This window comes from Prunus avium, chromosome 3, assembly GCF_965620075.1.
Source record: "Prunus avium chromosome 3, drPruAviu1.hap1.1, whole genome shotgun sequence".
Taxonomy (NCBI): domain Eukaryota; kingdom Viridiplantae; phylum Streptophyta; class Magnoliopsida; order Rosales; family Rosaceae; genus Prunus; species Prunus avium.
The window spans coordinates 24,678,047-24,750,135 of record NC_142286.1 but is presented as its reverse complement, the minus strand read 5'-3'; the positions used below and the strand labels follow the sequence as shown (position 1 = coordinate 24,750,135).

The window sequence follows — 72,089 nt, the reverse complement described above, 5'->3', positions numbered from 1 at the left end:
GCAAAACAAAAGGAAAACAAAGATAAAAACAAAACAAGAAGTTAAGTAAACCACTTCCGCAGGTAACTCGATTGCATTGAGCATATGCAACAAGCCTTTAAACCTCTAGGCGTCCCTAGTAGGAGGAGTTGTGTCTCCTGAGGGTTTAACAGAAACGATACCCACAAACGTTTTACTAACTCTACAAAACAAGGTGGTTAGAAAACTTATTAGATTTGTTAGTCCTTAAGCAAAATAAAATAAACACAAAAACCAAAATAAAAATAATTACAAAACCAAAATAAATAAATAAATAAATTAAAAAAAATGTAAAAAGTAAACTCAAAACAATCTTTCCGAACATTTTCTGAAGAGAGATGACTCATGCACATAACTCAAAAGTTTTAACAATAAAAGCTCAATTTTAGATATTATTTACAAGGTGGCAAAGTTCAAAACACAACATGCTCAAAGTGTAGTAGTGTGATAGCCAAATGCAACAAATTCCCCAATCTTAGTTTTTACACAATTTTAAAAATCATACAAAGCACAAGTTCAACTTCAAATCTCACCAAAGTTGTCCTCTCACAAATGAATCACTCAGAAGAGGGCTACAATGCAACACTCAGTTATAAACATGATATTAGAGTTAAATCATAAAGGACTTAACTCAAAATAGGAAGATGAAGAACTTGCATTAATATGATCTCAAGAAGGATGCCAAACACTTAAAAGTAAGAAAATGCATGCAATTCAACCATATGACATTTAAGATCAATTTAGGTCTTTATTATAGGTTGTAATGGGGTTAAGGGTGTAAGGTGAGTGAGAAATGAAAGGTATGGATAATACATAGTCCAAGGAACTCACAATGTAAGAGCATAAAAAAAAAATTTACAAGACTTCGAATCATCACGATTAGATTTTTTTCTTTTACATGATCAAAACTCCTTATACCTTCATTTACAATGGTTTACACTCCTTTCCAAACACCAATTTATTTTTGAAGGCCCAAAAATGAATTTTCAATCAACCACCACTTAATCACAACTTTTTTTTTTTTTTTTTTTCCCCAATTGAGTGAAATTTTTTTTTTTCCTTTATGTAATATCCCTTCCCAAACTTAGCATGAAAAACACATCCGAATTAGAGCTCAAGAGTTCCTTAGAAAGGTAAATATTTGTTTTTCGTGCTAAGGCGAGGAAATATAATTGGTAATATGAAAGAAAAGGTTTACATGTAGGCTCAAAATGGTTAACAATGGAAAATCATGCTTAAGCATGCATAAGGTTAGCTTGAAAGGCACAAACGATCCAAAGAGGGCCTTAATATCACTTCTTAAATGTTATGAAATCAAATTGCATAAGAATGAATGACTTTTAAGTGTTCAACCAAATCAATGAATAATGAGATCAAACAACAACTTTGATGACAAGAAAATAAGAGTATGTGTATAACACTCATGAAATGAAGCACAAGGCTCAAAAGCTCACATTATAAGTCTAATTTATGCTTGATACAATTCTTTAGGTCATGCAAATCCTTTAATTGGAGAATTATGAAACAAATGGCAAGTGCAAAGAAGGTTTCGAACATATCATGCTAGAACGATGCCAAATTAATTTTTTTTTTTTATTTTTTTTTTTTACAAAAATTTACAAGGAAAATAAATAAATAAAATTCAATTTTCATTTAAGTCATGCAAACATTTATCACAATCTCATCAAATGTGTTCGGAAAGTGAATAAAATAAAAATAAAAGCAAGACTTAAACAAAATAAAATAAAAATAAAAACAAGCAACCATTTAGGCTTGCATATTAACTTATAAGCATAATGAATAAGAACAAAAACCATAATTGAAACTTGGAAACTAATTAAACTTGAAACTTAAGAAAGAATGTACATTACAATGAAATCGGAAAGTGAATAAAATAAAAATAAAATAAAAATAAAAGCAAGACTTAAACAAAATAAAATAAAAATAAAAACAAGCAACCATTTAGGCTTGCATGTTAGCTATCTTGGCATAATGTATAAGAACAAAAACCATAATTGAAACTTGGAAACTAATTAAACTTGAAACTTAAGAAAGAATGTACATTACAATGAAAAGTAAAGTGAAACTAAGAAAAGACTTAAACAGAATTTCAGAATTTCATTACAACAACTGAAAACTTAGAAAGAGAAACTAAGAGAATTTGAGGGAGAGAAGGGAAGGGAGCTCTAGAGAAGTGTTTGAGAGCTCCCCCCTTGGGGTGTGTTTTGAAGCTTGAAGGCTTCTCTATTTATAGGGCTAAGAGGGAGGAACATCATGATGAACTCCCACACCATCCTTCATCATTTGCTGCACCTCAAGCTTTCATCACATGGGTTCAAAGGTGGTCAGATGTGGCTGCCCTTTGCTGCCAACCCATGTGATTGCCTTTTGCTGCCAACCCATGTGGTTGCCTTTTGGTTGCTGAAAAACGAGTTTTCTGAACCAGACTTGGTGTAGGAAGGCCACAGGTTTCAAAACGTATCCAATGGGGTTGAAATTTGGATATGTTATACTAGACACCCATTGGAACAACTTCTATGAAGAAAGTATTCCCATCGGAGCAGTAGAAGTATGCGTTTTGGGCCTTGCAATTTGGCTGCCGAACAGAGACTGGAATTGACTTCATTTCATTTATGCTTTACATGCATGCACATGCTTTCTCTATAATAACTCCAGCATGTACCAACTTTATCCTTTAGACTTTCATAGCTGGAATGCCTCCCCACTTCACTCATTATGTTGGATCCAAAGTCAGTTGCAGCATGGGTGAGGCACATGGCTTAAAGGAGGAGACAAGGCTCAAAGCTGGCAGCTGCAAATCCTGCTGAGCAAGGTTGAGTGTTGGGCGGGCTGAGCACTCCACAAATGTCCAATTGGGCTGAAATTTGGATATGTTGTACTAGACACCCATTGGAACAAGTTTCATGAAGATCTTCACCTCATCCAAGCCCCATAGCATGCTGATCCAAGGCCAAGAAGCTGACCTACGAAATTGGGCTGGAAAGGAGTTGTAGCCAAAATGTGTTTGTCTTTAAGCCCTTCTTCCATTCACCCAAATCAAGCCTTAACATGCATGGATTGCATCATTTCCTATCCAAAGTCATCATTGTTACCTAAATGTCAATTAACTGAAAGATAAACACAAAAAGGATTAAAAGCACAAGTTTAACTCAAAACCATAACCAAATCATAAGCTAGAAGGGTACAAAATGATATACAATTATGAACCGATCAAATACCCCCAAACCTAGATTTTGCTAGTCCTCGAGCAAAACAACACAAAACAAAGTTAAAAACAAAACAAGAAGTTAACTAAACCACTTTCGTAGGTAACTCGATTGCATTGAGCGTATGCAACAAGCCTTTAAACCTCTAGGCATCCCTAGTAGGAGGAGTTGTGTCTCCTGAGGGTTTAACAGATACGATACCCACAAACGTTTTACTAACTCTACAAAACAAAGTAGTTAGAAAACTTAATAGATTTGTTAGTCCTTAAGCAAAAACAAAAACAAATACCAAAACAAAAATAATTACAAAAACAAAAACAAAAATAAAAGAAATAAAAATAAAACTCAAAACAATCTTTCCGAACATTTTCTGAAGAGAAATGACTCATGCACATGACTCAAAAGTTAAAACTCAATTTTAGACATTATTTACAAGGCGGCAAAGTTCAAAGCACAACATGCTCAAAGTGTATAGTGTGATAGCCAAATGCAACAAATTCTCCAATCTTAGTTTCCACACAATTTCAAAAATCATACCAAACACAAATGCAACTTCAAATCTCACCAAAGTTGTCCTCTCACAAATGAATCACTCAGAAGAGGGCTACAATGCAACACTCAGTTATAAACATGAGATTAGAGTTAAACCATAAGAGACTTAACTCAAAATAGGAAGATGAAGAACTTGCATTAATATGATCTCAAGAAGGATGCCAAACACTTAAAAGTAAGAAAATGCATGCAATTCAACCATATGACATTTAAGATCAATTTAGGTCTTTATTATAGGTTGTAATGGGGCCAAGGGTGTAAGGTGAGTGAGAAATGAAAGGTATGGATAAAACAAAGTCCAAGGAACTCAAAATGTAAGAGCATAAAATAATAGTTTACAAGACTTCGAATCATCACGATTAGATTTTTTTTTTCTTTTACATGATCAAAACTCCTTATACCTTCATTTACATTGATTCATACTCCTTTCCTTTCCAAACACCAATGAAACCCAAAAATGAAATTTCAATCAACCACCACTTAATCACAACATTTTTTTTTTCTTTTTCTTTCTCCAATTGAGTGAAGTTTCTTTTTTTTTTTTTTTTAATTTTTTTTTTTAATTTTTTTTTTTCTTTATGTAATATCCCTTCCCAAACTTAGCATGAAAACACATCCGAATTAGAGCTCATGAGTTCCTTAGAAAGGTAAATATTTGTTTTTCGGGCTAAGGTGAGGAAATATAATTGGTAAAATGAAAGAAAAGGTTTACATGTAGGCTCAAAATGGTTAACAATGGAAAATCATGCTTAAGCATGCATAAGGTTAGCTTGAAAGGCACAAACGATCCAAAGAGGGCCTTAATATCATTTCTTAAATGTCATGAAATCAAATTGCAAAAGAATGAATGACTTTTAAGTGTTCAACCAAATCAATGAATAATGAGATCAAACAACAACTTTGATGACAAGAAAATAAGAGTATGTGTATAACACTCATGAAATGAAGCACACGGCTCAAAAGCTCACATTATATGGTTATATAAGTCTAATTTATGCTTGATACAATTCTTTGGGTCATGCAAATCCTTTAATTGGAAAATTATGAAACAAATGGCAAGTGCAAAGAAGGTTTCGAACATATCATGCTAGAACGATGCCAAATTAATTAATTTAATTTTTTTTTGAAATAAAAATTTACAAGGAAAAAAAAAAATTCAATTTTCATTTAAGTCATGCAAACATTTATCACAATCTCATCAAATGTGTTCGGAAAGTGAAATAAAATCAAAATAAAACAAGACTCAAAATAAAAAATAAAATAAAAGCAAGACTTAAACAAAATAAAATAAAAATAAAAACAAGCAAATAAAAAAAAAATAAATTAAGGAAAAACCAAATTTACATGTTAAACTCCAATACCCCCAAACCTAGAAATGAACATTGTCCTCAATGTTTAAAATTTAGGCACAAGCAATGTCAAAAATAACAAATGAAGGTATTAAAGCAATAAAAAATCACAAAACAAACAAGAGTTAAAATACAAAAACAAAATAATTACAAAATAAAAATTACAAAACAAACAAACAAAAGAAACGAAACAGTAAAACACTCGAAACAGAAAGCCCTAAACAAACAGTTTTACGCAAACCAAAACCCAAACGATTGAAAGCCCAACCCAAAAGAAAATTAACTCACTTTGAAACCTAAACAACGGTGAAAACCCGACCCACAATGAAATCCGAAGCCCACATGTTATTTATTTTTTTGTTGTAAATTTTATTTTATTTTTAAAAGAACATGGGTCATGATGTCTCGGTTCAGTGTAAGGGACCAACTGACAGGGCGCGACACGTGTTGACGTGTAGAGGCGCCGCAGACTCCACAAGCAAAAATTACGGGCTCATGGAAAGGCGCGAAGACTTTACTGAACGCGTTCGTTCAGAAAAGACATGTCGTGATAAATGAGTTGGGTATGGTTGGAAGGCGAGAAGGTTGTGGGACTCAAGGAATGCTGGAGATTCAGAAAATGCTCAGATGCTGCAATGGCTAGGGTTTGTCAAAGACTAAGTCTATAAGAGGTAAAAAGAAAGGGTAAAAAAAACACAAACTCAGAAACACACAAAAGAGAAAAGAAAGAAAGAAGAAAAGAGAGTGAGAAATCAAATGGCCTCTAACTACCCATTTTCGTTGGATCTCAACCTAGCTCCACCGACTCAGACACGAGGCCAAGCAGCGGCACCAGTATGGATGCCCTACTTTGCTTCCGCACGGGGGCCTGTGACAGTAACTGACTCAATACTCCTGGACAACGATGTTGCCATTGGAGTGGCTAGAAATTTAGTGACTCCTAAAGATATACGTGTTCTGGGGACAAGGGATGACAACCGGGTCGTGAGCGATGCCCTGGCACTGAGCGTGCAGAGTACGGCAACAGTCGCAAGTTTGGGTCATCGCCTACTTGCGAAGTCCCATGAGGTAGAGGTGCTAAAGGGTCGGTTGGCGGCGGAGCGAAGTATGGTTGAAGAGTGTCAGACTGCTATAAAAAACTTGAAAAGGGAGAGGTCAAGAATAGTGGAGGTGAATCGACACCAGCTAGAAGTATTGCGGGACGAGAATAAAAACCTATCAAAAATGGTAGAGTTGTACTCTCGCGACATGCGAAAACAGCTGGAGGACCTAGACCGACCGGGTAAACGCAAACAAGCAGATCGCGAGAGTAGTTACGCTCAAGCTAAGATTGCGATCTTTGGGAGCTCAAGTGATGAGCCCCAAGAAGCTGTGCGTGAAGCCCCAGAAGAGGACAGCCAGAGGGCCAAACTCAAAGCTCCAATGGTCGAGACACCAAGCACCGAGAAGAAATGATTTCCTACTGCATTATTGTTGTTTTTATTTTATTTTGTTGTTTTTGTATTTTCGTTATTTTGTTTTGGAAATAAAAGAGTAAGGTTGCAGAAAGAAAAAGAAAAAGAAAAAGAAAACACACTTCCCAACTAAAATAAAACAAAGACGACAAACGGAAAAGAAAACACATTTCCCTAACTAAAATAAGACAAAGATGATAGCCGAAAGGGAAAGGCAAAAACGCAGAGCACTAGAAAATTAAAGTAACGGGCAAAAACATAAAACAACAGAAAACACGGAAAAAAGAAAAGTAAAGTGAAAGTTAATGTGCTCCCCCTTGAAGCGATTAGGTCGAGCATGCCCGGGAAATCCGAAATGGTGTTGGCTCTCTCTCATCAGCATATGTCTATTTAAACCACACCTCTGCAAGTGGATGATACCCAGCATTTCTTCCTGCAAACTCAAGGAAAAACATCAAAAAATTCAGAAGCAAAACAAATGGCATCCTCATGCACTCACCTTGATGATCTCAACCTTGAGCTCTCACTTGCACCACCGAATGCCCAGCCAAGGGCTCCTCCAACTCCTGTCTTCCCAAACTCCACATATCATCACGGCACGGCCTCAAACTTTGCTGAGGCAATACCGAACTTTGCTGAGGCAATGCCGAACAGAGCAGTGCTGTTGGGTGGCATGATTGGCAGTATACTCACACCGGCAGATCATCTGCATGTGGCACGTAGGTCTGACAAGATGGCAGTGGATGAGTCCCACTCTTTATCTGTGCTCCATGCGGTCTCGGCTACCAATTTGGGCATGCGATTACTGGCGAGGATGCGGGAGTGCACAGCGCTGAACGAGGAAGTGGCTTCCTTGAAGGCTATGGTGGCAGATTTGCAGAAGCGGCTTTACTGTGCCAATCAGCATGTGGAAGCACTGCAGAGAAAGAATGAGGACCATGTAGAGCTGCTGCAGATTCTACAAGTGCGAGACAATAGAGGCAAGCCATGATGATGATGAAAATGAAGATAAAGAAGATGAAGAAGAAGAAGAAGTTTTTTTTTTTGTTTTTTTTTGTTTTTTTTTTTTGTTTTTTTTTTTTTTCTTTTTGTTTGTTTTTAATGCAGAGTTTGAAATAAAATAAAAATGTGTTTTAACACTCAGAAATAAACTAACTAACCATACCACGTAAATAAAATACATAAACTAACTTAACAAAACAAAAACAAAAACAAATACTCAACAGAAAAGAAAACAAAGAAAACACAAAAATAAAAAAAAAACTTAATTTAAAAACACACGAATATACAAGCAACTCACGGATGACCAGTTAAGGGCCTCAGAAAACACAGCCAGGGGATCCGGGAAGGTTGGAGGGGTCACAATGGTCCCGCTTAAAACCCAAACTTCTTAGACACCGAAGGTGTCGCCTATAGAACTCCTAGACACTGTATTGACGGAAGTGCTCACTGGGGTTACCAAAAGTTAGCTTATATGAAAAATCTTTTCTTGTTTAAATTTTTAAGATAAAAAACAAAAACAAATTAAGATAAAATGAAACAACAAACCATAAATGAAAATGAACTAAGTACTCTAAACAAACTCAAACAAACGAAATAAATTGTTGTACTAAAAGAAACAAACCAAGAAACCAAAGAAAAACACAAACAGCACTTTCTATCACCTATTTATCACCATTACGGAAATAAACAGAAATCAAAGAAGAGAAAGGATTGAAATGCTTCCCCTTGAAGCGATTAGGTCGAGCATGGATGCACTTGGAGGGCGCGACTTCTCCCATTGCTCCACACTTCCCATTTTTATGATTGAAGTTGCCATCTCTCTCCATTTTTATTAAGCTATCATAAATTGCTAAAACAAACACACAAACTTGAAATGGAATTAAAAGGATTAGGAATGAACAATAGAGAACTAAGTAGACTTTAAACATTATAAATAAAAAAATAGGAAAACCAAATAGAATCAAGCAATGTTACCGATCCCCGGCAACGGCGCCAAAAACTTGTTGCTTCGGATTCAGCTGCACCAAAATAGATTCAGCTGCATCCTCAACTTGTGATACTCACAAGTGCACGAGCCGTTTGGTAGTATAGCATATGTAAGTGCGAGGTCGATCCCACGAGGATTGGTGATTGAATGATCCAATTCATTTTCCCTACACAAAACAGAAATGAAAAAGAAAATAAATAAAACAAGAAAAAAGAAAATAACTCAAGTAGATAAGTTCCCAAGTTCAATTAGATTAACGGATTGATTCTAGCTAAAGTATGATTAAGCCATGGTGTTTGGTCAAAACCTTGTGTTCCTAATTCCCTAATTTGATCATTTGTTGTCTAACCTAAAATTAAGCATTAGGAACCCATTAAGCATAGAAGAACATTTTAAACAACCACGTATGTATCTAATCCCTGTTGTCGAATGTCCATACATACTCTTCCTATCCATAGTTCAATTCGAATTAAAGCATGGTGTCTACTCTTAATTCAAACCAAGATAGCTAACATGCAAGCCTAAATGGTGATCAATCATTCAAACTAGCATATTAACTTATAAGCATAATGAATAAGAACAAAAACCATAATTGAAACTTGGAAACTAATTAAACTTGAAACTTAAGAAAGAATGTACATTACAATGAAAAGTAAAGTGAAACTAAGAAAAGACTTAAACAGAATTTCAGAATTTTATTACAACAACTGAAAACTTAGAAAGAGAAACTAAGAGAATTTGAGGGAGAGAAGGGAAGGGAGCTCTAGAGAAGTGTTTGAGAGCTCCCCCCTTGGGGTGTGTTTTGAAGCTTGAAGGCTTCTCTATTTATAGGGCTAAGAGGGAGGAACATCATGATGAACTCCCACACCATCCTTCATCATTTGCTGCACCTCAAGCTTTCATCACATGGGTTCAAAGGTGGTCAGATGTGGCTGCCCTTTGCTGCCAACCCATGTGATTGCCTTTTGCTGCCAACCCATGTGGTTGCCTTTTGGTTGCTGAAAAACGAGTTTTCTGAACCAGACTTGGTGTAGGAAGGCCACAGGTTTCAAAACGTATCCAATGGGGTTGAAATTTGGATATGTTATACTAGACACCCATTGGAACAACTTCTATGAAGAAAGTATTCCCATCGGAGCAGTAGAAGTATGCGTTTTGGGCCTTGCAATTTGGCTGCCGAACAGAGACTGGAATTGACTTCATTTCATTTATGCTTTACATGCATGCACATGCTTTCTCTATAATAACTCCAGCATGTACCAACTTTATCCTTTAGACTTTCATAGCTGGAATGCCTCCCCACTTCACTCATTATGTTGGATCCAAAGTCAGTTGCAGCATGGGTGAGGCACATGGCTTAAAGGAGGAGACAAGGCTCAAAGCTGGCAGCTGCAAATCCTGCTGAGCAAGGTTGAGTGTTGGGCGGGCTGAGCACTCCACAAATGTCCAATTGGGCTGAAATTTGGATATGTTGTACTAGACACCCATTGGAACAAGTTTCATGAAGATCTTCACCTCATCCAAGCCCCATAGCATGCTGATCCAAGGCCAAGAAGCGGACCTACGAAATTGGGCTGGAAAGGAGTTGTAGCCAAAATGTGTTTGTCTTTAAGCCCTTCTTCCATTCACCCAAATCAAGCCTTAACATGCATGGATTGCATCATTTCCTATCCAAAGTCATCATTGTTACCTAAATGTCAATTAACTGAAAGATAAACACAAAAAGGATTAAAAGCACAAGTTTAACTCAAAACCATAACCAAATCATAAGCTAGAAGGGTACAAAATGATATACAATTATGAACCGATCAGAAGATTGATTCCATCCCTATATTACTTGAGCGCTTAATTGAAACAAAATTAAAAATCAATTTAGGTTATGAGTTTCTTTTTGATTGTATGTTACTTCACATTGAAAGAGAATTTGTTGATAATATAGATAATGAATCAATAATTAGTGATTTTAATGCTATGAAGACTCGAATGTTGCAACTTATATTAGTGTTATTTTAGGGGTAAGGCTTAGGGGTGGCAATTTCAGGTACAACCCGTTACACGACTCGAAACCCGCTACAATACCTATGTAATCTAGAAACCCGCTAAAATACCTATGTAATCTACAAACCCACTAAAATACCTTTGTAACCCGCAAACCCACTAACTCGTTTATTTGTTTATTCTTCATTTTTCTAATTTTTTAATGTCTTTTAGTTGTTACCATTTAGCGGGTCAACCCGACACAACCTGAAACTCGCACGAGAAATTAACGAGCTAACTAGTGCACGACACTTTTATTAAACAAGTTGGGTTTAGGTTGAGCATTCATGACATGTACATAATCCTGACACGACACAAACCCGACACGACACGACCCATTGCCAGCTCTAGTAAGGCTCATTATGTCCTTTCCCAGGGTGTATTTTTTCTTATCAATGAAATTTACTCGTACCATCAAGTTTTCAATAGGTTTGTAAATAAGGTAAATTTAGCCCATGCTATTTTGAAATCATGGGTTTGTCCCTGGTTGCGCTTGAGGTGAATCACCAACGCGCACTCTGATGTGCGCCTACGCACGCCTTTGAAAACACTGGTTGAAGCACATCCTCCACCATGGACTCTACCGAAAATGACAATGTCCCTCATGCCGCCATTGTTTCTTGCTTCCCTACCACCAGAACACTCAGTGGTGGACCCATGAAATTTTTAGAGAATGGGCAATATTTAAAAGGCTAAAAGCTCAATAAATAAAATATACAAAAAAGCTACCAACTAATACCATCCATATTTCGTAGCTACATGTGCATGGCCTTCGTTTTTTCCCTCTCACTTTTTCATATACAAAGCCCCAGACCCCCTAGTTAAGTTTTGAAAGGCGAGACACTTTTGGTCACTTAAGACAATGTAAGCCTTGAAGTATTGAGGTGTAAGCCTTTCATGACATGAATTTTTTTATTCTAAGAAAGACATTTAAGTTTGCATATTATGCTAGGCTGATGTAATATCAAATAATTAAGATGTTCCAAAAAAATAATAATAATTAAGGTTATACTACAGACAAAACGCAACACACATCTTCTTCCTAGCGCATTTTCTTCCTCTCGTGTCTTCTTCCTCATGTAGCGTCTCCGTGCCAGAAAAAGAAGTATGCAATTCTAACTAGACACACCATTTTTTTTTTTTTCCCCATATGAAGGAACAATCTTGTCGTAGAAGATACGATTTTAGCTACAAAAATAGGAAAGCCTCTTTAAGACATTTAATTGAACAAATGGTGAGCATCATAGGGGCAAATTCTGGCCTCTCCAGGTGACTTTCTGGCGAGGGGAGGTGCAGCTGTACCTCCTTGTGCCTTAATAGGTTCGCCAATGAGCACACTAACGATTTCTCACTCTAAGCCAAAACTTAAGACCATACTTCACAATCCCACCATCAAATCCGCAACTTCTCAAAAAGATTTATACCAAATCAATGCAATTTAAACTCTTAAATACGTGTAATTAGAACAAATAGATTATGTCTCTATATTGCGAGAAAAACTTCCCTGGCAGGTCAGCACTCCACACAAGTGTCCCCATCCAATAAGCAACTGACAGCTGGCAACCTATTTTACCTCAATTTAAAATATTAAACATATTTTCAGTCCCAAAAAATCCTGCTCCTCCTTTTGTATCTCCGGCATCCCTATTGCTCTCTCATTCCTCTTTCTCTCCAGTACTTCTCCTCCATCACCCATATATATGTATTGATTTCTCTAATCTTTTTATTATTTTATATTTTTTATTGAGTAATTCATTGGTGAATTTTGGAAAATTTGGAAGAGAGAGATTGGGTTGGCTTCGGTTTCATCAAGGAACAGTGAATTGAAAAATTATTTTAACAGTTTAAAGTGCAATTTTGCTCTTTCAACAAAATTGAAAAATTTAAAAACTTTAAACTTTAAAAAAAGAAAAACCAAACCCATCACAAAAGTTCCCCCATTAATGACCCACCAGCCCCATCCTCCTCCCACCACCGACATTGGTCACTAGTGGTTTAAACAAAGAATTAATGAAATACTTTAAGATTTTCAAGAGAGAGACCAAAACACTGCAAAAATCAAGCGATCAAATCAGATTATTAACCCATAACCCATTTTGGAATGTTTATTCGATCATGGGATGAGATGAGATGCAATTAAAACAATTTTATGTGTGACCCACGAGACATCCATAGCAAATATGGTCTAAATTTTCCCTTCAAAGGCCAAAGATTGAGAGGAAGCACATCAAAGTTTTTAGGTCAGTTAACCACCACGCTGGGGGTGGCGGGTTGTAAATGGGGGAAGTTTGTGTTGGGTTGGGGTTTTAAATATATATATTTTTTAAAAGTTTCAAGTTTTAAATCTTTCGTTTTAAATTTTTCGTCCAAAAAAAATTAGTTCTAAAATTTTAATTTTTTCTTGAAAGGGCAAAATTGCACTTTAGACTGTTAAAATAATATGACGGGTCTCATAAAATTAAAATCAACTTATGGTAATTGAGGTGTCATGTTATAAGTCACTAGATTATTACAATGACTAAGATGAATTGAAATGCGAAAAAATGCGTATATTATAAATGCAAAGGCTCGAGATTCTAATCATGTTGGCTCAAATCTTAATTATATATTAATTCGATTTCAACCCCAAAATATCTCGATATTATTGTGATGAGAGATCAAACTTATTATCTAAAGTCTACCATTGGTTTTACTAGAATGCATTATGTACATGCTGTTATATATCTTATGTACTATATTACTTCAGAGAAAGTTTGTTAACTATATTTTTGCAAAGTTTCAATCATGTTCGAATTTCCCTTGGCCTTGATGTACAATTGTTGGCTTATTTCCATATTTTTGCAAAAATATGAGGGGTTATTTGAGGGACACCCTTGTAGTGCTCATTGTGTATTATATTTCACTAATCTAAACCATATATTTTGTAGATACTCATTCAAAGATCATCATTACAAAAAATCGCTTGAATCCGATATCATTTGACCACTCAATTGAATAATTGAAATTTTAGTACTTTCTTGAAGCACCGTGTTCATTGATTTTGTAGGACACAATTGAATGTTGAAACGGTTTCCGATTTGTCTAATTTTTTGTAAGGATGACTTAAAAAATAGATGGTTTGGATCGTTGAAAAAATATTCTTAGGGGACCCTAAGGCCCCGTTTGGTTCACGGAACGGATTTGAGGGGAAATCACTTCCCATGTCATTTCCCAAGGGATGGGAAATGGAAGATTCCTTTCCCACGTTTGGTAATGCCGGGAAAGTAATCGGGAGATTTCACTTTGTTTCATTTCCCATGTTTGTTTTGAGTAAAAATAGAAAACAAAGTTTGTATAATTTTCCAATTATACCCATATTAAATCAAATAAAAAAAGAATGCATTTAATGATACATTGTAATTCTAAATTGTTAATGGGGACAAAATGGTCATGAAAAATGTGCATTGAATGTTGGCTCATTTTCGCAAACTTTCCCATGAGGAGGGAAAACAAAACCCAAGTTGAGAAGATGGCTTCACTTTCTCCCTTACTTTCCCGTGTGCCAGGCAACCATTTCCCATGCCTGGACTTACCAAACATGGGAAAAGAATTGATTTTCCATCCCCAAGCCTCCTTTCCCATGAACCAAATGGGGCATAAAGGGTGTCCCTCAAATAAAATTATTTAAGGGATCCCTCAAATAGATCATCCTTGCAAAAAAATTAGACAATCGGAAACCGTTTCGACATCTAATTGTGTTCTACAAAATCAATGAACATGGTGCTTTAAAAAAGTACTTAAATTTCAATAATTCAATTGAGTGGTCAAATGATATTGAATCCAAGTGATTTTTTGTAGAGATGATCTTTGAATGAATATCTACAAAATAGATGGTTTGGATTAGTGAAATACAATACAAAGTGGGCCTTACAAGGGTGTCCCTTATTTGAGGGAGCTTCAGTCTTTCAACCGAAGCTCCCAGTATATATATATATGTATAGGAATTCTCCTATGCGGACATCTGGACGTTATTATTGTGTGAACGCTATATATTTTCTACTATCCCTCCCTACTTTCCTCTTTGTTTACAATGACATCCTTACGATATATTTGTAATGCCCTTAATTACCATTACAAACATGGAACCCTCTCGTTTCTTTGGGCAAGTAATGCAAGGGATTTCGTTGAGTTATTTATTTTATGAATAAGTGATTTTTTTTATTTATTCAATAAGTTATGTATTTTATTAGTTCAATGTATTGAATAAATAAAAAAAACCACTTATTCATAAAATAAATAACTCAATGAAATCCTTTGCATTACTTGCTCAATGTATTGAAAGAACCGTGCACTACTACAAAAAGAGAAAAAGACGACCAGAAAAACACGACGGCAGAACATAAAACCGTCGTTGTATTTAAACCGACGACGGTATAAAAAAAAACCGTCGTGAATAAGTGCCTTACTGTTGAATATTTTTAAAAGACGACGCATACAAATAAAAAAGCGTCGTTTTAAAAAAAAGATTTCTTCAGAGTTAAAATCTGACCAAAAAACAACGGCAGCAGGTATGAATCCACCGACGTAGAACATAAAGACGACAGTTCACCAAAAAACCTGCCGTGTTAACTCCTAACTAAACACGACCAACTGTTCTTAATCCGCGTCGTATAATATAATGGAATCCACGTCTGTATACTACGACGGTGCCTTCTCTGTAAACCGCCGTCTTAATTTTTCTTTTTAAGATTTAATTATTTTTTAATTTTGGTAGCCTACGAAAATTAAAATGAGATCCCAAGAGGTATGATAACTTACCTTTGAGATCTTTGGATCCTGATTATAATCGAACCACCAAAGTGAGAAAGACAATATTTTAAATACACAAAATCCAAAAAGAAACCAGAACTGAACTGACTACTGCAAACTTTGAGAAAGATAATGTTTTGAAAGTTAATGATGTGTGTGTTTTGGTGTCTTTGAGATACACCAAAACGCATACATCATTAACATCCAAATTATTGTCTTTGAGATGTGAGAGAGAGTGATGATGTATGTGTGTATGTGAGAGAGGAAGACGAGCCTCCAGAGAGACCAGAAGAACTTGGAACCCTAAATGAAAACTGAAACTGAAAGAAAGAGTCAAATTTATACGATAAAACTTTTAAACTTACGGCGGTGCTTATAGACATACCGCCGTGTAATTTAAAAAACCACATCGGTTATTCTTTAATGGAATCCACGTCGTATAATTTTATGGAATCCACGTCGTATAATGTAATGTAATACACGTCGGTATATTACAAAAAAACGACGTGTTAAATAATATACCATGACGCGAGAGATTAATTTATCGACTTATTATTTTGGAGTATACTACGACGGTACCTACAACACTACTGCCGTGTTTATTTACCACGTCCTAAGTTCAAATTACCGTCGTATTTTTTCAATTTATACGTCTGCCTTCTCTGTAAATCGCCGTCTTATTTTTATAGCTTTTTAAAATTAATTAAATTTTCTTTTATTTTGGTAATATCTTTCTTAACACAAAACAAAATTTAATTCTCAATCCTCAACAACATTTTCATCTTAAAAGGCAAATCTCTTCGTGTTAAATATTGATCAATATTTACACAATATATGTACACAAATTTGGCAAATACATCGTGGTTTCTTTTCTGCCTTCACCCTCAGCTTGTTCAACTGTTTCTTCCTCTCATATGCAAGCTGGGCCCTCTCCTTCCTCTTGTTCTCAAGCTCCTGCACAGCCACAGATGAATATCTAATAATTTCAGAAAATCAAAATCAACAAAGTGTGAAAAGCTCACTCCTCGATTCCTGGTTACATTGTAGTCCCCTTTTCCACAGTGATCAACTTCAAAACTCCTGTGTAGCAAGGTGGAACCAGCCTTAGAACCTGTTGTGGGTTGTGCCTTTGGGGTGGGGAGAGTGGGGGCTGGGAAGTGCGGCTGCAAACCCATGCAGGTTCTAAGGCTGGTTCAACCCTTGCTACACAGGAGGATGTACCAAACCCATGCTTGGTCTTGTGAGGAATCATTTTGCAAACCCATTTGCTTTCAGAAAGACAATTTCTTGTGAGGAATCATTCTGCAACCCTAATTGAAAACTGAGAGTTAAAAAATGCGTGAAAAAATCATATTTAAACAAATTATCGTAAATATCCACGTCGGTTCTAATATACATAGCGACGTCATATTTGAATAATCAACGTCAGTTTAGATAAACAAGCGCCGTCATAACTACATCGGAAATCCAAAAGTCATTTGGCGCGTATTAAAAAGAGAACAACGTCGTTTTCAGAACCCCCAAGTAACCACATCGGTTTATTAAAATACACAGTCGTTGAATTTCGAAGTACAACGTCAGTTTAGATAAAAAAGCGCCGTCATAACCACATCGGAATTCCAAAAGTCGTTCGGTAGTTGTGATAACCACGTCAGTTATGAATTATTTACCGTCGTTATAATTGTATAATACGGCGGTTTTTAATAAAAACGTCGTTGTATTGAACTCTGGGAAAATATATAAACTTTTCGTCACCAGACCTAATATTCTACGGTTTTCTCTCACCGATAAAGTATCGTAGTTTCCCTCTCATTTCCCAAAAGCAGCATCATCGTCTTAATCTTCGTCTTCATCTCCAAATCACCATCTTCGTCTTCGTCTTCATCGAAAGGAAACTTTCTTTTCACGCCAAAGGTTTTTTCTCACTCTCTTCCCTTTTTTACATTTCATTTGAATGCCGTCGTTGTCTGGAAACAAGATTCTGTCAAATTGAGGAAATCTTTCACTGGTTTTTATTAAATACATAAGTCGATACTTTCACAACGCCAAAAGACGACAGTTCTGTCTTATTTTCGACGATAGAATGGACACACGACGGTGGTTAAAAACCGTCATGGTGTGATAATTAATACGTCGGTAACAAGATAAACCCGTCGTCTTATGGGAGAAGAACAATCGTTTTGTGTTTGTCTTTGTAAATTTTAAACCACGTCGGTTATTATGAGTGACCGACGTAGTGTATACACATTTACGTCATGAAAGATATAAAACCGTCGTCTTATTTCCATACATGGTCTAAGAGACTGTTTAATAGGACGTCGCTGTTTTAGTGTTACCGTCGTTGTTTTGTTATTATTACATCGTTTCTGTTTAATAACCGACGTTGTTTTCCTTGCAGATTAATTAAAAATGGTTTCGAAATCTCAAAACAAGGAAGCTCAAGCGTCAAAGTCCAAATCAGGTTCAAAGGCACAAGGGGATGAAGCCAAATCAGTTTCAAAGGCTCAAGTGGAAGAAGAAAAATCAACTCAAAGCAAACCCTCGAAGAGGATGAGATTTGCCTCAACCTCCGACAAAGACTCGAGCACAGCCACATTTGTTGAGGAGCCAAAATCCGGCCGCGGTATCAGCACAATGAGCCGTGTTGTGAAGAGGAAAATTGAGAAGGTTAAGCCTGTGGTTGAGTTCAATAAAAAGGGCAAACCACATGGCAAGGCTGCTGTTGAGATGCAGTCTTACATTGGTGTTCTGGCACGCACCAGAGTCCCTTTTGTGGACAAGAAATGGACTCAAATACCCAAGGATGTGAGGGAGCAGATTTGGGAAGCTGTTCAAATGTCCTATGTTATTGGGGATAGGTACAAGAACATGGTCTTGTCGTCTGCCGCCAAAAAATGGAAGGATTTCAAGTATAACGTAACTAAGCATTATATCCTTCCACTCGCACATGACAAGGAGAAGTTAAAAGAAACCCCTGCGCTTTATAAGTTCATAGATAAATCGCAATGGGATGTCTTCGTAGCTTCAAGGTTAAGCCTCAGATTTTGAGGCTAAGCATGCTGAGCAGAAAGAGAGGAAGGAGAAATTGGAGTACAACCATAGGTTGTCTAGAAAAGGGTATGTTGGTTTGGAGGACCATTTGACAGAAACCATGCCCGATGTTGAAGAAATCGATCGACCTGTTCTATGGAAGAAGGCAAGAGAAGATAAAACAGGAAACATCCCTGATCCAAAGGTTGTAGAGAAGGCAAAAATAATCGTAAGTCTCACTAACTCTGTTCTAAATTTGAAAAACAGAGTGTTTTATTTTGGTATAGACGTCGTTTTTCTTTAAATAAGCGCCATTATCAAATAAACACCACGACGGGCTTAATTTACCGACGTTTAAAAATGAATAGGACGTCGGTTTTTGAATAAAGTAGACGTCTAGATAGAATTAATACGACGGATTAAATTCCTCTATGAACTGCATTTTTGTTTTAAGTTTACTCACGCACACACTCTCCCTCTCTCTGTCTATTTCACTGAAATTTGTGGTGCACAATTTCTGGAAAAGAATGCATTTTTCAATCGAGTTTTTCACTTCTTCATTAAAATTTACGACGGTTTTATCTTATCTAGACGTTAGAATGTTTATACAACGACGGTAATTTTGTGCAGCCATATGAAATTAAGTCCTACGTCTGTTTGTTCAATAGTCCATCGTCTTACTTTAAATACTACGACGGTTTTGATTTATGTTTAAATCTGTTTTATTTAGAATATACGACGGATTTTTATATACCGACGTTGTAAATTATAAACAACGACGGTATTTAAATACAGACGTTTTAAATTAATACTACGTTAGTAATTTAATAAAACCGTCGTTGTTTATAATTTACAACGTTGGTATATTTATCTGTTTTACACCCTGCTCAGTTTCTAACAATCTCTCTTTCTCTCTTTTAGGATGATTTGCAAAAGCAAGTCTCCGAAGGCACTCTGATTGTCTCCGGGACCAATGATGTCTTGACTCTTGCTTTGGGAACCCCCGAGCATGGTGGGAGAGTCAGAGGAGTTGGTGCTGGCGTTACCCCAACTCAGTTCTTCAATTTGCCGAAACAGCAGAGAGTGAAATTTGGTGACAAATTGAAGGAAAGTGTTAGGGAGGCAGTCAGAGAAGAGACCTTGAGGATTGAGGCGAAGTCAAGGGAAACTATAATGGAAGCAGTTAGAGCAGAGAGGGAGGCTATGTTGGCATATTTCCGTCAACTAGTTCCTAATTTTGATCCCAGCCAGATGCTCAAAACCCCAATTCCTCCAATTACTTTACCCCCTCATGATCATAGCCCAAAAAATCCAATGTCTGATAAGGCAAACTGCTCTGGGGCCACTGGTATCAGACCCCTAGCTTTGGAATTAGAAGATTCGAAGCCTAAAGCTGATACTGCTGGAAAACAGACAGAGGACACGGTAAAATCTCTGCTATTTTCTATTTCTGCCTTTTAAATTTTAAATAGACGTCTCTCCTTTTAATATCCGACGTTAAAATTTAAAATAACGACGGTTTATACGTCTTTTTCTTACAAGACGCGTCGTTTTTAGTTAAATACCACGACGCTTTTACTTGTTTTGCAAATTATTGGACATTAAAAATAACGACTGTGTTTTCTGCCGTCGTCTAACTCTTTTATAAACCATCGTCTATTTCATGATTTCATTAACTGCATTTTAATTAGACGACCTTTCTATAGTATAGCGACGTTATAAATTCCACACAACGACGGTTATTTATTTACCGACGTGTATAACCTTTCCTCCGTCAGTATTTACTAGAAACCGTCGTTTATATTATATACCACGTTTGTTTTTTGGGTTTAGTTAGAGTCGTTTATTTTAGTTCACACACAAACTAACTTATATTTCTTTATTTATTTCTTGTAATAGGATCTCTCAAAACTAGACATGCCACCTCCTCTGTTAGCCTTATGCCAACATGTCCAGACCAAGTTGTTGCCTACTAACGAGGCTCTGACAGTTCACATGCCCAAGAAAGTGTTTGGCTTTGAGCATGATACCTTCCTCTTACCTGAAGATATTTTGCAGTTTGGTTCCATGGTTGAGATTGGAACCACAGTGATATCAGTATACATGAGGTAAATTAAAATCCCATTTTGTTTTACATTTCCCTTTCTTTTAAATTAAAATCTCATTTAATTGACTTTCATATATTTAGGTTCCTATTTGACTATTTAAAAATGGCAAATATGGTAAACCTTGTTGGCATCGTGGACCCTGGGCTAGTGAGCTCTCAATCTGGATCAATATCAGACAGAATCAAAAACCTGTCAAACCGCCTGAACACAGCAGATGGGAATCAATTTTTCTTGGTCCCTTATAATCCAGGGTTAGTACCATTTAAAGTATTTTTCTAAGCTTGTAATATTTTTCTTTGTAGTACTATTTAACCTATATGAATCATTATGTGCAGGGGTCATTGGGTGATGGTAATTGTGAGACCAGCAACGGAGACTGCCTATTACATGAATTCACTGCCAAAACGCATGGTTGACGATGACATGAAAAATATAGTGAATACGTAAGTTGATTTCTTCTGATCTAAGATTTTTTTTCCTTTAAAGTATTTAAATATACGACGATTTTTAATAATACCGACGTTATAAAGAACATATAACGACGGTACGTTATTACCGACGTGTTAAATAATTTATTACGTCAGTATTTTCTTAAAAACGTCGTTTCAATCATACTACCACGTCGTTTGGGTTTTATTTAAGAACGTTTTAATTTTTTCCACTCAATTTTTTGTTATACGACGTTTTACTCTTACCGACGTTATAATGTTATACAACGACGGTAAGTTTTTACCGCCGTTTGAAACAAAATACCACGTCTTTTTTTAAAAAACTCCGTTGTTTTGATTGATTTACCACGACGGTTACTATTTGTATTTAAATTTTGTGTTTTGTCATTAACACCCTTTGTTTTCTTGTATAACAGGTCAATTAAAATGTTTAACATTCATATAAACAAAAATTCACGTAAACAGCAGGCCATTTGGAAAAATCTACACGGCACTCCTGAACAACCAACAAGTGTAGAGTGTGGCTATTACGTGATGCGATTCATGAGAGATATAATTCATGATCCTGACCTAAATTTCGAGAAGAAGGTAAAACACAAAATTTTAGATATACTTTCTTTATTTTACTACGTCAGATTTTTGTTTAAAACCGTTGTTTTTATCATTATAACACGTCGGTTTTTTGGTTTATTTTGCAGTTTGAGAAGAAAAAAAATAAAATTCAGTATAAACAAGAGGATATTGACGAAGTTAGGCATGAATGGGCAGAATTCGTGAACAACTTCTTACCGAAGGATAATTGATGTACATAAATATTTATGAACAATGTTTAGTTTAGGTTTATTTTAGTTTATTTAAAATGTACATAAATATTTTGTTGTAATCAAGCGAACAAACATCAAAAAAATTAAATTTTGTTTTAAAACTTGTTTAGTTACCAAACACCGACGTCTGATTCTAATTTACACGTCTCATACTTGTACACAATGGTCGTCTTAATGTAACTGGAAATATAACATCGACGGCAATTCTTAAAAACGACATGTAATAGTCATAAAAACGACGGTTTATAATTAATTCATCTTGTATAAATGAATTTTGTACTTATATACTACGTCGGTTAGTATAACCTTATCGACGTCTTAATAATATACAAAGGCGGATATTATTAAACATACGCCTTTGTATATTTAAACAACGTCGGTTATATACACTAAAATGACGTGGTAATACGATAATCCACGTCGGTTATCCAAAAAAAGACTTCGTTTTCTATTAGTTTCGACGTCTAATAATTTTATGACGTCAGTTTGTGATGTTTAACGTCGTTGTAAAAGCATACAACGTCGGATAGGTCATTTTTCATTTAATTTTTAATGACTTTTATATTTTATTTAATTCCATATTAAATTCAAAACTAAATCCAAAAATTAAACTGAAAACTACCAAGCATTGAAATATGGCCTGAAAAATGTAATTTTAGTTTTCAAACTTCAAATGATAACAAAATTCAAACAAATTTAGAGACAAAACATGGTACTCCTTATACTTTACATAACATAACCCTAAAGTTTATGTGATCCATTGGTGCCCATAAATTCAAAATTATGAAATCCATATTTTAGCCTTCTATTGTAGAAGGCATTGTTGTAAGGAGTCCATAGAAATTTTCGGTTCATTTTTCTCATACTTGTGTATTTTTTTAAAATTATTGTAAAATTTAGGGTTTAGGGTTTTTTGAAACGACGCCGGTTTTCTCCCGCTGTTTTTGGTCAACTACATAAACGAAGACTAATTGAATTCGTTTACGACGTCGGTTATTAAATAGCGACGTCCGTTATGTTTACAACGTCGGTCTTGTATAGAAACCGCCGTTGTAAGTAAGCATTAGACGTCCATGTAAGTATTGACCGTCGTCGTTGAGAAACGCGGTACTTTAAAATTTTTGACCGCGACCTAAAATTTTCAGAATTTTCCTTTAACCCTCAAATAGTTCATTCTCTCTCTTCAACATAAATTTGTCTGAAGGTTTTCGCTCTCTCTCAAGTAGTTGTTATGTTCTCCCAGCTCTCTCTCAATATCCATGTAAGTACAACCCTAATTCTCTCAGCTCTCTCTCAAGCTTTTGTTATATTCTCTCAGCTCTCTCTCAAAGCATTAGGTACGTAGATTCTCCAAGCTCTCTCTCAAGCAGTTGTTATATTCTCGCAGCTCTCTCTCAATATCCATGTAAGTACAACCCTAGTCCCTTTAACCCGAATCTCTTCTTAAATCCATAAATGTTTTCGTTGGTAGCTATGAGTTCTTAATTGGTAGCTATATTAGGGTTCTTTTATGTTTTGGTGTTTGCATTCTTATAATAATTGCTCTCTGTTTGGGTTCTTTTATGTTTGTTTGGCCATGGGTTCTTGGAAAAGGAATGAGGATGGGAGATTTAAGCTGTTTTTTTTTTTAACTACGACGACGGTTGACGGATCAAACCGTCGTCCAAATGTTTATTATACGTCGGTTGTTCATTTACTACCGTCGTCTGAGTTTTAAGCCGCAACTGGTAGCCTAAAGACAACTGTTTCTCCATTAAACGTCGTCTTTAGGCTACCAGAACCCCGTTCAAATTTCTGGGTTTGGGTATCTTAATGACGACGGTGACTATAGATGCCGTCGTCTGAATTTATATTAAACGACGATTATTTTGTTCAAAACGTCGTCTTGTCCATGTTTTATATTTAATTTTCATTTTGTTCTCTGCTATTTGAATGAGGTAGTGTTTCATTGCTGGTCTTTCCCCTTTAATATATATATATATATATATATATATATATATATATATATTTATATATATATATTTATATGAATTTTATAGAGTGTGAGATGGATAAGTCATGGATGCATGCAGATAGAAGATCGAAGGCATATGAGTTAGGGGTGGAAGGATTTTTGAATTTTGCGTCAGAAAATCTTGGAAATACAACTGAGATTCATTGTCCATGTGTTAAATGTGGGAATATTCGATTGTTTGGGGTTGGAATTATAAGGGAACACTTATACTTTAATGGAATTGACCAAAGCTATAAGATTTGGAGATGGCATGGAGAACCTTGGGAATGGACTACCAATGTTAGTAGAAATGTGGAAGAAGATGAGCAAAGTAGGTTTAGTTATGTTTCTGAAGAATTAGGGATGGATGATAATGATTTTGCCAATATTGGATCTGATCCTTATGAGTTTGCCAATGTGATTGGGGATGGCGATGAACCCTTGTACCCTGGTTGCAGTAAGTACACGAAGTTGTCGGCTTTGGTGAAGTTATATAATTTGAAAGCAAACATGGGATGAGTGATGTTTGCTTTACAGAATTATTTATACTTCAAGGAGAATTTCTTCCAGAAGGAAATACACTACCTTCCTCTATGTACGAGGCAAAAAAGACTTTGTCTGCTTTAGGGATGAGTTATGAGAAAATCCACGCATGTCCCAATGACTGCATTTTGTATCGGAAGGAGTTGATAAGTTCATAATTTCACACATTTGCATGCCTTCGTTACTTAGTAATTTTGTTTAGTTTCTCTTTATTTCAAGTCACTTACCTATGTTTGTGTGTTCTATAGGTTGAAGGCAGCAAGAGATTGCTTTTGAAGCAAAATGGTGCAAAACGTGCAAAAACTGGATATTGAGTTAGAAGTTCATTTCGGACTTATCTTCTTCATCCGAGCTTGGATTGGGCCAATACTTGTGTGGTTGGATCAGAGACATTCTGAACTTCAAAATGGATATCTTAAAGTCATATTTGGATTCAGCCAAACCCAATCCGTGAGCCCATCAAAATACACATCATGCTGACATGAGGATGAGCTGATGGATGCTTGGTCATGGTGAGCTAGGCATGAGCTATTGGTTTCTGGATGGATGCTTGATCATGCTGACATGAAGATGACCTATGGCTGCTGGTGGGATTTATTAGTGCAGCAACCAATTCTGATTATCTAAATACAAGTGTTGTATGCATTAGTCATATTCAATTCAGAATTCCCCTTTCCTTCTCCCTATAAATACCACTTCCATTCCACATCCCAGACACAATTCACTTCATCCATTACTTCCATACACACATTCAGATTCACCACAAAGAGAGAGAGAGAGCTAGCTGCAAAGGAGGGAGAGCTGGGAGCTATCCTGGAAACTACCTTGCTGCCACCAGCTAGTTCTTCTATTCTCTTTATTCTACCTATGTATTTCTTATCTTCTGTATTCATAATTATGTTTAACTAATCCATTTTGTTAGGGCTTAGGATGAAGCCCTAGTCATGAATATTCAATGTTATGGATGATTTCATAGTTAATTGATTTCCTTGCTTTCATTATCAAGTTGTTAATCTCCAGCTTATTATGTGCTTGATGTATGTTTTCTTGGAGTAGCTAACTAGGATTTTATGCATCTAGCACAGGTTGGGAAGGGGTTTAGATTCACCAATTCTACTCTCCTTTCACAAGCAACACATGAATGGCCTAAGAATCATTCAAGGGGTTAATAACCATAGGTTGACTAGGACAGATACCATGTTCTAGGACTTGTGTGATTATCATATTCTCAAGGAACTTAATGACTCTTATATGCTTTATTCTAAGTAGATACCATGCTTAGGTTGCATATTAGAGATCACGTGTTGTGTAGATACCATGCACAATTACATGCCTTAGGAGAATCATGCATCCTGCACCTAGATACCATAGGCTTGTATGCGATAATCTATTGTTAATGAAGCTTGAGTCAATTTCTATGCATTCATAACTTGGATAGGAAGACTAGTGGTAGATTCCAAGGCTCTAACACTTCTCAATCATTGTTTCACAACTTGTTCATTGCTGCCATTGTTTACTTCCAGCACTTCCATTTCATTCTCTTGTTTTCATTTAAACAACAAAAACCCCCCATTCGAGTGCGTGTGTGGTGCTAGGATTCTGTCCTAGACCTTGCCAATTGTTAGTTAGTTTGTTTCTTTGTTTTCAGTTTTTCCATCATTCTAAGTAGTTTAACTTGCAACCAAGTTACCATTCTCCGTGGGATCGACCTCGTATTTCATAAGCTATACTATAAATGGTTCGTGCACTTGCGAGAATTGAAGTTTCTATTTTTAATAACTCATTTTAGTTGTTAGGAATAGGCTCAACAAGTTTTTGGCGCCGTTGCCGGGGAACCGGTAACGATGGTGCTATAGTTAGATTACTTTGAGTGTTTTTGTTTTTGTTTTCGTTGGTTTTTATTTCTGTATTCTGTTTTTCTTTTTAGTTGTTATCTCCATTTGAAGGCACTAATTGGTTTCTTGTGTGTGCATATATGTCCGAATCTGATTCTGAGCCAATTTCACCAGGAACTTTTGCTGTACGTGTTGGTTTGAGGAGGAATTATAGTTCTTTAAGTGCTGAATCTGAGAGCTACGAATCTGAAGGTTCAAGCAAGATGGCAGAGATTCCAAACAACAACAATAATGATGAAGGAGGTGGTGCGCTTGTTGTCCAACCTAGGAAACCCCTGCGTGAATTTTCCATCCCCAAAGTCACTGATCAACCTTCGTGCATCGTCTATCCTCAACTCACAATTGACAGGTTTGAGCTTAGAAGTGGTATGATTCATCTTCTTCCAACTTATTATGGTAATACCACTGAGGATCCTTACATGCATGTTAAGCAATTCTTTGAAATATGTGCTACAATCAAAATTCAAGGACTTGATGATGAGCAGATTAAGATGAGGCTATTCCCATTCAGTTTAAAAGATAAGGCTAAGTCATGGTTATACTCTTTGCCTAATGCTTCAATTCGTACTTGGGATGAGCTTTCTAATAAGTTTTTGCAGAAATTCTTTCCAGCTCAAAAGACTAACAAGATTAGAAAGGAAATTCTTGGTTTCACACAAAGAGAAGGAGAAGCTTTTCATGAATGCTGGGAGAGGTACAAGGAGATGATGAGTTCTTGCCCACACCACAATATAGAGAGTTGGATGCAAATGCAATCTTTCTATGAAGGTTTGCTTGATTCCGAAAGGATGATGGTAGATGCAACAAGTGGAGAAGGACTGATGAACAAAACAGCAGATGAGGCTTTTACTCTCTTTGAATCTTTGAGTACCAACTCTCAACAATGGAGCTACAATAAAGGAAGAGGAGCTCCTATGAAAGCTGTGGTCTCTGAGGTAAGTACTAATAATGAGATTAATGCAAAACTTGATGTTATGTGTTCTTTGCTTCAACAGGCAGTGACTGGCCCTCTAGGAAGCAAAGAGGAAGTTCAAGACCAATCTTTTGCAAAGCACATGCTAGAGCAAGCAAATGCCCTTCAAGGAAGGAATCCTCAGAATGATCCTTACTCAAACACATACAATCCGGGGTGGAGAAATCATCCTAATTTCAGGTGGAGCAATAATTCAAATGTGCAACAATCTCAAGGACCTCCCCCAGGATTTCAAATACAACAAAGGCAATTCCAGCAAGCTCCCCAACAAGTACAAGAGCAAAGGGGTGATCAAATGGGAGAATTGCAAGACATGTTCAAGAAGTTCATGGGGCAACAGATGCAAACCAATCAGAATCTTCAAAATGCAGTGAACAAACTAGAAGTGCAAGTTGGGCAGATTGCATCCTCCATGAGCAATAGAGCATCCGGAACTTTTCCAAGCCAAACGGAGGTGAATCCAAGGCATCATGAGCAAGTTAAAGCAGTGCACATCTTGAGAAGTGGTAAACAAGTTGATAATAAGGTTGGAGATGCCAATGAAGAGCAAGAAGATGGAGAAAACGTGGAGATCATTCAGCCACCACAAGGGCAGCCCACAGGTTCCACCAAACAGCCCCTCAATTCTCTTGGAAAGAGCACAGGCCCTAAGGTATCATCTAATGCTAATCAAGTTCCAATTTCATCTAATGCTTTTAGGCCTATTGCACCCTTTCCCAGCAGGTTATCAAAGTCAAAGAAAGATCAAGGCTTGGATGAGATAATGGAAATATTCAAGAAAGTGCAAATCAACATCCCATTGCTCAATGCCATTGCTCAGATTCCAAAATATGCAAAATTTTTGAAGGATCTATGCACTAACAAGAGGAGATTCAAAGAGCATGAACAGGTTGCATTAAGTGAAGAGGTTAGTGCAGTCTTACAAAGAAAGCTACCTCCAAAGCTAAAGGATCCAGGTTCATTTTCTATACCTTGTATAGTTGGTGATTTTAAGTTTCAAAAAGCTTTGCTTGATCTTGGTGCATCCATTAACCTTATGCCATATCATGTTTATGAGAAACTTAACCTTGGTGAGTTGCAAGCCACATCTGTGAGCATTCAATTGGCAGATAGAACTATCAGGTACCCTAGGGGCATTCTAGAAGATGTTTTGGTGAAAGTAGAAGAGCTGATTTTGCCAGCTGATTTCTTGGTGTTGGAAATGGAAGAAGCACCAATTCATGACAATCAGTTACCACTCATTCTTGGTCGTCCATTCATGGCAACTGCCGGTGCAATTATTGATGTGAAGAAGGGTACATTGACTATGAACGTGTTTGATGAGACAATAGCATTCAAAGTGTTTGAAGCCTCCAAGTTTCCAAGTGATGAGCATGAAGTTTTCCAGCTTGATGCAATTGATAATATGGTGAAAGAAGCACTGCCAATGAGTTATTTGGAGCCTATTGAAGCATGCATCACACAAAGCATAAGGAAAGAAGAAGTGGACAGATTAGAGGCTGTGATCTCTCCTTTACTTCTTGAGCTTGTTTGCAGCATGGATAGCTACATAGAAGTGGGAAAGAGGTATGCAAACCAATTTGAATCTTTACCCGCACCTACTAATAAGGTTTTACCTTCTATTGTGCAGGCACCGGAGTTGGAATTAAAGCAATTGCCAACACACCTTAAATATGCTTATTTAGGTGAGAGTGAGACTCTACCTGTTATCATTGCCTCACACCTCGAACCAAATGAAGAGAAGAAGCTTTTGAGGGTTCTAAAAGAGCACAAAACTGCGATTGGATGGAGCATTGCAGATATCAAAGGCATAAGCCCAACATCGTGCATGCATAGGATACTATTGGAGGACAATGCAGTGCCTAAGAGGGATGCCCAAAGACGTCTCAATCCAAACATGAAGGAGGTGGTAAGGAAAGAAGTAATGAAGCTTTTAGATGTTGGTATTATTTACCCTATTTCTGACAGTAAATGGGTGAGCCCAATACAAGTTGTCCCCAAGAAATTAGGTATCACAGTGGTGAAGAATGAAGCAAACGAGCTTGTACCAACACGGATGACCACGGGCTGGAGAGTTTGCATTGATTATAGGAAGCTCAACACAGCAACAAGCAAGGATCACTTCCCTCTTCCATTTATTGATCAAATGCTTGAGAGATTGGCTGGCCATAGCCACTATTGCTTCCTTGATGGATATTCAGGTTACAACCAAATCGCCATAGCCCCAGAAGATCAAGAGAAGACAACCTTCACATGTCCCTTTGGTACTTTTGCTTATAGGAGGATGCCCTTTGGTCTTTGCAACGCCCCAGCCACTTTCCAAAGGTGCATGATGAGCATTTTCTCCGACATGGTAGAAAGGTTTATTGAGGTATTCATGGATGACTTCTCTGTCTTTGGTGATTCTTTTGATCAATGTTTGCATAACTTATCTAAGGTGTTGGCTAGATGTGAACAAAATAACCTTGTGCTTAATTGGGAAAAATGTCATTTTATGGTTAACCAAGGCATAGTTCTTGGTCATGTCATCTCTAGTAATGGAATTGAGGTAGATAAAGCTAAGATTGATTTGATTGCTTCTATGCCCTCACCTACTTCTGTCAAAGAAGTACGTTCTTTCCTTGGCCATGCAGGTTTCTATAGGCGTTTCATTAAAGATTTTTCTAAGATTGCAAGGCCTTTGTGCAATCTCCTTGCCAAGGACATGGATTTTGTGTTTGATCAAAACTGTGAGAATGCTTTCAATGCTTTGAAAATGATGCTCACAACTGCCCCAATCATTATGCCACCGGATTGGAGCTTGCCTTTTGAACTGATGTGTGACGCCTCAGATTATGCTGTTGGAGCTGTTTTGGGGCAGCGAGTTGATAAGAAGCCACATGCCATCTACTATGCTAGTAGAACCCTCAACGATGCCCAACTCAACTATTCCACCACAGAGAAGGAGTTATTAGCTGTCATATTTGCTTTAGAGAAGTTCAGATCTTATTTGATTACTAACAAGGTCATTGTTTACACTGATCATGCAGCATTGAAATACTTGTTAGCTAAAAAGGATGCCAAGCCACGCCTCATTAGATGGATCCTCTTGTTGCAAGAGTTTGACTTGGAGATAAAAGATAAGAAAGGAAGTGAGAATGTGGTGGCTGATCACTTGAGTAGATTGGTGCATGTATCTAATGAAGAGGAGGATTCACTGCCATTGCGTGAAAGCTTCCCTGATGAGCAACTCTTCTCTATTTGTGCTTTGAATTCTCTTAATCCATTGCCTTGGTTTGCTGATATTGTTAACTACTTATGCACTAACGAACTCCCTACAGGGTTATCTACATTCCAACGTGACAAGCTTAGGAAACAAGCAAGATACTACTTTTGGGATGATCCATACCTATTCAAGCATTGTCCGGACCAAGTAATTCGAAGGTGTGTGCCTGAAGGTGATTTTAAGAGCATTCTAGAGTTTTGTCACTCCCATGCATGCGGAGGCCATTTTGGAGCAAAGAAGACTGCCAACAAAGTGCTACAATCAGGTTTCTTTTGGCCTACCCTTTTTAAGGATGCTTATACATTTTGTGCTTCATGTGATAGATGCCAACGGATGGGTAATTTGCATGCTAGAAATCAGATGCCTCTCACTAATATCTTAGTCATTGATATATTTGATGTTTGGGGAATTGATTTCATGGGCCCTTTTCCTACTTCTTATGGATTTGAATATATATTAGTTGCTGTCGATTATGTTTCCAAATGGGTGGAAGCCATTGCCACTAGAACTAATGATGCTAAGATTGTGATCAGTTTTCTCAGAGGAAATATTTTTACAAGGTTTGGCACACCAAGAGCAATCATTAGTGATGGTGGCTCCCATTTTGTTAACCAAGCTTTTGCAGCACTCTTGAAGAAGTATGGAATCAAGCATAAGGTGGCAACACCCTACCATCCTCAAACTAGTGGGCAGGTTGAGATAAGCAATAGGGAGATTAAGCACATACTTGAGAAGACAGTGAACACCACAAGGAAGGATTGGTACATGCGTTTGGAGGATGCATTGTGGGCTTATAGGACAGCTTATAAGACCCCCATAGGTATGTCTCCATATAGACTTGTTTTTGGTAAACCTTGTCACTTACCAGTGGAGCTTGAGCACAGGGCTTATTGGGCGATCAAGGCATTCAATTTTGACATGAAAGCTGCTGGTGAAAAGAGGAGGCTTCAACTCAATGAGTTGGAGGAGTTGCGACATGAGGCGTATAAGAACGCTAAGCTTTATAAGGAGAAAACAAAGCAGTATCATGACAAGAAGATTCTTAGGAAGACGTTTGAGGAAGGGCAGAAGGTTCTCTTATTCAATTCACGCCTTAAGCTCTTCCCAGGTAAGCTTCGTTCTCGGTGGATTGGCCCTTTTGTTATTACTAATGTGTTTGATCATGGCGCAGTGGAGATTCAAAATATTAAGGATGGCAGCACCTTCAAGGTGAACGGACATCGGTTGAAACCTTACTTTGATGCCAACTTTGATGCCAATATTGAGTCTCAAGCACTCAAGGAGCCTCCACCACTCTCTTGAAGCTCACCAAAGTTTGGACGTCCGGCTGAAGACATAAAACTTAGCGCTTCTTGGGAGGCAACCCAAGGTGATGAGGAGAAGATAGAACGTGCAAGGAGCTTGCTTGCGTCCTAATCGCTTCAAAGGGGAGTTGTTTTCTGAACTCTAACATTTGGTTATGTCTTTTCCTTATCTTCTTTCCTTTCATTTATGAGGCATTGCTTGTTCTTATACTCTAAACATTGAGGACAATGTTTCATTTAAGTTTGGGGGGAAGGATTCAGTTATGTTGTTTTATTGTCAAATTTTAAAATTTTTAAGTGTGTCTAGTGTCTAATAACGCAGGATTTTGTGTGTTGTTTCGTTATCCTTCCAAACACCTATGATAAGACTTGGATTTAATACTAATATGGTTTTTTCAGAAATTGATAGTCATTGTTTAAGGCCTATGTGTGATTCTGAGTGAACTTTGTCTTGCATGCCATCCTTGCACTTATTGAGCACTTTGCCAAGTTAGTCCAATTTCTTGCTACTTGGAGATGTTATGCAATTCTGCTTATTTCATGATCTTGGTTTCATGCTCTAGAACTTATTTGAATATCTCTTGAGACATTCTGTTGCCATATAATGCTTAGGAAGTGATTTAGGCCATGTTTAAATCGTTTGAGCCTTTCTAACCATCCCTCTACATGTATTCATCCCTAGTCAATCCATTTGAGCCTACGTTAAGCCTTTCTTTGTGTAAACCATTTCTACCATAATAAATCTCTGTTTCTTATCTTTACCTATTCTTTGAGCAATTAAAGCTATCTTTAAAGGAGAGTCATAAAGATTGCAAGGTTTTTGGAGCAAAAGTGAGTCATTAGTGCTGTAACCCAAGTGTTGAAAAGAAATAAGTTTTGGGGTATTGTTAACTAATCAAAAGAGGTAATGAAGTGTGACCAATGTAGTCACGGCCCTAGGGTGTTATAAGGAAAGATCATGGTGATCTAGGGTAAAGAGCCACAAAATTAGGCCAAATAACACATTTGAAGGTGCTGAAATTATGTTGAAAATCTGCTCATGTATGTGTTCCTTGCTTGTTACAAAGTTCAGTAATCTCTCATGCTTTTACCTATGCTTTAGTTGTGCTCAAAATGTTGTTATATCTCCATGTCTCCTCTTTCATTCAACCACTACCCTAAGCCTCATTACAACCCTTGTAAAGTCCTTTTGATCCTTGGTAATGTGTGGTATTACTGTGGAGAGCTGATTTCATAATGAGCTTATGGGGCTCGAAATTCTTGATTGTGCTTTAAGTGTGTGCGCATGTACTTATTTGAGTTGCAGGTGTTGTTCTGATTTGGCATTCACACACTACACTTAAGGATGTCATTGTAAGCTTTGCACACTCTTGAATCATGTGTGGAACTTAGATTGTGATTGTTGTGTTTCTTTGGAACCATATACTTTGATGATTCTTTGAGGATATTGTTTGGAAGGCTAGCTGCTTATTTTCTGTTTTCTAAGTTGTAGTTTTATTTTGTTTGCTCGAGGACTAGCAAAGTCTAAGTTTGGGGGTATTTGATAAGTTCATAATTTCACACATTTGCATGCCTTCGTTACTTAGTAATTTTGTTTAGTTTCTCTTTATTTCAAGTCACTTACCTATGTTTGTGTGTTCTATAGGTTGAAGGCAGCAAGAGATTGCTTTTGAAGCAAAATGGTGCAAAACGTGCAAAAACTGGATATTGAGTTAGAAGTTCATTTCGGACTTATCTTCTTCATCCGAGCTTGGATTGGGCCAATACTTGTGTGGTTGGATCAGAGACATTCTGAACTTCAAAATGGATATCTTAAAGTCATATTTGGATTCAGCCAAACCCAATCCGTGAGCCCATCAAAATACACATCATGCTGACATGAGGATGAGCTGATGGATGCTTGGTCATGGTGAGCTAGGCATGAGCTATTGGTTTCTGGATGGATGCTTGATCATGCTGACATGAAGATGACCTATGGCTGCTGGTGGGATTTATTAGTGCAGCAACCAATTCTGATTATCTAAATACAAGTGTTGTATGCATTAGTCATATTCAATTCAGAATTCCCCTTTCCTTCTCCCTATAAATACCACTTCCATTCCACATCCCAGACACAATTCACTTCATCCATTACTTCCATACACACATTCAGATTCACCACAAAGAGAGAGAGAGAGCTAGCTGCAAAGGAGGGAGAGCTGGGAGCTGTCCTGGAAACTACCTTGCTGCCACCAGCTAGTTCTTCTATTCTCTTTATTCTACCTATGTATTTCTTATCTTCTGTATTCATAATTATGTTTAACTAATCCATTTTGTTAGGGCTTAGGATGAAGCCCTAGTCATGAATATTCAATGTTATGGATGATTTCATAGTTAATTGATTTCCTTGCTTTCATTATCAAGTTGTTAATCTCCAGCTTATTATGTGCTTGATGTATGTTTTCTTGGAGTAGCTAACTAGGATTTTATGCATCTAGCACAGGTTGGGAAGGGGTTTAGATTCACCAATTCTACTCTCCTTTCACAAGCAACACATGAATGGCCTAAGAATCATTCAAGGGGTTAATAACCATAGGTTGACTAGGACAGATACCATGTTCTAGGACTTGTGTGATTATCATATTCTCAAGGAACTTAATGACTCTTATATGCTTTATTCTAAGTAGATACCATGCTTAGGTTGCATATTAGAGATCACGTGTTGTGTAGATACCATGCACAATTACATGCCTTAGGAGAATCATGCATCCTGCACCTAGATACCATAGGCTTGTATGCGATAATCTATTGTTAATGAAGCTTGAGTCAATTTCTATGCATTCATAACTTGGATAGGAAGACTAGTGGTAGATTCCAAGGCTCTAACACTTCTCAATCATTGTTTCACAACTTGTTCATTGCTGCCATTGTTTACTTCCAGCACTTCCATTTCATTCTCTTGTTTTCATTTAAACAACAAAAACCCCCCATTCGAGTGCGTGTGTGGTGCTAGGATTCTGTCCTAGACCTTGCCAATTGTTAGTTAGTTTGTTTCTTTGTTTTCAGTTTTTCCATCATTCTAAGTAGTTTAACTTGCAACCAAGTTACCATTCTCCGTGGGATCGACCTCGTATTTCATAAGCTATACTATAAATGGTTCGTGCACTTGCGAGAATTGAAGTTTCTATTTTTAATAACTCATTTTAGTTGTTAGGAATAGGCTCAACAGGAGTATGAGAATGCAACTAATTGTCCTACTTGTGGTATCTCAAGGTGGAAGGAAACCAAAGATGGGTTCTTGAAAGAGGGTGAGGCAGCGAAGGTGGTGTGGTATTTTCCTCCAATTCCAAGGTTTAAAAGGATGTTTCAATCACATAAGACAGCTAAGAGTTTGACTTGGCATGCTGCAAGAAACTCAGTTGACGGTTATATGTCTCATCCAGCGGATTCCCCGTCTTGGAAACTTGTTGACGAAAAATGGCCCGATTTTGGTAATGAGCCAAGAAACTTGAGATTGACTCTCTCATCTGATGGATTCAATCCCCACAGTTCTTTAAGTAGCAGGTACAGTTGTTGGCCAGTTATGTTAGTTACATATAATCTCCTACCATGGCTATGCATGAAGCGGAAGTTCATGATGTTGACATTACTGATTTCCGGTCCTAAACAGCCCGAAAATGATATAGACGTCTACTTAGAGCCTTTGATTGATGATTTGAAATCTCTGTGGGATGGGATTAGAGGAGTGTATGATGCCCACATAGGAGAATACTTTACACTCAGAGGTGTATTACTGTGGACAATTAATGATTTTCCTGCCTATGGAAACTTATCTGGTTGTGTCGTTAAAGGATATAAAGCTTGTCCAATATGCGGCGATGATACACCTAGTCACAGGTTGAAAAATGACAACAAAATTTGTTACATTGGGCATAGAAAGTGGTTACCAATCAATCATCCATATAGGAGGCAACATGCAGCTTTTAATGGGAAACTTGAATATGGCATGCCTCCCGAGCCATTAACAAGAGAAGAAGTGCTGCATATGGTTGAAGATATTAATTACATATGGGGCTCGAAAAATGGGGAAAGTGTTGGTGAGAATGATGGTGACAGAGTTTGTTGGAAGAAGAAATCAAAATTCTTTGATCTCGAGTATTGGAAATACCTCCCTGTGAGGCATGCCCTAGATGTTATGCACATTGAGAAGAATGTTTGCGATAGTATCATTGGTACATTACTAGAGATCCCTGGAAAAAATAAAGATGGGATTGCTGCTCGGTTAGATTTATTGAACATGGGGGTAAAAATTGATTTGCAACCCGAGTATGGAGAAAGACGTACTCGCTTGCCTCCAGGGCCTTGGAATTTGTCAAGAGCAGAGAAGAGAGCAGTTTGTAATTCTTTTTATGGTATGAAGGTTCCTGAAGGTTATTCTTCAAATATAAAAAATATTGTATCTTTAAAAGATTCAAGACTTCATGGTTCATCTAGTAGTACATCTTGTCAGAGAAGTTCGTCTATGTGGGCCAGTATATTTTAGATGGATGTATCCGTTTGAAAGATATATGAAAGTGCTAAAGGGGTATGTTCAGAATCGTACTCGTCCAGAAGATTGCATTGCTGAGCGGTATATAGCTGAAGAAGCTGTAGAGTTTTGTACCGAGCATTTATCTAATGTTAGTACAGTTGGAGTGCCTTCAAGCCAGAATATGGGTGTTTCAAAGCCATTATCAGGTTGCACAGTGAGCTTAGTTGATATGGACTTGTTGAACCAGGCACATCTATATGTCTTGGAGAATATGGAGGAAGTCCTACCTTATATCGAGTACGTATGAGTTTAATTTTTCATATGTAGCCATTTTAAATATTATTACTCCTTATGTTTATCTTATATACAAGGGACCGTAATGCGTGTTTTTTTCGTGTCAATTGTAGGGAAAATATGATCCACATCAAGACCACTTATCCAAAATTTAGAACGAGAACAAAGTGGCTACAAGATAAGCACAATAGCACTTTCATTCAATGGCTACGCTTTAAGGTATATATGTTATTGAATGACATATTGAACTTATTTTAATTTTCTTTCTTTCTATATATATGTTAGATTGAATTAAGATATATGTTTAATTTGCAGGTTCAAAGTGAATTTAATGGGGAAGACAATAATGGCATATCAGAAAATTTGAGGTGGTTAGCAGCTGGTCCAAGCATGGCAGTGCCATCATATAGGAGCTATCTTATTAATGATGTCAAATTTAACACCAAGGCACTAGATGATGTGCGAACTGTCCAAAATAGTGGAGTTTATTTACTTGCACATACTATGCAAGTTGCTAGTGCCAAGGATAAAAACCCTATTGTCTCCAATATGGGTTTTTATGGGGTTATTCAAGAAATTTGGGATCTTGACTACCAAAAGTTTAGAATCCCAGTTTTGAGGTGTGATTGGATATATAACACTTCGGGCCTTGTAGTCGACGAACTTGGATTTACCCTTATAGATCTTAGTAAAATTGGACATAGGAATGACCAATTTGTTATGGCTTCTCAAGTCAAACAAGTATTTTATGTTGACGACCCAATGCATCGTGGTTGGTCGGTAGTGTTATCAATGCCTAATAGAGAATATAATGATGTTATTGGTGATGATGTGCTAGGTGATATTAGAATTGAGTGTGAGCCATTTACTAGAGGGATACCAAATATTGACACATTTGATGACCTAGTGGGTGAGTTTGGGAGTGAGAATATTAGAGATGGGTGTGAAGATATATGGATTGATTGATTGTTGTAATGTATGACATTAGTTATGCAGTTAATTGTATGACATTAATTCATTTCTCTATATATCATTTTAATTCCGATAACATTTTCATTCTGCAGGCTTTGGGCACGACAAATCAAAAATTAAAAATAATCGGTTAAAGATGAAAATACGACGGTCAAGTTACAAAAATTGCAAAAAGAGACGTCTACAAAACAACCAACGTCGGGTTTTCACAACCGACGTGGAATGACAACGCAAAAATGAAATAAAACCCGTCATTTGAAAAAGAAAACACGTCAGTTAATTAAAATTCATTTCAAAACGGTTAATAAATATTTAAAACAACGACGGTAAATAAAATAATCAACGACGAATAATAAAGTATAACACGACGGCAGAGTTCAAACCGACGAATTTACGAATATAGTCAATTGATGATTAACGTCGTAAAAACATTGTTGCACGTCAGTTATAATTAAACAATTGACGTCTCAGAGAATACACACGTCAAAAAAGGTTATAAAAGAGACTTAACAAAGACTAGCCACGTCATGGAATAAATAAATCACCGACGTAGTAAGCGTATAACAACGCCGAATAATTGAATTCTTGGGACATAGTAAATTATAACCACGACCATCATTTTACAATAAATGACGTCAAATTCATAACTCAAGGCGTTTCATTACTTTTTAACGACGGTTAGGATAAAAGCAATGACGTCTCAGAGATTACACACGTCTGAGTGGCTCACAAAAGAGACTTTTAAAATGCCAACCACGTCAAAGTCTACAACCACCGACGTTGTAAAACACTAACAACGTTCTAAAATGTGACTCCTAGGCCGTAGTAAATGGATTAAACATGACAGGTATTTTAATTAACCGACGTGTAATCATATAAGAACGTCGAATAATTGAATTCTTGGGACATAGTAAATTATAACCACGACCTTGATATTACAATAACCGACGTCAAATCCATAACTCAAGGCGTTTCGTTACTTTTTAACGACGGTTAGTATAAAAACAATGACGTCTCAGAGATTACACACGTCTAAGTGGCTCACAAAAGAGACTTTTAAAATGCCAATCACGTCAAACTCTACAACCACTGACGTTGTAAACCACTAACAACGTCCTAAAATGTGACTCCTAGGCCGTAGTAAATGGATTAAACATGACAGGTATTTTAATTAACCGACGTCTAATGTTAAATTTACGTCGTTTGTTTCTATGTTCAAGCCGTCAAAATAATTTTCAACGTCTGTGGTGACCTAAAGGGTCGTGGTTATGTTTTATTTACGTCAGTTCAAGTAAATATACGCCATGTTAAATATTTAAGACGTCACTTTTTTTTGACAAAAGTGACGTCTAATTTACCATGTTATATGTTTTAGATGTCAGTTTTTTTATTTAGTGAACGTAGTATTTATTAACCACGACGGTTTCTACGTTTTACACGTCGGTTTTGTTTTATTTAGAGACGTTGATAAAAATATTTACGTCGGGTTTGTAGTTGTTTTTGACATTTAACATTATTTAAACGTCTGTGTTTTACTAAAACCGTCGTCTAATATAGTCGGAAGTTGTCTTTTTATGCTTTTATATATGAAATGGACGTCGGTTTTAGTGTTTTTTATGACGTGTAATATATTAACCACGTCGGTTATTTGCCGTCGTTATTTCATGTGTTAAAAGTCGGCGGTTGATTTCTCGTCGGTTGTAAAACATGATACACGACGGTGGATTCCCGTCGTCTATTTCGTTTTTCGTAGTAGTGGTGACTTTCCTTCTTCCTTAGGGTCCAAGGAAGTTTTGATCACTCACCCTTGGATCTAATCTAAGGGTTGTGAAAAAATTGATTTAAATATCAATATGTCATTATTTTATTACTTTTACTGTACAAAATATTAATTTAACAAAAACAAAAACAAAAACTTAAAAAAGAGAAAGAATCACTCCAACCAAAACACGCTCTCTCTCCTAAAACCAAGAACATGTTCTTCCTCCATTGTGGTTCACAACTACTTTCAACTCCGATGTTGCAGATGAAAATCAAGAACACGTGTCGTTTAAGATTCACTCTAATTCTTATTGGTTATCTATTTCATCTCTTGATTTATATTCAAATATTCAATGTTTTTAGAAACAGAAGAAAATTTATTGACCCAAATTTGGAGCGATCAAGCCATCCCTTCACACTTTAACGTGATTGAATTTCAAGGACCCACAACCAAGTCACTTTCTTGTTGTTATTTGGCTTTGTGATCAATTTTTTGCTTATAAATGTTAGATTTGAATGATTCATGAACCAAGTTTGGGAAAACTTGAATTTTTCATAAATAAATTTGGGGTTTGTTTGTTTGTTTTTTTTTCGGTTCATGAACCTAGACTTGGGTTCTTCAACTATATTGTATTTTCATGAAAGGTTCATGTCTTTTTATTCACTAGGCGTGAAAGAGAAAGATGATTGGCGTCGGAGACGACGGTCTTAGATGCGGATGAGTTTTTTATTCATGTTTTTCATCTTTGATATTAAATTCTTAAAAAAAAAATTAGTTTTAATAACAAAAATGGTATTTTACTATAGTAAAAGTAAAATTAAAAGATACATATTGATATTTGAACCAATTTTTTCTCAATCCTTAGATTAGATCCAAGGGTAGGTAACCACAACTTCCTTGGACTATAAGGTCCAGGAGAACGAGATTGAATTCTTGAAACACTAAACCCTATTATATTGACACACCTACTCACCCAACCTCTAGTATGTTCCTCCTTAGACCACTTTTGCCCATTTGCCATGGCAAAGGGTATGAGTAAGTAAGGGTGGTTACTATTCACATGAATAGTATTTGACCTAGTATTTTTTTTTTTTGTGCCTTTCCACCCATTGCCATGGCAATCCAAGAGCAATTACTATTCACATTGATTAATTTTATTTATATGTATGAGATTAATAAATAAAAATTTGCTAGGTGTAGGGGGAATTGTAGAGACTAGAGAGCAATAAGAGAAAGACAAAGACAAAGAATTTGTTCTATGAACTTGTATCAACTTATCTTATTCATCTATAATAAGCGCCTATTTATAGGCTTACAATAGAGGTATTTAACCCGGAATTTATAGCTACTAATTACAATAATAAGGGCATAGGTTACAAAGCAATAAAGGATAAAGGTAATGGATGTTATAGTGGTCATCCACATTCTATAGATATATAACACTAGGTATGTATAAAATAAAATTCTGAATGTTTGGTAATTTTTCAGAATTTTTTTGAATAATTTTTTTTTTCTTCGTTGATGTCAGCGCCCTCAGACAGCAGCTCAGGCTATCTTGCCTTGGGCCTTGCCCGGGCTTGATGTCACCGCTGGAGCTGATTTTGGGAGACCATGGGGCCTTTTGCCTGGGGTGGGCTGTCCTCCTCGAATCCATTCCTCCAAAAAAATCGTGTCCGAACCCAATATCTTCCTTCCCCTTTATGCCAAGAGACCAAGAATCGAACGTGGGCTCATCAGATATTGCACTCTCCCTCATGTGCCCTCGATTGCTCGTTTGACGAGCAGCGACGTCGTCTATCATGTACTGTTCTCGCCTCCGGAACTGAGTCGTTAAATCTTTCGTTCCAGATCGATACCGTACCGCGATTGGGTACGCTCGATCCAGATCGAAATTCGTAGGGGGGTGAGCGAATTAGGAAACTCCTTACTTAGTTTCCATCTTAGTGTTTGCCCCTGTATAAAATATCAGATATTCTTGTTCACTGTCTGATTCATTCATTTTTTTTCTTTCAGTTCCTCGTTTCTTGTATGGGGCTTCTACATGCTGCCAAGCACTGTAGTGAACTTGGAATGAACATTTGAACCTCATCCTATGCTTGTAATTCAGCAATGAAGCGCTACATCTACATCAATGACGATGAATCATCGCACCATCTTTACTGCGACAATCGCATATCAAATAGAAAGTATACTTTGTTGAACTTTCTCCCAAAGAATTTATGGGAACAGTTCAGGTGATTTAGGAATTGATGCTTCTGTTTTTATATGTGTTGAATAAACTATTGGTTGGTTATATGTTTGAACATTTTATTTGGGAGGGTTAATTCAGCGGAGTTCATTCAGTTAATTTGCAATGCGTTAAGACTCAGAAGGATTAAAAGTCGTAGTCTCTCTCTCTTTATTGGACTTCACTGCAATTAAACTTTTCTTGAATCCATTATAGCATATATGGAGATATTGGGTATAATATGATGGTTCTTTAATTATATAAAGGAAAATGCTTTGTTCTTTTTTTCCATCAATAATTTCTGAATATTTCATTACTGTTGTGGTGCATGAATTAGTCTCATGTTATAGACGGGGCACAAGTTTTGCTAATTTTATGATTTGTATCCCCTTGGTTTTAATTGTTGTGGTCTTGCTCTCAGCTCTTTTTTCTTCTTCTAATTTGTTTTGTTTGTCCCTTTTTAAAGTCACCTTTTTTGTTCACAAATCTGGTATATAGGCTGAATGTATAAACATAAAGTTTTTGAGATGTTTCCCCCCACCCATCCTCTTCTCTAACAAATATTACATTTGTTTTCAGCCGCTTCATGAATCAGTATTTTTTGCTGATTGCTTGTCTTCAGCTATGGTCACTTATTACTCCAGTAAATCCTGCCAGTACATGGGGCCCACTTATCTTCATTTTTGCAGTCTCTGCGACGAAAGAGGCATGGGATGATTACAACAGATATCTCTCAGACAAGAAGGCAAATGAGAAAGAAGTTTGGGTTGTTAGGCAAGGCATCAAGAAGCATGTATTACACTTTCTCAATCCTATTTTATTTTTCAGCTGTTTACCTTCTGAAATTAAATAGAATAGCAAAGTCAATTAACAATTGTTGTCAATCTATAAGGTGGGTTAGCTTGCTTAGTATTAATTGGCATTCTTTAATCCTCTTCATACATTAGCAGTTCCTGAGATTTCAACTACTTGTTGGGTTTTTCCAGCCATGATGAGTTTCCTAAGCTTATGAGGACTAATAGTCTTGGAGGATAAGAATCCTATTCCTAATTGGTGTTGTTTTCCCAATTGAGGAGGGCTTAAAATATTTGGTAAGCAGATTCCTATTGGTATTAGATTTCCTAATTGATGAAGGCCTTTATCATGGCTATATAAGGAGATCTGATGTGCTAGTTTACAAGCATCAGCATCAACATCAACAAGCAAGAGAGAACAGTATTCAGAATTCCAAGAGAGAGAGAGAGAGAGAGAGAGAGAGAGAGAGAGAGAGAGTGTGTGTGTGTGTGTGTGTGTGTGAGCGGAGAGCAAAACAATTAATTACCACTCAAGGAGTTAGAGTGAGAGAATATTGAAGGGAACAGTGTGTGTGAGAGATAAGAACAGAGATAAGAGTCTTTCTTTGTTGTCATGTTCTTTCTCGTTGTTCATCAAGTCTTGAATCTAGAGGCTTGATAAGATAATTTGTTGTACCCATTATTCATGTAGTGGAGATCTGTTGTTCTGTCCTGTAGATGCAGCCATATAGCCGAACAACGTTAATTCTTGGCGTTCTTATCTTCTTGCTTATTTCCTTGGGTTTCCTGAGTTCTTTTGTTCACAATACTACTGTTTTCTTATAGTCCATTGTGATGGATGATTCTGACTTAAAGGATGAGAGCATGGTATCAAGCCTTGTTAAATCTAGAGTCTAACGTTAGGCACTATCATTGAAGAGAAAGAGAAGGGGGGTTGCCTATCAGCTATTTTGAATAGGATTTACATGAGAAGACTCCCAACGACTCCAACAACACATTTTCTATGACAGCCAATTAACTCAGTAAGCTACCCCGCCTCCTTATCATTTAGATTTATTCTAAACCCCAAATCCCAGCTCAAAGGAAAAGGGATAACCTGTGTAAACGAGGAAAGAGATTGCAGAAAGCTGTTTCCCCTCTTTGTCCGTTTCCCATCCCAAATTGACAATATATGTCAAAGAATGAAGACCTCATCCTTCAACCGCTATTTACTCCTAATGACAGCATATCAAAGAGCTCTCTTGTGAAAACCTCCATAACCATTTCCCAGGAAAGCTTAATTTTTCCTTACTGAATTGTCAACACCTAAACCCCACTTTTCCTTCAAATGCATCGCCCAGTCCCTTCTAACCAAATGATCCTTCTTCCCTTCCATTATTCCTTCCCACAGAAAATTTATCATTAAACATTCAATTCTTTTTGACACTTGAACCGGAATTTGAAAAAGTGAAAGGTGGTAGATGGAAATACTACAAAGAACAGATTGATAAGTGTTAACCTTCCACCTCTAGATATGCAGTGAAGAACTGAATAAAAAAGAAAAAGGAATAAATGTTAACCTTGCACCTCAGGATGTAACCTTTATGAACAGTGGAAAACTAAGTTAGAAGAAAAGATGGAATGAGTATATTTGTACTTATGTATCATTTGGTGGAGCAGATGTCATTATACTAGATGCAGGGCACTGAAAGGAGTTCCCACTACCCAATAAGAGCAATCACGTTAAGATCTAGACATCGAAGAATAATAGATCAATGCTAATGTTAGGAGTCTTATGATGTATGAGTTCATTTAAACTGGTTCATGAAGATTAGTGATCTGTTTGGTTATAGAGGTTGTATTTTTTATTTTTTTTTCTCCCCCTCTTTTTGTTCCTTCATGTACTGTAAGAAATTATCTGTTTTAGGAGTTAATATGGGAACAACAAAAAATAACTCACAGACCAATAAAAGAAAAAGGGAAAATTACACTATGCCACACCTGTTGCAAATTGCCACAAAAAAAGAAAGCACGTGATTCGTATGTGACTTATTTTGACATCCATAATATAGTTACACACTCGTTTTAAAGATACGAAGTTAGTCATAGGTGGCAGGCACATTGCCAGAAATTAAGGTGGCAAGTGTGATTCATTTTTTTCAAGGTTACAATTTGCATCAGGGTCCCTAGTCCAGGTGGTATTGATATAATTATTCAAATACAAAAATTGAAGAAAAAGGAAATCAATTGCCACCCCCATACCCAGAATTTTTTTTTGTTGTCATTAGGGAAAAGGGAGTGCTAGTACATTGAAAGTGGTTGCAAGTTGTGCAGTGCTTAGTAACTTATAAAGTGGATGATCATGCAAGAGCCATGCTGTTTTTTTTTCTTTCTGTTTTTCGTTGTTTATGTTATCTTATGATGTCTAATGAAAGATTTTACAACTGGGATGAATCTGTGGTGGGGAGGTCCCCTTTGTAGGAATAATAACTCCAAGCTGATTCAGTTTACTTTAAGAGATTCATGCACAAATGCACATAGAATGTACTTACTGAACAAAAAGAAGGAAATAAAAAAAATGCCCATTATGGTATAGAAATAAACTAAGATTTTGTGTAACTTATAAGAAAATGATTAATATATGATAATTACATTTGTGTTATGTTTTTATAGAATAATTCTTTAGCTCTCAATTTTTTTTTGATTCAATAGTCTCATGGATTAGATATTTGTCATCCACTTTTCCTTAGATTTTGCTGAACTAATGGCTTGATGTTTATTTTTTCTTTGTCTGGTGTCATATACTCTTAGATACAAGCGCAAGATATTCATGTTGGTAACATAGTTTGGCTTCGAGAGAATGATGAGGTGCCATGTGATCTTGTTTTGATTGGCACCTCAGAAGCACAAGGCCTGTGCTATGTAGAGGTAATAATCCAACCATTTGTCTGATTCTGATTGTGAATTTGGCTAAGTTTTAAGTAGAAAGTTTATTAAGTCTCTCTCTCTCTCTCTCTCTCTCTCTCTCTCTATATATATATATATATATATATATATATATATATATATATAATGTAAGCTTATTTGAGGGACACTTTGTAGGGCCCACTCCACATTGTATCTCAATGATCTGAGCCGTCTATGTTTCAACTCTTCATTCATAGATCATCTTGAAATAAATTAGAGAAATCGTAAAACATTAAGATATCTAATTGTGACGAAATAAATAGAAAAACATTGTATGTCCACAAAAAACACTAAAATGACTACCATTTAATCAAATGGTTATATGTTTTCCGATATATGGGTGACTTTTTGCAGAGATGATATTTGAGGGAAGACCTAAAAAATTGACTGTTCAGATCTTTGAAATACAATGCTTTGTATGTGACCCTAATCCTAAATCTGCTGCAGTAATCCAAACCTCCCATTTGTTAGTATCAATTCAAGGAGCAACATTACAAAACTTCAATAAAATGAAAAATCATTAAGTTATCTTACTATGACCAAATAAATAGGCTAACACAGTGTTCCAATGAAAACTAAAATGTTCATGATAATAATTGAATGGTCAAACTATTTTCCATTTTGTTGATTTTTGCAGGCATAATTTTTAAATGGGGATATAAAACTTATGACGATTCAAATCATTGAACCGCATTGTAGAATGGCTCCAAAAAACATAATCCCTTTTAGATTCTCGTCTAAGGGGACCTATCTTAAGGAGGGTCACCTTTGTAGGGCCCACAATGTATTTTATTTTAATGACCCGAACCATTAATTATTGAGGTCTCCCTTAAAGATGGCCTTTGCAAAAAATCTTCCAAACTAGAACTATTTAATCATTGTAGTGTTTTTATTTTTGAAAAACCGTTTTTGTCTATTTATATTATCACAATTGGTGTCTTAATGGTTTACAATTTATCTATTTTTTCTTCTCAAGTATGATCTATGAATGAGAACTTAAAAAATAGATGGTTTGGATCATTCAAGTACGATGCAGACTTGAGGGACACATTGTGGGGGTGCACCTCCCAGTGTAGTTCTAGGATCTGATCGTCCAATTTTTAAATCTCCATTCAAGAATCATCATTGCTAAAATTAGGCAAATGGGAAACCATTTAACGAGATGATTTTTTGCACGGATGACTCTTGAATGGACTTGAAAAATCGACGTTCTGGATCGTTAAACCACATTTCAAGATGGACATACAATGTGATCCTTTAATGACGTAATTTAAGGGATCCCTCAATATAATGTTTGTGTGTGGACATATATATATGTTCAACATGATCAATGGTCCACATTCAAAGAGAATGTTTTCCACTATATATGAAATTAGTTAAGACAGTATCATTGAAAGCCAATAGGACTCAAAATTTTAGAATCTTACCAAATATTCAAGCAATCATGAAAAATTAATTGGATGAAATTCTAAAAGAGCTTATGTTGGGCTCAATTTTTTTTAGTTTTTCTGAGTTATGATTTGAGTAAGTCTAAATGTGGCTGCAACTCTACAATTAAGTCATTACATTGTTTTCCTTTTCTTTTACTTTGTTATAAGTATGATGTCCTTGAGCATTTGAAGAACCGAATGTGTTTTTGCTCTCTTTGAAGGACCTGATAAGATAGCGTATTTTGCAGACTTCTGCCCTAGATGGAGAAACTGATCTGAAGACCAGGGTTATACCCCCAGCTTGCATGGGGATAGATCTTGAATTGTTGCACAAAATTAAGGCAAGATTTTCACATACCTAATTAATAATCAAAAGTAGAAGATTTCTTGCGGAGATCAGAAAAGAAAGTTGGAAGTTCTGTTGGTATATTTAATCATCATATTATCATATTTTTTATTATTTACTTGTAAATACTGTTTCCATGCAGGGTTTAATTGAGTGTCCTAATCCTGATAAGGACATCAGAAGATTTGATGCAAATCTGCGGTTGTTTCCCCCATTTATTGATAACGACCTGTGCCCATTAACCATAAAAAACACACTACTTCAGTCATGTTACTTGCGGAATACAGAGTGGGCCTGTGGGGTAGCAGTCTACACTGGCAAGTACTTATAAAAAAAATGTCAAGTTAGCTAATCATATGCTAGTTTGTTTTATTTGTGTCCTTTTATCTGGAATATTTTTTTCTTTCTAATTCTTGGTGTAAAATTTACTAAGAATTGAAGTTGTTGAACATATTTAGTATTGACAAACATTTTCTTTCTTGACATTGAGTACTTAATATCTTGGTACCTTTTTCAGCCAATTTCTCCCCTGAACTATACAGAACTGGTCAATCTACCCTCCGCCGTCAGAGTCCTGGCAATTCTATCCAAGATGCTGTCAAATAAAGTCACGTGTTATCACTTTTGAAAGCCTTTTAGTCATTTCATGCCATATTCTTTACAAATAGTGGCCCTAAATGTCATTAAAATGAGGAAGTGATGAGCACTTGACTTTCCAAAATGACACACGATGTGAAATAACCAAGAGGCCATCAAAAGTGAGTCACATGTGACTGCATCTTGGATGGATTTTCTAGGAATATGATGGTAAGGGGTAGATTGACCAGTTTTGTATAGTTCAAGGGGGAAATTGGCTGAAAAAAGGAAAAGTTAGGGTGGTGGGAAATTGACCTCTTAAAGGTGATAAACAGATTTTTGGTTATGAGTTTGTCCTACTTTTTGTTGGTTGACACTGTAAAATAAAGAAAGGGATTTGGGTTGCATGTTGATCCTGTTGGATGCAGTGAAGGAATGCATGGATTTCTTTAAGCTATTTAACAATTTAAGTTTAACCCACCCCTTCAATTGTAGATTTGGTACTACCTGGTGCTAGCATGATAAATATGATTTCTTTTCTTTTCTTTTCAATTTTCATCCATTTTCTGCTGGGCTTTGCTTACTTGATAATGAAAGGAAAGTGGTGGGGGAAATTAAGTTTCCTATATGTTTCTTGTCTTGCTTAGCAGGAAGGATGTGAGCTATAGGCAATACAATTTTACCACAGGACCTAGCTTTCCCACAAATCTTATCAAGAATATTTGATGGGGTTTTTGAGAAAATAGAAGAAATGTTATGAGTATAATTTTTGTAACTAATTTTTCTGTCCAAACAACCATAATTTTATAAGAATCTTTATCTTGCGAACCAAATCCAATGAAAGTACTCTTCTTTTATGTTGTTATGCTTGTGATGGTCAAATCAGTTAAAGTAGTTGTTGATTTACATCTCTTCTTTCATTCTGTTCTATCTTTTAGGCAATGAAACCAAGCTGGGTATGAGTAGGGGCATACCTGAGCCAAAGCTTACAGCTGTTGATGCCATGATTGACAAGTTGACTGGAGCTATATTTGTTTTCCAAATAGTGGTGGTGATGGTTCTGGGCGTTGCTGGTAATGTATGGAAAGATACAGAAGCAAGGAAGGTATGTCCCAACTTGAAAGATTGCAATTCTCTTAAAGTGTTTGACTATAAAAACTAGTTTTGTATGCAACAGTTGGGTTTACATGTTTTTGAGGTGCAGACTGTATATTGATCAAAGATGACAGTGAACTAAATGACCACATAAGATTCACTGAGTATAGGAGTTTCAGTTCACCTTGTACCATACTAATAAAGGCTTTCATGAATCATGATAGGAAGCACTTTATGGCCACTGCTTGTCTGTCATTAACTAGTTTCAATACATCACCAGCGACTTAAACTACAGGGATTATGGAAGTTGAGGGTTGATTGGGAAAGTTCATTTTAGGGCATCATTGTGGGAGGGATTCACTCTTATCCGTATTTCGGGTGTACCATGTTTCTTATTCATTTGGATCAGGGGGCGGTGGTCTCTTAAGATTGATTGCCCTTAGTCTAGCCTTTTTTTTGTTCTTTCTTTTTGGTTTAATTGAAACTGGTTTTGATGCTCTTGGAAGTTGTCAGGTTATGGATGTTGTATTCAGTGGGCAGCTTGTCTGCAGTTTGGTGTACTTCTGTTTGTAGATTACAAATAAAATATTTGTGTTTCTCATAACAAACTATTGAGTCTATTTTAATAAGATAATTTTCTTCAAAGTTGTGGAATGGTCGAATTGAGATATTCATGAATTATAATCATATTGGCAATTAAACAGTGAACTTATTAATTGTGTGTGAGCATTGGTTTCCTAAGATGCTTTCAAGCTTTTCCGCAGTCATGGGCCAGTTTTGTTCCCTACAAAGTTTTCACTTGAATAACTGAAGTAATATGGTCTATCCTGTTAGTTAAGAATTGATTTGACAGACAAAATTATGTTTTGAGTGATTTTGACTAATTTATTCTGGGCGTATATCTGCAGTGGTATTATTGTGAGGATTGTCATCTTCAAATTTTTAAGCATTATCTTGTCTACTTGATTTTTTTAGCCGAGAGTGACTCAACTCTGATTTGATTGGTTTTTACATGCCCTATCTGGAAGCACATTGTTCTTCTCATATTTTCATATACATGTACAGTAATTGGTTTTTAAAACGTCTTTGACCTTTCTCATCTATTGAATCTTATCATCAATCATGTACCCAATTTTCTTTTTTTGTTCTTTTTGTAGCAATGGTATGTTTTATACCCAGAGGAAGGTCCGTGGTACGAACTATTAGTAATCCCTCTTCGATTTGAACTACTATGTTCCATCATGATACCCATATCTATTAAGGTAAGCTTGTGAGTTTTATGCTGATAGTTTTGGTTGTCTACATTGTTGTCCCATGGTTAAGTATGATTGCCATTTTTTGACATGCAGCTAAGGCCTGTTTTGGAAGAACATGTTTTTTTCAAGAGCTTAAGACTTTCTCTTATCAAAAAAGATCTTAGGACTTTCATCTTTTCTTTTCTTTTGTTTTTTGTTTTTAACTATTAGTTCCCTGGGATATTTTTTGCTTGTAAAAATCAGAATATTGGTAAAATGGTTATTTTCTCTGTTTTGTTTTTTAAATAGGTAACTCGTGGGCAGTGCAGTAAGTGACAATATATCTAGGGGTTCACTATGTACCTCTGCCCAACAAAATAAATAAAGTTTGAAAAGAGAAATTTAAAAATTCAAAGGGTAAACTTTATACCTCTACCCAACAGCATGGAAAACAAACCAAATTGCTACCTACCACAACCAAAATAATGATGATGATGAACAACAACAAGAGGAAGAACAGTTACAAAGACCCCATCTTTTCCTCTTTTTGGATGGCAGATGTTTCTGATATGTGTCAATGCCGTAAAATCGAGTTTCGACAGATTGAAAGGACAGACTCGCTTTCATGTTACCAAGTTCCCAAGAATATAGGTGTCCTAGGGATTGGAATTAGTTGATAGGATAGTGTTCAATTAGTAAAACTCTACTCTCTATGCCTACTTTTGTTTTTCAACATTACATGTAATAATCATTAGAATTGTCATGTTCTAATATTGAAAGAATGGTCTTTTCTCTCATGTATGGACATATACTCTTACAAATAGTAGATAACATCCCAAAAAAATTTCAAACATGATATTAGGGAAGAACTGTTTTGAGAAGAGTTTTGTCAACTGCAGCCGTTTATGCATATAATGAGGGAGCCAAACAATCCTTAAGGATGTACTTTCTTGGCAGGAAATCTAGGTGGTATTGTTAATAATTGATGAAATTTTTGGTTTGGTTTTACCAAATCGTTTAGAATTACAATTTGCCTGCATATTTATGTTCCTATATAATTTGCGATTTCCAACTCCCACAGTTGACATAGGAAATGTCAATAAACATCTTTCATTCCCATATAAGAATGGCGTATATGACACCCAAAATCAACTTTTTATCAAACAAATAGTTATAAGAAAGTGAACTTTGGAAAATAAATTCCAATATACTGGTAAATAATGTGCAAAAGATTTTTTCATCATTTTAAATATATGAAGAACAACTTATTTTAAAAGTAATTCTTTTTTTTCAGTACTTTATTTGTAGTTGGAGATCAGTTCAAATTAAAAGCATAGGAACTGAAATTTATCAACTCTAAAGAACTGTAGCTGTTATGAGTTTGAGTTCTATATAACAGGTTATTCATTACTGCAAGAACAATGCTTTTAAAATTTCAGCGTAAGTTTGAATAACAGGCTGTCTGGGGTAGCCTGTTATGTCTTTCTTAGTCTGGATGTATTAACTATTAAGGTGATCTTGATTCTTAATGGTTAATGCATCTAAATCTGTGTTCTTTATAGTAACTGCAGATTATTAATGAGTTTTTGCACGTCAATTTTGCGGACTGCACTCCTCGCTTTTAAAATAATGAAATGTTTTGGCCTCATAGGTATCTCTTGACCTTGTGAAGAGTTTGTATGCGAAGTTTATTGATTGGGATAATGAAATGATTGACCAAGAAACGTGTACTCCAGCCCATGCAACAAAGTAAGTTGAAGTGGTATTAAAAGAACAAAGCCACTCATTTCTATTTCATAAAATAATCAAGTAAGATTGGTGATTGTATATAAGAGGTGTATGTTTTATGTGGCAGTACAGCAATAAGTGAAGACCTGGGACAAGTAGAGTACATTTTGACTGACAAAACGGGTACCTTAACCGAAAACAAAATGATATTTAGAAGATGTTGTATCAATGGAATTTTCTATGGGAATGAAAATGGGAATGCCTTGAAAGGTTTGGTTCTTTCAACTTATGGAACTTTTCCTTGCTTTCCTGTTTATTGTCACGTGTATTTTTGTGTATTTGAACCTCTAGATTTGTTGTAAAGACATTATGTAACATGAGATGGCAAAAATATAACTAAATCATTCTTGTCCCGATATATGAGGTAGCTAATTGATTATACGAATGACTTTCAAATATGGGCCACTTGGATATGCCTTTACTGATGAGTTGGCTAAATGGGATTCTCCCTTAAAGAGTTGACTTCTGGTAGTTCAGAAATATTCATATATGTAGGGCATGAGTTGCTGACAATATTTTATAAATAAGTCTCCTCTTAATTATTTTTCCATGTTTCCTGGTTGCGTCTCTGGTAGTAGAAGCTGAGATAAATATTGAAGAAAGCCGTCAAATGAGGTTGAATCTATAATTATAATTCCACCCTGTCATTGCTATGAAATTCTAGTGAGGCAGCCTTCTGATATTCTTAGGGGGTCTAATATTAGTTATATAAAGATTTGTTCCACTATTTTCTTCTCCTTTTGGTAATTGTAGGATTGTGAAATTGTCACTCTGTTAGGCGTGTATCCTATCAATGATCAATCTAAATGGAACATTAAGTGCAATGAAGCATGTTCTGTTACAAACAGAGGAGATTCTTATTTCTACAGATGGATTTGTTTTTTTGACAAATTTTAGGGCCTCTTTCATAATTTCAGAACAATGTATGAACTTCAGGTTCTGATAAATTCAATCCTTTTAAATGCAGATGAGGAGCTCATAAATGCTGTTGCCAGTGGTTCTTCTGATGTTATACGTTTCCTTACAGTTATGGCAGTATGTAATACAGTCATACCTGTTCGAAGGTAACCCTCACATTTTTCTGTTATTGATTGGATGTTTTGAGGTACTGAGATTTTTTTGTCTAAAACAAAAGCATACATTAATTACTCTTGATGCACTTATTGTATGCACCTCTTCTATTGTTTGTAGCAAAAGTGGAAGTATCTTGTACAAGGCGCAATCTCAAGATGAGGATGCTCTTGTTCATGCTGCAGCTCTGCTACATATGGTTTTTGTCAATAAAAATTCAAATACTCTTGGTAAAAGATTTTGGCTATTACAATAGATTGGTTCTACTTGTTGGAAAGATGATATAATTTTCACTAATAAATTGCAGAGATCAAGTTCAATGCTTCTACAATTCAATATGAAGCCCTGGAAATTCTGGAGTTCACTTCTGATCGGAAAAGAATGTCAGTAGTGGTGAAGGATTGCCAAAATGGAAGGATTATCCTTTTGTCAAAAGGAGCAGATGAAGCAATTCTCCCTTATGCATCCGCTGGTAATAGATTTTATTTTTCTTTCTTTTTAGTAGTATGTACTTTGAGAATTCTACTTAGTGTTGCTCATCACTTTTCAAAAATTTTGTCTATGGAAAAATGTTAAGCGTATTAGTAGGGATGCCCTTCCAAACTAGGTTCCCAGATTTGATGATAAGTCATTCACATGTTGATTCTTATAACTGGCCTTGCCCGGCAGACTTAATATGGATCATATATTATCTTACTAGGTTACAAGATTTGAAGATAACCGACAAGTCAGTCACATGTTGATTCTTATAACTGGTGTTGCTCTCTGCAAGACTTTATATGGATTATATGTTTTCATGGTGTGAGGGTTTTTAGGGTGTCGTTTGAATATGTATTGTCAACTTTAGTGATTAGAATAGTCTACTATTGTGGTGGGTAACTGGGAAAGGTAATATTTTCAGAGGATTGTTGGCTGGAGGAAGTTACTGTGTAGATGCTGTTTCCCATGTTGCATTCTCTTTCTAGAAAACATCATCTGAGTATTTAAATGGGGATGCTATTTATTTTCCTTATAAAATTGGAATTTAGGCTTTAGGAGGAGTCTTAATTATTTGGAGGTGGAAGAGTTTGCTTCACTGGAAGGGGCTCGTTTGTTTCCTTCAATAGCAGATGTTAGGAGTTGGAAGTTAGATTGGTGAGGGAGGTTCCCTTGCAAATCTTATAATAGCTTCTTATGCATCAGAGCAGTTCTATCTCACTTGCCACCTTATACTCACATTTGGAAGTCAAAGGTTCCCCCGAAAATTAAAGTTTTAGCTTGGTAGGAGGCTTGTGAGAGGGTTAACACCTGTATCAGATACAGAAGAGAAGGCCTTACAATTTTTTTTTTCTCCGTACTGGTACATCTTTCGTAAAGAGGATGAGAAGAGTGTGGATCAAGTGTTTCTCCACTGTCCATATCCTTAAATTTGTGGTGCAAGTTTAAGGAAATTAATGAGTGCTGGGTCATTCCAAAGGGGTGTTTCAAGGCTTTGGGGAAGGGCAGGATTGGATATTTGCAATCTCTGGGTAATTTGGATGCACTGTAATAGGAGATTTTTTGAGGATTCCAAAGGGTTAGGTCTGGAAGATCTTTCGGCTATAGTATTTTGATCAGCATTGTTGGCATCAGTTTCTGCAGACTTTAGGGGGATTCTTTATTTGTCTTTTCTGTTGGATTTGTTAGCTGTGGTCGAGTGATAATTTCTTGTGATTTGTTTAATTGTGGTTCAGTTTGTTCTTTGATGATGTGAAATGTGTTGTCAGCTTAGGTTTTTTTTTGCTCTAATTATTTCTTAAGTTATCTGTGGTTTCTCATCCATGTTTATGTACATAGTTTTTTCCTTTACTACAGATCATCTCTTTTCCAAAAAAAAGAAAAAAAAAAGAAAAAGAAAAGAGCAGGGACATGTCAATTACATTGAACAGAACTTTTTTGTTACTGTATACCAATTACATTGTCATTCAATAATCCCAGTTATTTACTTCAGGACAGCAAACAAGGACATTTATTGAAGCTGTTGACCAATATGCTCAATTGGGATTGCGCACGCTATGTCTTGCTTGGCGTGAACTAAAAGAAGAGGAATATCGAGAATGGTCTTTGATGTTTAAAGAGGCTAGCAGCACATTGGTTGATAGGGAGGTAAAGTGTACATCTGAATGTGTGTTTCTAATATGTAATTATTTATGTATGTATTGTTACATACATATTTTCCATTACATTTGTGATTGGGTATGTACATACACTGATACACAGACATGCCATCTATGCGCATCTATACATTTTCTTCTCTAATATAACTATTTTTTTTTTGTTTTTGCAGTGGAGACTAGCTGAGGTCTGTCAAAGATTAGAACATGACTTTGAAGTTCTTGGAGTTACTGCCATAGAGGATCGCCTACAGGTGAATGTTACCATAGAGCTTTGAAATATAATTCTTCTTACATGTAGGTTTGCTCAAATTTTTAGTGATTGCTGATTGTGGAAAGATGATCTGCTGAGTGTTGTATATTTTTTCCTGGTAGTTTTTGGATTCTTGAACTGATCATTTTGTTGGTATTTAAATTTTCAGGATGGTGTACCGGAGACAATTGAGACCCTGAGAAAAGCTGGTATAAATTTTTGGATGCTGACCGGAGACAAACAGAATACTGCCATTCAGATTGCTCTTTCATGCAATTTCATTTCCCCAGGTAGTTGAAATTATCTCTCTTGGAGCACTTTATTGTATATTTGAGTTTGTACATGTTCCGGTTTAATTGTATGTACTTTTTGTGACAAACCATTCAACGATTGAGTAAGGCTGTTTATAGCTGATTTAAAGCTGGAAGGGAGGTGTATAACTATCTTGTTATGAGGCTTTGTGTATGACTCATATTTTAATGCCTCTTTTTCTTGAGAAGCTGGGCTAGGCAAATTGGTTAATTCCAATAAAAGCTTTAAGAAGCAATACAATGAATTCCAACTAATTAAATTCAGATAATATAATTTTTCAAATTGAGCAAAGCACCAACATTGGTGCAATTCAACAACCCCCCACCATTTATCTAGAAAAAAAAAAAAACAAGAATTGGATAACAATCACAACAACATTATTCGCAAAGTTGATGGCACAAACAAGACAAATAAAAAACCCTAAGAACTCATGCATATAGTATTTCTTCTTAATGTCAAGCTCATTTCTAATCATTTCACTACATTTGGTCTTTTTATATAACTTAACAGAAAGATAATTTCCTCATGGTGCAAAATTTTCTGGTCCATGTGATGAAGTATGTGGTTTTTTGTACTTCTACATATTCTTTGCACCATTAATCTTTGCTTCTTCATCCTCACTCTCTGGCTGGACAGAGCCAAAAGGTCAGCTTTTGTTAATTGATGGCAAAACTGAAGATGAAGTGCGTAGAAGTTTAGAGAGAGTTTTACTTACAATGAGGATAACAACTTCAGAACCTAAGGTACAGCTTTTACTGATGGCTTATTTTATATCTAATGCATATAAGTTTCCTTATTTCTTTTGCAATATAAGGGAAGTAGCAGATGTTCTATGAGAAAATCTAAATCCTGAATTCGTAATTAGTTTAGCCATGCTAGAATTTTGGTGATTATTCTGTTCTGCTACAATTCCAGGCATATTAGGTGATTGAATGTGAATATATATGTATATATTTTTTCTGAATTACTTCTGCGAAGTGTGTGCATTACATTAGGCATATATGTGTGTATATATATTTATATTTCTTTTTGGTACAAATGTGTAGCGGTTACACCATAATTTGTTCTAATGACTTCTGTTAAAAGTTTCAGGGAAGAACTTTCTTAAATTTTTAATCTCCCAATTTTATTTTATTTTGTTGTTTATATTTTCCCTTCTTAACAGGATGTGGCATTTGCCATTGATGGCTGGTCCCTTGAAATTGCACTGAAGCATTATCGGAAAGATTTTACTGAATTAGCAATATTGTCAAGGACTGCTATATGCTGTCGCGTAACGCCATCACAAAAAGCTCAGGTGTTCTTTAGATTTTGTTTCTTTGGTTTCATTTCATTTTTCTTTCCTTATATCATTTTTCTTTTGAAGCTTGATCCATATATGCAGAATTTTAAGTGTTTTCTGTAGTTTTGTTTTTGTTTTTACTTAATCTTAGATAGTTATGTACTCTACAGTTCTAAAAGGGAAGTTTCCTATGCAAGAAAAATATGCACTGAATAAGAGCTGGACGATTATCCCCACCCTCAGTAGTTTACGAGTTTACGGCCATCAGTTGTCAGATGCAGTCTCCTTTCCTTTCAATTTCTCCCATTAACCGTGTTGTGAAAAAGAAAAGGCAACTGAAACAGTATTTGGCCTTGGACATAGATTTGTCCCAAAGATAATCAAAATGCGTTGTAGAAAAATCTTCTCTCATGGTAGTGTGCTTGGTTCCCTTGGAAAACTTTCATCATTGGGCTAGCCATACACATTACATATCAATTCACATTTTTTTTAAAAGGGAAACAGAATTTTATTAAGTAAGAAAGCTAATACAAAGAGTGGATAAGTAATCGACAATCTGAAGAGAAAAAAGAAAATACAATAAAAGACCACCCAAAGAGAGGTAAATTAGAAAGAAAGAAAAAAAGCTCAAATTTCGAAAATCTGGTCTCACTTCACAGCTGCTAACAAATCCAACATTATAGAAGAATGAGAAACCTAAAATCAGTAGAAACCGATGCCCATAAAGCTTCTCAAGACCTCACTCTATCCCAGAGTTTGCAGCAATTCATCTGGCATGATCAAATGATACAAGTCTTCGATAGGGACCTAGCACCAAAGTATGGGTCTTTCTATTTTTATCACTTCACCTTTCATAGATTTTCCTAATCAACGAAGTCCTCTTCTAGCAAACTCATAACTCTAGTTTATACTGAACGGAAATGGGCTAGGCAAAGTCAGGGGTTCAAATCATGTCATTTCTACCTATTACTTCAACTCTCGGAAGTAACAAGGCACCTCGAAACAAGTCGGTTTTATTGAGATTGGGGCAGATCTACACGAGCTTATCCCATTTTCAATATGTTGATCTTTTAAACTTGACTTCTAGTTCATTGCTTAATAATTTCTCTAACTAGAAAAGGCTTGAAAAATAAGAAAATAGACATTGGTTCCTTTTTCCCTCTTATATTGATGATTTGCTGCCTGTGCATCTTTCTAGATGTGTAACTAATGTTTAAAGTTGCTGGAAATTAACAGTTGACTTGCATCGCAATGAACGGTATTCGTGATGAATTCTAGGATTTATTTGGCCTTGGTACTTTTATTTTCTTGATATAGCATCATCGGCACACGTCCATTTCTTTAAGTGGTTTTAAGGGGCATCTGAATCGTACTGGTTATAGATTCTTACAATTCTACTTGGTAGATATGCTATTGAATACAGAATTCTTTCGAAACTATGAACATCTTTCTGCAATTGTAGAAGCTCTGTATTTAATATACTGCAATATGTGTCATATGAATTTATGTTCTTTAATTGTATAAAGGAACTGACTGGTATTTGATATTGTCTGCGTGATTCTGTTCAAAAGGAAATTTTGGAAGACCATTTGATTTATGTACTGCTTATATTCTGCAGCTTGTGGAGATTTTAAAATCATGCGATTATAGAACATTGGCTATTGGGGATGGTGGAAATGATGTTAGGATGATACAACAAGCTGACATTGGGGTTGGAATTAGTGGGAGAGAAGGACTGCAAGCAGCTAGGGCAGCTGATTATAGTATCGGGAGTAAGTTAACTGATACCTGTGTGTGTGTGTGGGGTGTGCACTTGTTTTCTGCGCTTTAAAGATATATTTTGTTCTGATTATATTCTTAGAATTTGGTTTGGCTTATAAAGTTTGGACGCTAAGTGCAATATTTATGTACCTAGAAATAACTTCTCCACAACCCTTCCATTTGTTGATATCTATTGTATGTCTGAAGGACTCAACATGTTTCTTGCACATGAACATCTTATGTTTGTTTGCAGTCAAAATATCTCAAGTACTTTGCTTTTTTATTTTTTGTTTTTGTAAAAGCTTTTGTTTCATATCAAGAAAAAGAAGTAAGAACTGTTTACACTTGTGGTGTGTGGTAAGCTATTGAAATTGAGTTCATGTAAAAGATTTGTATTAAAAGTTGTAGATGAGAGACCTTACAAAGTACTTTTCTTGTAAAAGGCTCTACAATTCTTTTTCAAGATATGATTGTCATATCAGAAATGTAATTCAACTCCCCTAAGCATGACCTTTCCTTGATTGGTACCTTCCAAACTTCTTTATGGGAAAATCAAAATCTTTATATAGCATTTTGATTATAATAGAGAAGGTTGAACTTGATGAAGGTGATAGTTGTACTATAGCATCCTAAATTATTTAAAATCTTGTACAATTCTCAATTCAAATAAAATTGAATGCTATACTTTTGGGGATATGTTTCTCTCTCTCTCTCTCACTTTTTTTTTTGTTTTTTTTTTGTGGTTCTTAGTAACTGTTACTCTTTGCTGTCTGTACTCTTTCTGAGTAGGGGAGTTAAGAATACAGTAGTAATTTGGGTGGTATGGGAGGAAAGAATCAGAAGGATCTTCGAGGATAGAGAAGATGTGGACTCTGTGGGACAGGAAGACATTCCTGGCTTCTCTTTGAGCTTCCTTGTCCAAGTACTTTAAGGATGTTCCTTTTAGTTTGGTCCATTTGGAGTGTCCTTGCTTTGATTTGGTGTGGGCCTTTGGGTTGCATTTTTAGGTGTTTGATTCTAATGGACTCCTTGTCCAATATGTACTTATCTTTTCTCTATTCAATAAATTTATTGTTTCTTATACAAACAATAAAAAAGAAAGGGCACATGCCTGGTTAATTTTAGGATGAACACAACCTACGAATGAGATCAGCATTCTTTTCATCATATTGAATGCAGTTATCAATTGTGTAACTGTAACTATGTTTCCTGTCCAAAACATAAAGGAGAAAAAAAAAAATATAAACTCTGTAATTGCAAGTCCCTGACTGTATGACTGCTTCTCCACATTTGCAGAGTTCAGGTTTCTGAAAAGATTAATACTTGTGCATGGGCGTTACTCATACAACCGTACCGCATTTCTCTCCCAGTATTCTTTTTATAAGTCTCTGGTTGTCTGCTTCATCCAAATTTTGTGAGTTTCCATGTACAATGGTTCTTATTTACAGCTTATTCTCAATTTCAGCTCTTCTCGATAGCATTTGTTGTTGGAGCTTTCCTGGAATCTTTTCTTCGTCTTCAGCATCATCACTATTTTCTGGTACACTGACTTTGGAACAATGTCAGTTTCTCTTTTGTTTCAGGTGTCTCTGGAACCAGTCTTTTCAATTCTGTTAGCTTGATGGCTTATAATGTTTTCTACACCAGTGTTCCTGTTCTAGTCAGTGTTCTTGATAAAGATCTTAATGAAGATACTGTGATGCAGCATCCACAAATTTTATTTTACTGCCAAGCGGGGAGGTTTGCTTTTAAGCTGCACTGTCCTTGTTCTGTTTACAGTTTATATATGCAAAACCTTTTCACTTGAAATTTGTAGCGGGCCATCTGCTGTGCCTGCTAATTAATACTTCCTATTGGTCAATGTGAGTGAACTTTATGTTCTTGAAACAGGCTTTTGAACCCGAGTACATTTGCTGGATGGTTTGGGCGATCCCTTTTCCATGTGAGTGTTTGTGAACATAGTTTCATTCTTTCTGCAATTATTGTCACTCTCTTGGTTTTGAGTCCAAAGTTTTCCCTTGAAATCACCTTTCGTAATCGCAACTGAACATAGAGGTTATTCCAGTGACTGTTAGTAATAGATAGGTAGATAGTTGAAGCCCACCGTTACTCGTAAGAAGCTCATTAAAACCGTTAGAATTTGATGGTTACCTTGGTTAATGTGGAATATATATATATATATATATATATATTTGACTTGTTAAAACTGTTGGATGTAGCAGTTAGATTCCAAAGACAATCTATCTGAGGTCACTGTGGCATGTCAATGAAAGGCTTTGTAACTCATGTCAAATCAACTCTAGTTCCAATAAATTTGTTGTTCTTCTCTGGTTTAAATTTTTGCCCGTTACTTTTCTCCATTGATTCTAATACCAGTTACGGGTTGTCAGGCAATTGTTGTGTTTGTGATCAGCATACATGCCTATGCTTATGAAAAAAGTGAAACGGAGGAGGTTTCAATGGTAGCGCTTTCTGGATGTATTTGGTTGCAGGCATTTGTAATGACATTAGAGACAAAGTAAGTTACATCATGACTGGCACTTGTATGGTGTTAACTTGTTTCCAAGTAATTATCGATCTTTCTCAGTCAAGGTGTGAGTGTCTTGGTAATCACTATATAATTGTTCAAGTCATCTCCTGGTTAAAAGAATTATAGGAACCTTAAATGTAAACTCAGTTGATTTTTCTTGACTAGACGCTTCAAAAGCTTAACTAAAAACTTCCGAGCAAAAATGCTTTTGAGTTTGCTGTGACCGCCTGGGTTTGTTTGATTTCTACAGTTCCTTTACAATATTGCAACATCTTGCTGTATGGGGAAACTTAGCTGCCTTCTATATCATCAACTGGATCTTCAGTGCCATTCCATCATCAGGGATGTATACAATTATGTTTCGCTTGTGTAGACAGCCATCTTATTGGATGACAATGTTGGTAAGTCTGCCTTTGCCATTTTTGCAGTTATTTGTTCAGTGTGGCTTCTTTCTAAATATCATCATCATTAGTTTCACGGGTATGTAATTGCATCATTCAGAGTCATGTTATGTTGGGGTGTGTCTAATCTCTCAGGAACAGTAACTATTTTGTTTTTTTGGGCAATATTTTGTATTAGTTTAGTGGCTTCTTTTGGTTAAAGTGGCGGGTGGTGATATGGAACCACCAAAATGGTCTGCTGAGAGATGAACCATTCTTCACTCAGTTATCCCTAACTATCCAACGGATGATTTGAAACTTAAAATTTCATGTTCTCATCTGAGTTTTGAGGTACCACTACAGTACTGAATCAAGGAACGGACCAACTCTTCGTCCCCCCTTGATGCAACCTGTGGTTGGTAACCTGGAAAGCCAGAATCTGGTGCATATAGTTTCTAGGAGCTGACGGAAACTTTATGTGCATTGCAGCTCATAGTTGCAGCAGGGATGGGTCCGATTCTAGCGCTGAAGTACTTCCGGTATACTTACAGACCAAGCAAAATCAATACACTTCAGCAGGCTGAACGGTTGGGAGGGCCTATCCTGTCGATTGGGAGCATTGAACCACAACCAAGAACCATAGAAAATGATGTTTCTCCGTTATCAATAACTCAACCCAAGAACAGAAATCCAATTTTTGAACCTCTACTATCAGATTCACCAAATTCTACTAGAAGGTCTTTTGGTTCAGGAGCACCTTTCGATTTCTTTCAATCCCAGTCCAGATTGTCTACTTCCAACTACTCAAGAAATTGTAAGGACAACTGATTTGTACAATTCATTTAGCGGGCATTAAATCAAACACAACTCATTATACGTGCGGAAAGTTGAACTGTAGTATCGATTTTTTTGTAAATCAAGCATTGTACGTAGCAGGTAACGATGTCAATACACCTCGATTAAATTAAACAGAGTAATATTTTCCTTTTTCAGGATAGAATAATAGATATTTTCCTGTGTCTGCTTACTTCTCTTGTAGAAATTATTGTATAGAGTTGGAGTATGTCCACGTGGAGTTTTTATCAAAAATAGCCAAAATTTACCCCTTATTTTCATAAATATCAATTTTTATTAAAAAAAACTTTTAAATATAGCAAAAAGCCCACTTAAATACCCTCAAAGTTAAAAACAATTTGCAGCTAAGAGTTAAAATCGATTCAGACCATCTGCATTGTGGTTCAAAGAGAGAGAGATGGAAATGGTTCGTTGTTTGAAAGGAGGAGAAAGGGGAGGAATGACTCTCTCTCATATCACCAACCCCTTTCCCCACCCTCCTGGGCCTGACTTCAGCTTCTCCTTCCTAAAAGCCGTTTTCGATCATCTGAAATTCAATTCACCAACTATAAACGAAATTCAGTTCAACTATAATAAAACAGATTGATAATTATATTACTGGGAGATGAAAAAAATGTAGCAAAAAATAAGCATACAAATCTGTCTTTCATTAAAGAGAAGACACTAAGACGGCAGCAAGCCAAACCCAGATTCAAACACTGAACTTCCTCAGAAGAACAAGAGACCAAGATTACAACTAATTTGAGAATGGTATGGTTATTTCGTTCTTCTTCTTCTTTTTAATTTTTTTTTTAAGAGATATTTAGTCATATACCCATTCTTAGCACTAATATTATAGATAAACACTACACCATTTAATTTCTATAAACAAACCCAAAAAAAACCCAAAAAATGACAACTGATCCTATTGAATTTAATTTTAATTATTAAATTACTTTGATATCCTATTGAGTGTTTTGGGTTTTTTTTATGAGGTTTTGGGATTGAGTTTGTTTTAAGAAATCAATGACAATTTTGTATTTTACAAGAAGTTAAAAGTCTTTTTGTTATATTGTAAATGAGCTTTAGGTGTGTTTTTAAAGTCCATTTCATATAGGTTTTTTTAAATATAATTTGAGCTCCTATATTGGGTATAATAGTAAATCTCCAATTTTTTAATTCTTCAAATAATATAATTCTCTTTCTTTGTCATTGTTGGTAAATTGAATTTCAAATTATTGAGAAATGCTTTATGGGTACTTTATTACACAGGATTTTCTGATGAAACAATTGTTAATTATATATTATTGATTGCTTTCTGCGTTCTTTGTGTTCTGATGCCCTCTTATGCTAATTGATATGCGTTCTTATACTCATGTATCGTAGGCTCATAGTGCTAGAGAGAAGTTGTTGAGTTTCAACTACTTAGTTGTTCTCTATTTTTTATGTTCCTGATTTTCATTTATTATAATTCTGCAGTAGTTTGTCTCGTTTAATGTGGTGTTGATAAATTATATTCTAATCATGAATTCAGGCTTCATTCCTTGTTTTATTTGTTTTTAATTTTGAGGGCATTTGAGTCTATTTAAGTGAATTTTTGGCTATTTTTGAAAGTTTTTATAAAAGCTGACATTTATAAAAGTAGGGGGTAAATTTTGGCTTTTTTTGATAAAAACTCGTCCACGTGTTATAATTCATTCACGTGTTATAACATGCGTGGACAACATGATTTACATTTTCAATTTTTAAGGATACATAATTAATAAATATTAACTTATATCATAACATGTGGACGAGTTATACTACGTGGCCATATTCCAATACCTTCGTATTTTATATTCTTGCATTTAAGAGCAAAATGGAAGTGGGCACATTATTGTTTGCTTAATATTCGCTCAAAACCTTACCAATGTGATTACATAAAACAAAAAACCTTACCAGTTTGACTGCCAAGAAAACAAGAAACGTAACCAATTTTGAACGAAAAATGCCTCACTTCACGTTATTTATTTTTGGTTGCTATGGGTACTCAAGGGGCTTGAACTCAGAACCACTTGGAAACACACCAAAGACCTGGGTTAATCCAACTAACACCCTTTCATATTTAGAATATTGAAAACATATTAATCTTGTAACCAAATAATTAAAAAAAAAAAAAAAAAAAAAACCATTTACGGTTGCAAATGCACTGATTGGTCTAGAGGTATGTACTTCATCTTTTGGAACAAAATTTATCTTTGACACAAGAAGTTTGGATCCCAAAACATAATAAAATTAAACACCCTCATATATTATTCTACTTGCAATTCAATTCATGTCATGATGAGCTCACAAGTTTGATCTGTCCATCTTTATTTGCATAAATGTCAGAAAGATTCACCATAAAAGTTCCTCTGTCATCTGTCCATGCAGAAATAGATGGATCATAAATGGCTGGGTCTACCCTCTTCACCCAAAAATGTACCCATTCACACGTGTTAACCATACCTTAGCCATAAGCATTACTTATCAGCAGCATGGGCCTTTTGTCCCCAAGCAAGCACAGCTTTTATGGTGACCTTGGGGGTGTTCATTTTATCATGGGTTGCTCCCCCACACCCACACCATTTATTTGTGAGTGTGTTCCAAATCATAACCTAACTCAGCAGCAGCATTGCACCTAGCCAACAACAACAAGAAACAAACAAGCCCCACAAGAATTTAAAGTTGTGTATATTTTCTTTTCTTTTTTTTTCTTTTGCTTTTTGGGTACTGATGAGAGAAAAGTTGCATATTCCAAACACAAGCTCATGGGGCATTTCCCTACCATCCTAGCTGTGTTTCAGATAAGTAAACCCTCCTAGGAAACAAATATTATGCCATAATAGAGTGGTACATAATTCCCAGTACTTGTAATCTAGTATTACTGTCATGTATCTTAAGATTCTCAAGCTCTATGTGAGATTTCAGTACTGGCCGTTGATGATCTCCTCCGGGTTGTCGGAAAGAGCAACCATGTTCGCTGACTAAAGGTAATAATGATAACAATACTCTTCGATTTTCCAGCAACCATGTTCGCTGACTAAAGGTAATAATGATAACAATACTCTTCGATCACTTTGTTTTGGCCACTGTGATTTTCTCAATTTGATCATTGTGTTTGGTTTTGAGAAAAATAAAATGTAGTGACCAAAATTGAAATCGAGGCAAAACACGAATGACTAAAGTTGACTTTTACCCTAAATTGGATTTTGAGAATGATAATTCCTTATTAATTTGATCCGGAACATTACAAGATCAGAAACTTTAGACTTTATGAAATTTGAAAAAGTAGTAAAATTTTAGATATGTTAATAACTAAATTCTTGAAGTCAAAATAATTGACGTGAACTTTTTAATATATCAAATGACAATATGAACTTAAAATATCTAGACCTCATCCCTCCGATGTCATTTGAATTAGGACATGCCAATTGAGTGATAGGACTCATGGTGACAAATCGTTCATGTGAATGGGCTGCCGACACTTTGTCATTGTGTCGTGTTTGGAGCACTCGAATTCCTGTGTTCGAATCCAAATATAAGAAAATAAATAAATAAAGCTCAGCTCCTCTCTTTCCTCGACGGATTGTCATGAACTTGAGAGAATAAAAGAGGAGAAAAAGAGGAGGTGGTCCCGCAATGATGCCGATGCCGGACCATATATAGAAAAAGAGGAGGTGGTCCGGCTATATAGAACAAGAGGAGGTGGTCCGGCAATGATGCCGATGCCGGACCATATACGGCTGGCTGTTGTGTGACTGCGAATTGGGGGGGACTACCGGATTATTTTTCTTTATAACTAAGCCGTTTTTAGGCAAAAAATAAAGTGTATCTTCAGGTGCCAATAAAATTTCCCATATACAGCACTTGAAACACAAAACGCCGAAGGATGTGAAAACTCCAAATCAGGCCAGAAACGAACAAGTACTGCATGCATGCCACCTATTCACACAAAATCTCACCCCCAAAAAAAAAAAAATCTTAAATCTTAAGCATGATTTTCGAACCCATATATCTAAAGGCTAATTAGGTTGGACACGCAAATATTGTACGATATATATGCAGAAAATTAAATTAACTCACTGAAAAACAGAAAATAAAGAAGAATGAAATTAAATAAAATCTCTTCAAGAATCCCAAATACATATAACATCACATCCCGTTCGCTAACTTCCTCTCCAACTTACAAAACAAAGATCACAAAACAAAACATAGCAATCAACAACAAAACTTAAATTTTTCAAACAATAACATCAAAAGCAATAATAATTTACACCCAATCCCGTACATATATGTACATATATATATATATATATACGGCTGGTGCAATATATACACTTGCAGATGGATGGATGGATGGATCGATCACCATCTTTTTATTCTGTGGCAGTGGCACATAATATAAATCATCAGAGCGCCATGGCAGTCAGATCAGAGTTTTCCTTTACATCAAGAGCTCATTAACCCATCCAATATCAGGGTCTGAGGAGGAGCCAGATCCAGACCCTCCTCCTCCATTGATGATCTCATCATTAATATTGTTGAGCTTGTAATAATTGTCATCAAAACCCAACAAGCTGCTTTTTCTCGATGAGCCATTTTCATCTCCATCCGAAAAATTAATCCCACGTCCTCCAAACGGCCTGCTTGGACTCGGAGTAGACGGCGAAAGAATAAATTGTTGTTGCTGATCAAGATCATCAGTAGAACTGAATGAAACATCAACCCACCGCGGAGCATTTGGGTTAATAGGTGAAGCAGCAGCAGCTTCACTGAGTTTCACGGCTTCCAAAGAGCTCATCAGCTCAGCTAGCACATCCTTGTAGATCATCATTCCGCCCGTGCTCGCATGCATCTGATCCAACCCCAACCCCAACCCGCTACAGCGAGACATAACAGGTGAATTATGAAACCCGTTCACCGACGAGCAGTGGCTACCTGCTGGCGACAGAGGCGGCGACAAATGGGACATACCCAACAGAGTAGAAGTTGGAGACGACGTCGTCACGGCAGAGTGACAGAAGAGACAGCAGTGCTTATTCGAGCCCGGCGAGCCCAAGGAGTTGCTCAGGTGGCCGTACTTCTTCTTGGGAGTGGGAGAGAGCGCGGCCGCCGTATGATCCGCCGAAGATTGAACTGGCAAAACCCGGAGCTGACGTGGCGTGTGTGCGAAGAAGCACACCTTCCTCTTGCACTGCTTCCCGTCTTTGCAAGCCTCGGTTCTGTACCTGGCCGGGTGGAGCCAACACTCGAACACTCCGTGCGCGAACTCGCAGCTGTCGCCGCGGCTGCACGACCCACGGCGGTAGTCCGCGCACACGGTGCCCGAATAGTGGTGGCGGCGAGGATCCCTGCGGCGGGCCTTCTCGCCTGGGTGGGCGAAGGGGCAGTCGGTCCAGTCGTGGCTGCGGCTGCGGGTGCAGCGGCGGACCTTGAACTCGAACATGCGGAAGTGGTCGGAGGAGTAGGGGTCGGAAGAGAGAGCGTCGTCTTCATCGGAGTCGTCAGCTGCGGCGTTGTAGGGGAGGAACTTGCGGAGGAGGGCCTCGTCGGCGGTGGAGAAGCTGGGGGAGTACATGTCAGGGGAGGAGGAGGGGAAGTCGTGGGTTTGGGTGTGGCGGGTGAGGAGCTTTCTGGGCGGGATGTCAATGGTGGTGTTGTGGAGAGACTTCTTGGATGAGAGGAGCTGGTGGGAAGGGTGGAACTTGTGCTGCTGCTCAGCGCACACACTAGTCATATTAGGTTGGGTGTGCAAATCAAATTCCAGGAAATAGCAGATCAGAAAGAGAGAGAGATTTGGGTGTGCAGAGTGATAATGAAGGTGGTGGTGGTGGTGTTGATGAAGAGGGGAACAAGGTGGGTTATATAGGTGGTTTGAGGTTTAGGGAGAGAATTTTAGTGAGAGAGAGAGATGATGATGACAAGGATGGAGAAAAGAGGGGCATGGGATGGGCAGAGAGATGCGTGGCTGCATAGCATTTGGGATCAGCATGCAAAATGGGGTATGTGGCAGCTTCACAGTTCACTTGGCACGCAATAATTTGGCTATGTGTTTCCTCATTGGGGCATCCTCCATCTTTTTCCTTCTTCTTTTTCTTTTTTATTTTGTTTTGTTTTTTCAAGAGGAAGTCATCATTTAATTTATATCTCAGAAGAAAAAAAAGAAAAAGAAAAAAAAAAGAGGGATTTTGGATTTATATCTCATTTAATTTCACTCTAACCTTTTCTTAAATCTCTCGACCAAAAAAAACAAAAGACCTTTTCTTGAATTTGTCATTTCCGTTTTGGGTTACCGACTATCATGATCAACATAAAAAGGTTCTAAATTCCTTCTATAGGGTCTGGGTAATTTCTAAAATATGTTTTTAGTTTGGGTCAACCACTATAACCCCAAATTATAAGGGTATTTTCAAATAAGTTATTTACACTAACACTCCCTCATATATATTTTTAACTTTTTCACAAAACTCTTTGTGATTTCGCAAATTACACGAACACCTTTTGAGGATTCAAATTATTTTCAAAAAAACCAATTTTCTTTGATTGTTCGTCCAAAACTTGATTTCATTTTAAAAAAGGGTTAATTATATTTGTTGTCATTGAGGTTTGGCTTGAAATCATATTGGTCACCATATTTGCAGTAGTTAACAAATTCAGTCCAATGCCTCAATTTCGTCAGTTTGTTTAATTAAAAAATATTTAATATTTAGTTAAAAAACAAAAAACTTAAATATAAAATTTAATATTAAAAAAAACAACATCAGTCATAGCTGCTTGTGCACCGTTGACGAGGTCCAACCCCCCTCCCCACCTAGCCACAGTCGCAAGACCACCAGCAGCCACCATCTTTTCCACTGCATTGGCATCACCACCATCCCTCCCACCCTAGAATGAGTATTAGCCACAATCCTTTTTAAAGCTTTGACATTATGACACAGAACATCAAAATAAAACTTTTACAGATATTGAAAATCTCAACCAACATTCTAGTGGGATTGAACTTGCCTACCCATTGCCCAAAATCATGAAAAATAAAAAACTGAAACAAGTCTCATATCAAACACATACTGTTTGAGCAAATTTCTGCACGAGGAATATTTGCGGGTTGATTTTTCACCCTTCCAGCTTCCTTCTCTCTCCTCTGACACAATTCCTGCGAAAAATATCGAAGTAAATAGACCACACTCGGGGACTGTTGGCCAAAGGCCATTCGATGCATAAGTCAAAATGATCTTGAGAAAGATACGAAAATAACAGAGAAGGTCAGAGTTTTCTCTACAATACGAGAGAACCGGGTGGCCGAAGCCATGTGTGAGGGTGGCCAGAGTCGTGAGGGAGAGAGGAGAGAGTGGCGTGAGAGAGAGGAGTTTCTAGGGCCAAATTGGATTACCTCATATGTGTGATGTAGTCGTGTATTTATAGTGCTCTTGCCTTCTAGGGTTTGAAGAATAATCCTACTTAATTAGGATTATTCTTACTCAAAATAGGAGATTGGAATTAATCAAGGAGATTTGGTGGGAATCTCATCCTTGATTTAGGGAGATATTCCCATCTTAAATCAATTACAATTTCCCTAATTAAATAAGATTTAATTAGGGTAACTAATTGACCTAGGGAATTTCCTTTTCCCACGTGTCACCTGCTCATTAGTTTCCGAAATATATGCTTCAACAAATGCCCCCTAGCTTCTGCATGGCGCATATGTGGCAGGGAAATACAAAGCTACTCTTCGGGCTTTCCAACTGTGTTTGGGCTTTTGACTTTTTCTTGGAGTTGGGCTCTCAATTGGAATAGGCTTGTGATTCCTTCTTGACCTAGGATGCACAACCATTATAAATACAAGGCTTATATTCACTCCTCTTCAAATTGCAAACTTGTCTTCCTCTACTTTCTAGCTTGTGAGAGAGGTCTTGGAGGAATGTACTGCTTGTCGAGGAGAGAAGTTGTCGTGCACACCAAGGTAGGTCACACTTGATTTTTGTATTTTTATTTATCTTTTTTTCGTAGCGAGGACTGGCTGACCCTGGTATACTGGTGTCGTTGTGATACGGTGGCTGGAGTAACGCGTCCAGTAGCGACAGTGGCTACTAGCGGCACTTGGTGCTGTTGTTGCAGTTTTGTCTTTTCCTTGGCGTGGGCCAATTGGCTTGCGCTTGTGTCTGCTGACTGTGGGACCAGTTGGGTCTGGTTGCGCCAAGGCCGTGAGGTGGCTGTTGTCGCAATGCGGCTCCCTTTTTTTTTTTTTTTTTTTTTTTTTTGCTGCTGTGTTGGAGGTTGGGCTGCGTGGCTCCTTCTTCTCTTTTTTCTTCAACCTTAAATTAGGGTTTTAACTTGCGAATTAATTTATGAATTTCCCTTTCTTTTGCACCTGCTCAACCATCATGTCATCTAACGAGAAAAGCCAATCTTCTGGTTCCCAAGTGCTCATTTATTTGTGGGGTGGGTCCAAGGTGCATAAGAGGAGATTCATGGCGAACTTGCGTCGTATCATGACCGAGTCCTAGTTTCAGAAGTGGCGCACCACCTTTGCTTCTGCCATACTAGATAATGTGCATGTTAGGTTGGTAGAGCCTTCGACGAACAGTATGACTCGCACGGACCCTAATGATCTGGATGCAAGGATCATCACATTCCACCCATTCCACTTATCTTTGGTGAAGGTTCGTCAAGCCATGAACATTCCTATGAAGTTTCACGAATGGCTTTGGCTGTTGAGTGAACACCGAAGGAAAGTAAGTAGTTTGCCCTCGGCTGGAGACATTGAAAGGTGGAAGCTGCACGACCCTGACTCGGATGATCTGCCTGACGAATGGGAGAAGTCCTCGACTGAACTCTCTGGAAAAAGGAAGGCTACTCCCAAGCTTTCCAAAGATGATGTTGCGACCTCACGAGCAATGGATGTGTTTCTGTTAAGAAAGAAGCTGAGACTTCCTTCTGCTGTAATCAAGTCTCCTTGGAAAGAGGTCTCGTCTACTAAGAAAAATCAAGTGAGAGTTGTTCCTTTATCATCTACTAGGATCAAGCACAATGTGGGCGTTGACAGCAAGAAGGTGCAAGACCCGTGATCTGCCCTACAAAGACGTTTGCCCTCGAAAGGGTTGCTCCTCTACCTGGCAAGCATGCGCCATCTGCCAAATCACGAGCGGTCAAACATGGAGCTAATCCAATGTTGTTGACTCCCTTGGAGGCAAGCGTGGCTGCGGCTACGAAGGCCAGGGAGTCGTCTCCTCAAACAGGTGTGCAAACTACGAAGGCTAACAAGCCTGGCTCTGCTGGGGATGCATGCATGTTTGATTTGCTCAAGACAAACTTCTTTTCAAGCTTGTTTGCGTGCCCCAAGTTGGCTGATCACATACATCAAGCCAGTGATCTTGGCGAGTTATTGAGCCTTTCTTTGGAGAAACAGAAGAAAGCGGCGAAGGCTTTTGGAGTGAAATTGGTAAGTTTGAGATTACTGTCGTCTATTGCGATTTTTGTAGTAGTGTAATGTCGTCCATGACGAGGGCGTCACTGGTCTACCTCCTCGTTTTCTCTACAGGGCTGATCTCCTCGGTTGTCCTGCCTGCGCGGCGTGTTGGTAGGCTGAGCTTGTGTTGTGTCGATTCAGCTGCACCAAAATGGATTCAGCTGCATCCTCAACTTGTGATACTCGCAAGTGCACGAGCCGTTCGGTACTATAGCATATGTAAGTGCGAGGTTGATTCCACAGGGATTGGTGATTGAATAATCCAATTCAGTT

The 72,089-nt window shown here is 36.7% G+C and overlaps 2 protein-coding genes and 1 non-coding gene across 4 annotated transcripts; 1 reads left to right on the top strand and 2 right to left on the bottom strand.

The window, feature by feature from the left end:
- Nucleotides 1–26,883: 26,883 nt before the first annotated feature.
- LOC148295775 (small nucleolar RNA R71) lies at nt 26,884–26,990 on the bottom strand. Its single transcript, XR_015834903.1, has one exon. It is a non-coding gene; the product is annotated as a small nucleolar RNA R71 (small nucleolar RNA).
- Nucleotides 26,991–40,978: 13,988 nt separating this feature from the next.
- On the top strand, nt 40,979–62,487 carry ALA2 (aminophospholipid ATPase 2). 2 transcript variants are annotated; one of them, XM_088250052.1, is made up of 25 exons: nt 40,979–41,138; nt 41,351–41,571; nt 42,144–42,357; nt 45,149–45,265; nt 46,983–47,075; nt 47,223–47,397; nt 48,595–48,761; nt 49,909–50,013; nt 51,638–51,735; nt 51,842–51,984; nt 52,742–52,838; nt 52,966–53,075; nt 53,153–53,317; nt 54,815–54,969; nt 55,151–55,231; nt 55,400–55,520; nt 56,179–56,285; nt 56,708–56,839; nt 58,443–58,596; nt 59,882–59,999; nt 60,152–60,325; nt 60,476–60,527; nt 60,976–61,103; nt 61,366–61,516; nt 61,985–62,487. In XM_088250052.1, the coding sequence occupies exons 2-25, from the start codon at nt 41,447–41,449 to the stop codon at nt 62,321–62,323; spliced, it is 3,321 nt and encodes a 1,106-aa protein (XP_088106178.1). In that variant the 5' UTR covers nt 40,979–41,138; nt 41,351–41,446; the 3' UTR covers nt 62,324–62,487. The 2 variants fall into 2 exon arrangements, with proteins under 2 accessions (XP_088106178.1, XP_021819802.1); XM_021964110.2 differs by having other exon boundaries at nt 40,982–41,240.
- Nucleotides 62,488–66,457: 3,970 nt separating this feature from the next.
- On the bottom strand, nt 66,458–68,312 carry LOC110761616 (zinc finger CCCH domain-containing protein 2-like). The gene has a single exon (XM_021964134.2). The coding sequence runs from the start codon at nt 68,085–68,087 to the stop codon at nt 66,795–66,797; it is 1,293 nt and encodes a 430-aa protein (XP_021819826.1). The 5' UTR covers nt 68,088–68,312; the 3' UTR covers nt 66,458–66,794.
- Between the last annotated feature and the right edge of the window lie 3,777 nt (nt 68,313–72,089).

What these genes read in the sequence shown, in the direction of transcription:
- LOC110761616 (XM_021964134.2), bottom strand. Translation starts at nt 68,087, where the DNA reads ATGACTAGTGTGTGCGCTGAGCAGCAGCACAAGTTCCACCCTTCCCAC.
- ALA2 (XM_088250052.1), top strand. Translation starts at nt 41,447, where the DNA reads ATGAAGCGCTACATCTACATCAATGACGATGAATCATCGCACCATCTT. An exon ending in AATTGTTGCACAAAATTAAG is followed by an intron (nt 47,076 to 47,222) that starts GCAAGATTTTCA and finishes GTTTCCATGCAG; the next exon opens with GGTTTAATTGAGTGTCCTAA. An exon ending in AAGATACAGAAGCAAGGAAG is followed by an intron (nt 48,762 to 49,908) that starts GTATGTCCCAAC and finishes TTCTTTTTGTAG; the next exon opens with CAATGGTATGTTTTATACCC.